General features: G+C 49.6%; 1 protein-coding gene across 2 annotated transcripts; it reads left to right on the forward strand.

Annotated features, from left to right (window-relative positions):
• The first annotated feature begins 21,789 nt into the window (after positions 1-21,789).
• On the forward strand, positions 21,790-57,351 carry Gpd1l (glycerol-3-phosphate dehydrogenase 1 like). Of its 2 annotated transcripts, none has more exons than XM_052187071.1 (8): positions 21,790-22,032; positions 35,369-35,546; positions 38,538-38,678; positions 41,254-41,392; positions 44,717-44,829; positions 52,110-52,343; positions 53,262-53,368; positions 54,645-57,351. In XM_052187071.1, exons 1-8 carry the CDS (start codon positions 21,986-21,988, stop codon positions 54,739-54,741), a joined length of 1,056 nt encoding a protein of 351 aa, XP_052043031.1. In that variant the 5' UTR covers positions 21,790-21,985; the 3' UTR covers positions 54,742-57,351. The 2 variants fall into 2 exon arrangements, with proteins under 2 accessions (XP_052043031.1, XP_052043032.1); XM_052187072.1 differs by lacking the exon at positions 21,790-22,032 and adding an exon at positions 22,084-22,141.
• Positions 57,352-71,606: the final 14,255 nt, after the last annotated feature.

Genomic DNA, 71,606 nt, shown 5'->3' on the forward strand with positions numbered 1-71,606 from the left:
GCCCATCCCCCACACTCACTCCATAGGGCCCATCCCCCACAGTCACTCCATAGTGCCCATCCCCCACACTCACTCCATAGTGCCCATCCCCCACACTCACTCCATAGTGTCCATCCCCCACACTCACTCCATAGTGCCCATCCCCCACACTCACTCCATAGTGTCCATCCCCCACACTCACTCCATAGTGCCCATCCCCCACAGTCACTCCATAGTGCCCATCCCCCACAGTCACTCCATAGTGCCCATCCCCCACACTCACTCCATAGTGCCCATCCCCCACACTCACTCCATAGTGTCCATCCCCCACACTCACTCCATAGTGCCCATCCCCCACACTCACTCCATAGTGCCCATCCCCCACAGTCACTCCATAGTGCCCATCCCCCACACTCACTCCATAGTGCCCATCCCCCACACTCACTCCATAGTGTCCATCCCCCACACTCACTCCATAGTGCCCATCCCCCACAGTCACTCCATAGTGCCCATCCCCCACACTCACTCCATAGTGCCCATCCCCCACACTCACTCCATAGTGTCCATCCCCCACACTCACTCCATAGTGCCCATCCCCCACAGTCACTCCATAGTGCCCATCCCCCACACTCACTCCATAGTGCCCATCCCCCACACTCACTCCATAGTGCCCATCCCCCACACTCACTCCATAGTGTCCATTCCCCACACTCACTCCATAGTGCCCATCCTTATATTCACTCCATAGGGCCCATCCCCCACACTCACTCCATAGTGTCCATCCCCCACACTCACTCCATAGGGTCCATCTCCCACACTCACTCCATAGGGCCCACCCCCCACACTCACTCCATAGTGCCCATCCCCCACACTCACTCCATAGGGCCCACCCCCCACACTCACTCCATAGGGCCCATCCCCCACACTCACTCCATAGTGTCCATCCCCCACACTCACTCCATAGTGTCCATCCCCCACACTCACTCCATAGGGCCCATCCCCCACACTCACTCCATAGTGCCCATCCCCCACACTCACTCCATACGGCCCATCCTTATACTCACTCCATAGTGCCCATCCCCACACTCACTCCATAGTGCCCATCCTTATACTCACTCCATAGTGCCCATCCCCCACACTCACTCCATAGGGCCCATCCCCCACACTCACTCCATAGGGCCCATCCCCCACACTCACTCCATGGGGCCCACCCCCCACACTCACTCCATAGGGCCCATCCCCCACACTCACTCCATAGGGCCCATCCCCCACACTCACTCCATAGTGTCCATCCCCCACACTCACTCCATAGGGCCCACCCCCCACACTCACTCCATAGGGCCCACCCCCCACACTCACTCCATAGGGCCCATCCCCCACACTCACTCCATAGTCCCCATCCCCCACACTCACTCCATAGTCCCCATCCCCCACACTCACTCCATAGGGCCCATCCCCCACACTCACTCCATAGGGCCCATCCCCCACACTCACGCCATAGTGCCCATCCCCCACACTCACTCCATAGTGCCCATCCCCCACACTCACTCCATAGTCCCCATCCCCCACACTCACTCCATAGTGCCCATCCCCCACAGTCACTCCATAGTGCCCATCCCCCACACTCACTCCATAGTGCCCATCCCCCACACTCACTCCATAGTGTCCATTCCCCACACTCACTCCATAGTGCCCATCCTTATATTCACTCCATAGGGCCCATCCCCCATACTCACTCCATAGTGTCCATCCCCCACACTCACTCCATAGGGTCCATCTCCCACACTCACTCCATAGGGCCCACCCCCCACACTCACTCCATAGTGCCCACCCCCCACACTCACTCCATAGGGCCCATCCCCCACACTCACTCCATAGTGTCCATCCCCCACACTCACTCCATAGTGTCCATCCCCCACACTCACTCCATAGGGCCCATCCCCCATACTCACTCCATAGGGCCCATCCCCCACACTCACTCCATAGGGCCCATCCCCCACACTCACGCCATAGTGTCCATCCCCCACACTCACTCCATAGTCCCCATCCCCCACACTCACTCCATAGTCCCCATCCCCCACACTCACTCCATAGGGCCCATCCCCCACACTCACTCCATAGGGCCCATCCCCCACACTCACTCCATAGTGCCCATCCCCCACACTCACTCCATAGTGCCCATCCCCCACACTCACTCCATAGTCCCCATCCCCCACACTCACTCCATAGGGCCCATCCCCCACACTCACTCCATAGGGCCCATCCCCCACACTCACTCCATAGGGCCCATCCCCCACACTCACTCCATAGGGTCCATCCCCCACACTCACTCCATAGTGCCCATCCCCCACACACTCCATAGTGCCCATCCCCCACACTCACTCCATAGTCCCCATCTCCCGCACTCACTCCATAGGGCCCATCCCCCACACTCACTCCATAGGGCCCATCCCCCACACTCACTCCATAGGGTCCATCCCCCACACTCACTCCATAGTGCCCATCCCCCACACTCACTCCATAGTGCCCATCCCCCACACTCACTCCATAGGGCCCATCCCCCACACTCACTCCATAGGGCCCATCCCCCACACTCACTCCATAGGGCCCATCCCCCACACTCACTCCATAGGGTCCATCTCCCACACTCACTCCATAGTGCCCATCCCCCACACTCACTCCATAGGGCCCATCCCCCACACTCACTCCATAGGGCCCATCCCCCACACTCACTCCATAGGGTCCATCCCCCCCACTCACTCCATAGTGTCCATCCCCCACACTCACTCCATAGTGCCCATCCCCCACACTCACTCCATAGTGTCCATCCCCCACACTCACTCCATAGGGCCCATCCCCCACACTCACTCCATAGTCCCCATCTCCCGCACTCACTCCATAGGGCCCATCCCCCACACTCACTCCATAGGGCCCATCCCCCACACTCACTCCATAGTCCCCATCTCCCGCACTCACTCCATAGGGCCCATCCCCCACACTCACTCCATAGGGCCCATCCCCCCCACTCACTCCATAGTGTCCATCCCCCACACTCACTCCATAGTCCCCATCTCCCGCACTCACTCCATAGTGCCCATCCCCCACACTCACTCCATAGGGCCCATCCCCCACACTCACTCCATAGGGCCCATCCCCCACACTCACTCCATAGGGTCCATCCCCCACACTCACTCCATAGTGCCCATCCCCCACACACTCCATAGTGCCCATCCCCCACACTCACTCCATAGTCCCCATCTCCCGCACTCACTCCATAGGGCCCATCCCCCACACTCACTCCATAGGGCCCATCCCCCACACTCACTCCATAGGGTCCATCCCCCACACTCACTCCATAGTGCCCATCCCCCACACTCACTCCATAGTGCCCATCCCCCACACTCACTCCATAGGGCCCATCCCCCACACTCACTCCATAGGGTCCATCCCCCACACTCACTCCATAGTGCCCATCCCCCACACACTCCATAGTGCCCATCCCCCACACTCACTCCATAGTCCCCATCTCCCGCACTCACTCCATAGGGCCCATCCCCCACACTCACTCCATAGGGCCCATCCCCCACACCCACTCCATAGGCTCCATCCCCCACACTCACTCCATAGTGCCCATCCCCCACACTCACTCCATAGTGCCCATCCCCCACACTCACTCCATAGTCCCCATCTCCCGCACTCACTCCATAGGGCCCATCCCCCACACTCACTCCATAGGGCCCATCCCCCCCACTCACTCCATAGTCCCCATCTCCCGCACTCACTCCATAGGGCCCATCCCCCACACTCACTCCATAGGGCCCATCCCCCCCACTCACTCCATAGTGCCCATCCCCCACACTCACTCCATAGTGTCCATCCCCCACACTCACTCCATAGTGCCCATCCCCCACACTCACTCCATAGGGCCCATCCCCCACACTCACTCCATAGGGCCCATCCCCCAAAGCAAGGAATATCTGACACAGAACCAGAAAAACCTTTTGGAAGCACATTTTTATTTGCTAGCTAATGGGGCAGGGGGCAAGCTATGGTTTCTTTATGTCTCTGTAGCCAAGGGGAGAGCCGTGGCAATCAACAGATGATTTTTAATAATAGTAACAATCGTGTTCTGTCTGAGGGCAGTAAATATTGAGAGTGCCCATTAACAGCAGCCTGCCACCCTTCCTTGAAATTGCCTTCTGGCCACTTTCAAGCGAGGCTCTATTAAACCATTAAATAAGAACAGAAGAGCTGGTGTCATAAAATGGGAGCGGGGATTATGTTTAAGTGGAAGGTTAGAGGCTAAATTATAGTATCTAAATTTTCTTAAAGCAATGATAAAATTTTATGACGCTCAATCCATAAGTTATATGAAAAACACTTAGGCTGGATCACACCAGCTAAAGGGAATGATAATCTAAAACTGCTTCATTTTACTCTTTTTAATTTATTTATTGGCTTTTGAGGGTGTTGACTTTTAGGATTTTTGTTTGTGGGTTTGAGACAGGGTCTCACTATGTAACCTTGGCTGAGATGGACTCACTAGGTAGACCAGGCTGGCCTGGAACTCATCGAGATCCACCTTACCTCTGCCTCTTAAGTGCCGGGATTAAAGGCACGCACCACTAGCTTTCTTATTTTTCAAACAAGGCTATAGTCTATAAGCAAGACTGGCATTGAGGCTTCCATGTAGTAGAGGCTAGATTTGAACGCACTCACTTTTTCCTCAAACTCTCAGTAATCCTCCCTCTTCAATCTGAAAATGCTGAAATTACAGGCGTGCCTAGCTAATCCGATAGATTTTAACAAGGGAAGACTGGCAAAAAGTGGGAGGGCGGAGCTCCGTGAGAATTGATGTCTGCTGACCGGAAGCTGCTGACCGGAAGCTGCTGACCGCAGGGGACCAGGGCTGAAAAGGGAAACGGACAGCAGGTGGACCGTCGACCCAAAGCATAATTCCAGAAAGCCCTCCACTCTTCAAACAGGTCAGACACAGAGGTCCCTCAGGAGAGCCAGCCCAGGCCCTTCCCCATGGGGGCCCAGGAGAAGGGAGGGCGGCTGTGCGGTCTGGTCAAGTCAGAGAGGAGACCAAAGAGACTCCCGCGAAGACAGTAGGGTGGACGGGGCTTTGTTTCAAAGAGAGCTCACCTGACAACTCAGAAGCCACTGAGAGTTATGTGAAGAGAAAAAAATGAAAATAAACGAGAGGACGGGACATAGCTGTTGGCAGAGCACCTGCCCGGCGTGGAGGAAGGGAAGGCCCCGGGCTGGGCATGGTGGTGCACGCCCGTAACCTCAGGCAGGAGTTCGAGGTCCCCTGAGGCTCACGGGGTGCCAGGCCAGCCTGGGTGCCTTAAGGCTCTCTCTCTTTTTAAAATCACATCACACAAACAAACAAAAACAAAAACCACAAGCTGTGGCAAGACGGCTCGTCTGTAAGAGTGAGGATTCTGGTTCATACAGTTCCCAGAGCATGCATAATGGTCATAACGGTTCACAATCATCTGTAACTCCAGTTCTAGCGGATGTGATGCCCCCTTCTGGCACTTTAGGGAACTGCATGCACAAGTGTGGTACAAAACATCCATACACAGAAAATAGAAATAAATACGTCTTTTTAAAAATAAAATAAAATAAAATAAAATAAAATAAAATAAAATAGGGGCCAGAAGGATGGCTCAGTGGGTAGACACTTGCTGCCAAGTCTGACGACCTAGGATCCAAATGGTGGAAGGAAAGAGCTGGCTCCCACAACTTGTCCTCTGACCGCCATACAAGTGCTATGACCTGTGCGACAATAAACACACACACACACACACACACACTAAATAATTTTAACTTTTTTTTACAAAGTAAAACAAAACACCTGGGCAGTGTTGGCACACACCTTTAATGCCAGCATTCGGAAGGCAAAAGCAAGCGGTTCTTTTTGAGTTCGAGGCCAGCCTGGTCTACAGAGTGACTTCTAGGATAGCCAGAGCTACACAGAGAAACCCTGTCTTGAAAAAGAAAGGGGGAGGGGAAGGGCAGAGAGGTAAAACAGAGCAGGCCGGATGAGGCCCTACTAGACTGCATTCCAGTATTCCGAAGGCTGAGGCAGGAGGCTCACTGGGCTACGGATGAGGGTTAATACCAACCTGAGCTTATAGCAAGTTCCAGGCTAGCATCTTCGCGTTCTATTGCTGTGAAGAGACATTATGTGCACAGCAGGCAACTCTTATAAAGGAAAGCATTTAACTGGGGCTGGCTTAGCATTTCAGAGGTGTTAATCCATTGTTACCATGCTGGGGGGAAGGGGAGCATGGTGGCTTGCAGGTAGAGAGAGAGCCTCTGGGCCCGGCTTAGGTTTCTGAACCCTCAAGGCCCGCCCACAGTGACGCACTTCCGCCACAAGGTCACACCCCCTAATCCTTATAAGTAGTTCCACTCTCTGATGATTGTGCCGTTGAACTATATGAGCCTATGAGGGCCATTCTTAGTCAAACCATCACAGCCAGCTTGGACTACATAGTGAATTCCAGGCCAACCTAGGCTACTTACTGAGACACTAACCCAAAAAAATAAATAAAACAAAATTAGAACGTTTTACTAGAATCAGAGTAGTTTTTGGCCAAAGGGGAGGGGGGGGATTGTCTTCAGTTATTTAATCCGTTTTACTCTTTATTTTTGTCAGTGCTGAGGGTCCAGCTCAGGGCCTTGTGTATTCGCTCCATCACCAAGTCACATCTGCAAACATAAAGGCCTTTAATCTGAGAGCTGTGGCTGGAGAGCCGCTCTGCTCTGTGGGGAAGGCACTTCCTACACAGGTGTGAGGACGGGAGTTCAGATCCCTAGCTCCCGTGGCACGCATCTGTAATCCTATGAGGTGGAGGGTAACAGCTCCAGGAGTTCAAAGCCAGCCTGGGGTGTGGCTCGGGGAACAAGTGACCCTGCCTCCGGCAAGGCTCCCAATGGGTGTCCACACACCAAATAATAAATAAGTAAATGCATTTTAAAAATAAGTAACAAGCACAAGGGAACCCATATATTTTGTCTTGTGAAAGGGACAAGTTCCCACTGAGGTGACACCTCTTCTCCCACAGTAAAAAAAAAAAAAATAAAAGAAAGGATACATTTTAGCTTAACTTGCCATTCCAGTAGCACACTGGGGACAATATGTGGTGACTCTTGCCTGTAATCCCAGCACTTGGGGTGTTGAGGAAGGAAACTGGCCTTGTATTTGAGGCCAGCCTGGGGCGAAGTATGAGAACTCACTGTAAACAAACCGAAAACAATTTAAAAAATAATAAGAAGGTGGCATGGTGGTAGCTGTAATTCCGGCACCTGAGAAGGGAACTGGAAGATCAGAAGTTCCAGGCTAGCTCAGCTAAATAGAAGCCAACCTGGGCTAAATGATACTTTGTAAAATAAATAAATTAATTAATAATAATAATAATAATTTAAAAGAAACATGCTGTAATCCAGCTCTTGAAAAACTGAGGCAGGGGAATTCTGAGTTTGAGCAGCAGCATGAGGCCTTCTCTCAGAAACACAAACAAAGGCTGGGTAGTGGTGGCTCATGCCTTTAATTCCAGCTCTTGGGAGGCAGAGGCAGGTGGATTTCTGAGTTCAAGGACAGCCTGGTCTAAACCATAAAAAAACAAAAACAAAAACAAAAAAACCCCAAACAAACCAGAGCAACCCCCACCCTGGTTTATGCAAGTTCATCTTACTGAAAAGTTAGGTTACTTCTAACACCATAAAGCAACTCAAAATGTGGCAAAGCTTGGTGCTTGGCTGGTTTGTTTGTTTTGAAGAATCATCTGAGCTGCAGGCATCGAACTGACAACCTAAGAAAGGTTTTAATTCCAACAAGATTTCAAATCTGAGGCAATCTTGTAGAATTAAATTTCAAACAGAAAGTCTGACATTTTAATGCCCAGAATTAATGAGTTTGAACTTCCATGATCCTGCAGAATTTCAAATAGAATTCATTACAAAGCCTCTGGTACCTGTGAAGTTCACACACATATACTTGCCAGGAGAGACTGAGGCAGACACACAGCTAGCTACTGGGGGGTGGTGTCGGTTTGCTAATGACACTGTGACAGAAGATCCTGGAGACCATCTAGACTTGAACTTCACAGTCAGTCACAAATGACATCACACACCCAGGTCGTGTAAGACAAAGACAAGATGGCAGAGCAGCTGTTAGTGTTCCGCTATGGCGTCCTGGCACAGCTATGTCCAGAGAGAGAAGGTGGGAGCTCTCAGGAGACTGAGGCACCAGGAGCCGCTGCAGTTACCCTGCCTGCTCCGTCACCCTTCTTCCCCCTCCCTCCTTCCTCCTCTCTGCATCTTTCCCTCCCTCCACCCTCCTTCCTTTTTTTCTCCTTTTACTTTTTCAGGGGTTCATCACAATAAACAAACAGAACTAAAGCAGTCCAGAGGCTGGCCTTGAACAGGTCCCGCTGTCTGCACCTTCCAAGGGCTAGGATTACACGCAAGGGCTTCTGGGGAAAGCCTTCAGAACTGAGGATACGGACCATAAGGGCAGCCATTTTGAAACAATGTAGCAGGGCCACAAGGATCCAAAAGAAGAGAGGTATCAGGGTCCTCAAGATGGCACAGAGGGTAAAAGTGATTTCTATGTAAGACTGGTAAGACAGACAACCTAAGGTCAGGAGGGAGAGGGAGAGGGGGAGGGGAGGGGGAGAGGAGGGAAGGGGAGGGGAGGGAGAGAATATGAGAATGCAGCAAGCCGGTTGCGGTTGCAGAGGTGTGCATCTGCAATCCCAGCACTCCTACCGAGACAGGAGGAGGAGACAGAACTGGCTGGAAGTTCCCAAGCTGGATGCCTTGGAGTAGAAACAAGAGAGACCCAACTTAACTAAGCGGAAGGCAAGAACTGCTCTAGACACTTGCTGTCTAATGCACACACATGCCTGGCCACTTCACACCTGTACGCATGTGTCCTACACAGATACACATGTAACAATAATAACCAAGGTTACAGTTGCTGGGCAGATGTCTTTGAAGAGCACCATTAATCCCAGCACTCAGGAGGAGGAGGCAAGGGGAGCTCTAGGAGTATGAGGCCAGCCTGCTCTACATGGTGAGTTTCAGGCCAGCCAGGGCTACATGGTTAGATAGACCTTGAGTAATAATTAACAACAACAACAACAACAACAACAACAACAACAACAATAATGTTTTAAGAAGAAGAGCTGCTTGGGCCTGGGGCTGTAGGTCAGGGGTGGAGCACGCACCACTCAGGCCTTGGTTTTGGGCCCCTGCATAACAACGGAAGCTGATTTCATAGGTTACAGTGGCTGCAGACATGTGAGATGCAGTCCCATGTAGCCCAGGCTGGCCTCCAGTTTACTCCAGAGCTCACAATGACCTCGAACTACTTTTCCGGCCTCTACCTTCAGAGTTCTTGGTCCCAGGTGTAGAGAATCACACCAGGCCCTGCAGTCTTTTGTAATATCTCACGATTAGGCAATCGCACAGAATCTCCCAGCTTTATTTACTTCTGGGGCTGTACAAACAACTCCCTTCCCAAGGCTGCTTGCTCTCAGAGCTGGGCCCGCACAGCAGGAAGTGGAAGACTGGGCTTTAGTTCCTGTGGTTCCCCTGCAGTCCTGCAAAGAGGCTCTGAGGAAACTAAAGCCAGACCTCCAGAAGCCTGCGGTCAGGGACAACAACAGTGAGACCCGAGGGACCAGCCACCCAGGACTCAAAGACAGAAATTAGCCAGAGCCAGCCTCCCCCAGCCATGCCCATTCCAAGCCACCCTGGGCCAAACAGGATGAAGGAGGACTGGAGTGAGTTCACCCCAAGTGGCATGGACAACCAGAACTGATTGAGTCACATACTGAGTGTTGGGGAAGAGAATAGAAGAAGCTGCCAAGAAAAATAAAAGTGGAATTTCTTCTGTGAGAATGTGGTTCCTTCACAGCCTTGGGAAGCCCTGACTACATTGTGGTTCCGTCTATATTTTCAACCAATTGCTGAAGGCTGGCCAGTGTGTGCGTGCTTTCACTCTATCCAAGGCGGCTGGATGTTTATTTCTCTAATCTTTCAAATCCTTGTTTATTGGTGCAGGGGACTGGGAGGGTCAGTCCACGCACCAACTGTGGAGTTCAGAGGATAATCTTCTGTGACTGGTTCTCTCCTTCCACGCCATGGAGTCGGGAGGGGGTGCAGGGGGGTGGATGTACTCGAGGGTCCTCTGGCTTGGATGAAAGCAACTTTCCCCTCTGAGCCATCTCACCAGCCCCACAGCGTCTCTCACAGCTTCATCCTTCCCGCCAAGAAGTAAGTAAGGATCTTTGTGTTCTCTTGTTCCTCCTCTCTGTCCTCTCCACCCCCCACCCCTGCACCGCTGCTGTGACAGGCTCTCACTGTGTAACCCAGGCTGGGAACGGAACTCTGATCCTCTGCAAGAGTGACAAGCACCCTTAACCAACAGCCACCCCTAACATAAGCTGCCCACGGTGTAAGCTAACATGCTGTCTCTGAGCCACGAGTACTTTATAAGCAAAAACAAAACAGAAGCTTGCAGCCGGGCGGCGGTGGTGCACGCCTTTAATCCCAGCACTTGGGAGGCAGAGGCAGGCGGATTTCTGAGTTCAAGGCCAGCCTGGTCTACAGAGTGAGTTCCAGGGCAGCCAGGGCTACACAGAGAAACGCTGTCTCGAAAAAAACCAAAAAAAAAAAAAAAAAAAAAAAAACCAAACAAACAAACAAACAAACAAACCAGGAGCTTGCTATAGAGCTCAGGCTGGCCTAGAACTCACAACCTCTGCAAACATAATCAAATGGATGTTTTCTGCTGCTGAGTTGCTCGGAAATCCATTTTGTAACAGTAGCACCCATTTTGGTTAGAGGTAGAGTTTCAAAGTCCTCCTTACCTCAAAGGCCTGACAAAGGTATCTCCTATCCTCCATAGCACACCCTGAGCTCCAGATGTGACGTGGGTAATTTGTAGCCACCTGGTTCTCCAGTCCCCCAACCCCCAACCCCTCACCCTCCACCTCCACCTCCACCCCGCCCCAGGTGCTTTCTTAAGGCCTAACAGCTGGTGTGCACCTCAGCTGATGGGCACCCCAGCGCAGAATAGGACTTCAGAATTTCTTGCTAGGAACTGAGGCTGTCGATCAGTGGGAAGGTGCCCGTCTAGACGGATGAGGCCCTTGCTTCCATCCCAGCAGTGAAAGCAAGTTTGCCGAGTCGTATTTCTTACCTTTATTACTGTAGCTTTGCTTTGCCTTGCAAAACATACCCTCATCAAGAGAGGGCCATGGGCAGGGTGAATGTGATGTAGTATCCGATAGATAGATAGATAGATAGATAGATAGATAGATAGATAGATAGATAGATAAAAATGTAACTAGAAAATAATTTAACAATTGAAGATTATTATTTACATTTTCTTTTCTTTTTCTACCTTTTTTAGACAGGGTCTCACTATGTTACCCTGAATGGCCTGCAATTCAATTCCTTCCTTATGTTGAACAGGCTGGCCTCCAAGTCACAGAGCTTCAGTGGCCTCTTCTTAGCATTCTCAGTGAAATCCACTTCCATGAAAGTCACAGCTCTTCTGGAAAGGAAGGGTGTAGGGTGGCTCAGTAAGAAAGAGTGCTTGCTGCACAAACATGACAGAATGAGTTCAAATCCCCAGCACCCAAGGACAAAGTCAGGTGTGACCACACAATCACACAACCTAGCACTATAGAAGGCCTCAGGAGAATTGCTGAATCTTGCTAGAGTCAAGCCTAGCTCCAAGATTAGTAAGAGATTCTGTACTGTTTAGTTTTTATGTTCACTTGACACAAGCTATAGTCATCTGAGCGAAGGAAACCCTAGTTAAGAAAACACCTCCATACGATCTGGCTTCAGGCAAGCCTGTGGGGCATTTTTTGATTAGTGATTGGTGAGGGAGGGCCCAGTGCATTGTGGGTGGGGCCATTCCTGGGCTGGTGGTCCTGGGTTCTATAAGCAAGCAGGCTGAGCAAGTCAGAAGGGGAAAGCCAGTAGGCAGCACCCCTCCATGGCCTCTGCATTAGCTCCTGCCTCCAGGGTCCTGCCCTGCTAGAATTCTTGTCCTGACTTCCTTTAGTAATGGGCTGTGTTGTGTGTGTGTAAGCCAAATAAACATTTTCCTCCCCAAGTTGTTTTTGGTCATGGTGTTTCATCATACAATAGTAACCCTGACTAAGACAGACCCTGGTTTCCTCTGGCCTCCTTATGCAAACTGCTGTATACACACACATACACATGTACACACATACAATAAGTAGAAGAATTAAACATACACACATTTAACATAGAACCATACTCTGTGGTTAATGACGGCAGACACAAAGCTCCAAACCACCATCAGTTCCTCTAAGTGTAACAAGCCTCCAGACCTTAGCACAACAGACGCCATAATCAAAGGACCTTTCAGGCCATAAAACTCAGCACTAGACAGCATGACCTGCTGAAACTAAAGCAAAGGCCTGATTCATCCAAGTCCGTAGAGTTCTGGGGAAGTCTCTAAATGTACCAACCTTGATTTTTTTTAGTTTCTGAAGTTCTGCTTCTGGCTAACTGATCTTGTTAACTGAAAAATGTCAACCCAGAATATGGATTTTTGTAAAAGCTCACCCTGAGAAAGGCTCAGGGCTGCCCTGGGATAGCTAATACTAATAACGACTTTCTGTTGGCTTACACCTGTATCCAAGCAGTGTTCTGTGGTGGACACCTCAGAGTATAACCACTGCACTGGACGCTCCCAACCGGCTTCCCCTCCTGCAGCCTGGGTTCTCAGCCCGCAGCCTCAGCTCTGACTGACTGAGATGTAGTTGTTACCCAGCATTCATCGGTTATTTTCCTTGTTGCTGTGACCAAATGCCTAATGAGAAGCAATGTAAGGGAGAAGGGTGTCTTCGTGTGGAATAGCCCAGAGAGGGTCAGACACGTGGCTGGCACCTGTGCCCTCAGATCTAGGGCCCGAAAAACACTACCTGTGCAAAGGACAAAACCCAGAGGCAAGATAATAGTTTTTGTTTTTAGCTCTTTTTTAGTGATGGAATAATATTCAAATAGTTAATGATATCATTAGGTGGTTAAAACCAATGACATTAAAAAATATTACTATGATCATGTGGGTACAACGCGTATGTAGGAGATGTCGAGGCACATGCTCAGAGGTCAGAGTTCATCCTAATGGAGTCACTTCTCTCCTTCCAGTTTCACGTGGGTTCTGAGGATCAAACTCGGACCCTCAGGCTTACCTCAGCGTCTCTACCTGCTGAGCAGTCTTCCTGGCCCCTGGAAGCTGGGCACTAGAGGAGACCCTGAATCTTGTGTGGAATGCTAGCTATCTAAATATTAGCAAATTTTAAGGTCACTGGGAACAGACCCCTCCCTTGTAATCAGTTTGAAAATCAAGGATTCGAAGCTATAAGTCTCTGATTACCAGTCAGGGGAATGGAGTCTGAGCCATGCCTCTGACCCTGGGTAGGGACATGACCTTCTGAATGGCCTGGAAATTCATTAATAACTACACAAAAACAAACCTGATAAGATGTGATCACCAGGCTGTGGTGGCACACGCCTGTAATCCCAGCACTCTGGGAGGCAGAGGCAGGCAGATTTCTGAGTTCGAGGCCAGTCTGGTCTACAGAGTGAGTTCCAGGATAGCCAGGGCTACACAGAGAAACCCTGCCTTGGAAAAACAAAACAAATCCAACCCCCCCCCCCCAAAAAAAAGATGTGATCTCGGAACTCGGAGATCCAAAATCGATATGCAAGCATTTGATCCGAGTTCCATTCCCTGTAACCACCAAGCCTGTACTACTAGCTCTGAAGATGGGTCAGACAGAGGCTCAGAAGTTCAAGGTCATTCTCAGCTACACGGTGTATTTGAAGCCAGCCTGGGCTACAAGACCAACTGAGCCTTTGTAACTGCCGTCCGAGCGTCTGACTTTATTTTCCGGATGGGGGGCTTTACTCCACCTGTTGTGTGGAGAGGACAGGGCAGAGTGTGGAGAAGGCAGCTCAGTGGGTGAGAGCCCTTCAGCGAGCTCATCCTCTCAGTCAGCTCGGGCACACAGCTGCAGGGTAAGCACTGGCAGGCAGCACAAGAGAGGCCAGTCCAGGACTTGCCTGTCAGGAAGCTTAGAGAGGACTCTGCGGTGAGGGCCTCTCCTGGAGGCACACTAGCAGAAAGCACGGCTTTTGATGTCTCTTTCCATTGGACACACAAGCAATCTACCAGGCCTCTCCCCTCAGACCGTTTCCATCCGGAAGCCAGATCTCCAAGTACCACCACCTCAGCGAGCCCAGCCCAGGGGTTCTCGGCTCGTCTGCCAAGATGGCAGCCGCGGCGTTTATTTTAGCTTGGGTTTTGAGCCAGCTTCCTCCTGCTTTATCACCCGGGCTGGACTTGAACTCGGCCTCCCAGGGTTGAGATGGCGGCTGTGTATTACCATGCCTGGCTCGTGATTAATTCCCTTCATAACTGAAGCCAGCATGGGGCAGACAAGAGCAACGGGTGCTGTGTGGGTGGCTGGACTCCCAGGGACACTCTAAGCGTTTGCTGCCCTGCCCCTTTCATCTAGTTTCATAGTAGAAGTGATATATTCAACTTAGTTGGAATTATTTAAGGGGCCAGTAACAGTGTGTTGTTGGGTGGGGAAGGTGGCTCAGTGGGAAAGGGGGCTTGCCGCCAAGCATGACAACCCGAGTTCGACTCCCACAAGCCACCTGGCAGAAGAAAAGAACCAATTCTCAAAAGTTGGTCTCTAACCTCCAAGTGCACACTGTGGTACAAGTTGTCGATAAAATGTCTTCCCTGGGGGACAAACAACTTCTAGCCCTCCCCCTAGGGTCCCAAGTCAGAGGCAGAATCCCGTCGATGGCACACTCTGGTGAACCCAGGAGTTTGCAGGGCTTCCTTACAGAGTGGGGTGACCCTCACAAAAGGCTGCGCCCAGCAGAGATGATGATTTTCCCACAGCAGCATAGGTGTGGCCCCTCACCCCACAAGAGGCCTATACTCCCGAGACCTAGAGCGGCCTGGCAGTGCTGCTTACGAAGGGTGGGAGGGAGAGGCTGGAGACTGAACTGAGGGTCTGACCCTCCCGCCTTGGTGAGGGACATAAAGAGCCATCAAGTCCTCCCAGAATGTCCCTTTCCAAGGGAGCACAGCTGAATGACCCAAGGCGTTTGGCTGAGAGGATGGCCCTGCTCAGTGTAAGGGCCTCCTCTACCCTCCCACCACCACACTGTTCATAAAGAAAGGACTGTAACTTTTTTTTTTTTTAAGTTTTATTGATTTGTTCTCCTCCCTGACCCCTTCAAACTGTTTGCAGTCCTGGATGAGGGAAACTAAATTCACAGCCAGCCTTTGATGCGTAGGTATTGTGTTCTTTTTCTTTTTTTCCCATTTTATTTATTTATTTGTTTGTTTGTTTGTTTTGGTTTTTTGAATTTGGTTTTTTCGAGACAGGGTTTCTCTGTGTAGCCCTGGCTGTCCTGAAACTCACTCTGTAGACCAGGCTGGCCTTGAACTCAGAAATCCGCCTGTCTCTGCCTCCCAGCATGCTGGGATTACAGGCGTGCGCCACCACCACCCGGCAGTATTGTGTGTTCTAAAGCAGCCATTGAGAACTCTGAAGCGGGGGTGGGGGGGGGGTGGAGGGGTGGAGGGGTGGGGGGTGGGGGAGTAGGGGGATGGGGGGGGTGGGGGGGGGTGGGGGGGGTGGGGAGTGGGGGGGGTGGCGGGTGTCTCTGTGAGTTCCAGGCCAGCCAGGGCTACACAGTGAGAGACAGGAAGGAAGGAAGGAAGGAAGGAAGGAAGGAAGGAAGGAAGGAAGGAAGGAAGGAAGGAAGGAAGGAAGGAAGGAAGGAAGGGAGGGAGGGAGGGAGGGAGGGAGGGAGGGAGGGAGGGAGGGAGGGAGGAAGGAAAGAGGAAGGGAGGGAGGAAGGGAGGGAAGGAGGAAGGGAGGGAGAAGGGAGGGAAGGAAAGAGAGAGAGAGAGGGAGGGAAGGAGGAGATTATCCTGCAAAATAAAATATTTCATTATGAGTCTTTTGTTGTTCTTGTTTCTTGGTTTTTATTTTTCTAGACAGGGTTTCTCTGTGTGGCCCTGGCTGTCCTGGAACTCACTCTATAGACCAGGCTAGCCTTGAACTCAGAGATCTGCCTGCCTCTGTCTCTGAATGGTGAGATTAGAGGCCGTGACGCACCACCACCCGGCTCTCATTACAGCATTTTTACACATGTGTATCAAGTATTTTTCTAATATCAAATACCCTCTGCCAACATTAACCATCTTTTGTGTCACACCCTGCCAGGCCACACCGCGCCCCTTTTGTTTTGCTTTAGATTATGCAGCCCTGATTGACCAGGAATTTATGGTCATCCTGTGTCAGCCTCCAAGATGCTGAGTTTATAGGCTGGAGCCACGCCCCAGCCCCGGCTTTAGGGCTTTCTACTTGAAAACCTCCAAAGTCTTAGCCACATACATAGTACATAACTGTAATTCCAGCCCTCAGCTAACAGAGGCAGGAGGAATATGAATTTAAGGCCAGCCTGGGCCACAGAGTAAGAACTTGCTATATTACTAATAATGGCGGTGCTGGAAGGGCCGGGGAAGGCTCAGCATCAGCCTTGCGGGTTGCAGAAGCAGGAGCCAGCCGGTTTCCGAGAGTGGGAGGGGGTCGGGTCCCCTGGACTGAAGTTAGGGGTGGCAGATGATTAAGAACCATCGTGTGGGTGCTGAGAATCAAACCCAGGTCCTCTGCAAGAGGGACAAGTGCTCTTAACCACTGAGGAGGCATCTCTCAGTGGCGTCCAGATGCCTACCTCATGGCTAAGAAAACCTGTGTTCACAGTTGTAATCCCAGCACTTGGAAAGTAAAACCTGGAGGGTCAGAAGTTCAAGGTCATCCCTCACTACTCCATGGGTTCCAGGCAAAGCTAGGTAACAGGAGGCTCTGACAGATAAATCCATGCATACATGCATACATACATGTTATAATGGCAGGTTGTTTTGTTTTTGCTGCTGTTGGTTATTGGAGTTAGTTTGTTTGTTTTTTAAGACTTAGTCTCACTGCGTAACCCTGGCTGACATGGAAATCACTATGTAGACACTCTGTTGACCAGGCTGCCCTTGAAGTCGCAGAGCTCTGCCTGCCTCTGCCTCCCGGTGGTGGGTTTTATTTATTTATTTAGTTTGTTTGTTTGTTTGGATTTGGTTGGGTTTTTTTTTTCCCAAACAGGGTTTCTCTGTGTGGCACTGGCTGTCCAGGAACTCACTCTGTAGACCAGGCTGGCCTCGAGCTCAGAAATCTGTCTACCTCTGCCTCCCAAGTGCTGGGATTAAAGGCGAGCACCACCAATGCCCGGCTCCAGTGGTGGATTTTGAAACTAGCCTATTTTATTAGTATTTGTAGAATTCGGAATTGAGTCTCATGCCTCCCGCTTGCTCTATCACCGGGCTCTACCCTCAGCCCTCAATTTTTATTTTATTTATTTATTTATTTATTTTTGGTTTTTTGGATTTGGGTTTTTCGAGACAGGGTTTCTCTGTATATCCCTGGCTGTCCTGGAACTCATTCTGTAGACCAGGGTGACCTTGAACTCAGAAATCCGCCTGCCTCTGCCTCCCAGAGTGCTGGGATTACAGGCGTGTGCCACCACCGCCCGGCTTTTGATTTTACTTTTTATTATTAGTTTTACATTTTTATTATGTTTATTTATTTCAGTGGGGGACACTAATTTGGCACAGAACTCATGTGGAGTTTGAAGGACAAAGTTCAGGGCTCCATCCCACCACGTAGGCTCTGGGAATTGAACGCAGGTCATCAGGCTTAGCCGCAAGTGCCTTTACCTCTGAGCCATCTTGCTAGCCCCTGGCTTTTTATTGTGTGGTATGATCTCTTTAGACCACTTAAGCTGGCATTTAAGCCTCATCTTTCACAGGGGTGTAGGGGTCTGAACCCAGGTCCAGATTCCTGTGCACCAGGCACTTAAATCAACCCTCTGAGCCTTGTTCTCAGCCTCAAGATAATAGCTTTGTATTTTAAATCTCCCTCCCCTTCCCCTTTCTCCCTCCTCTCCCCCCCCCTCTTTTGTTAATGGATGAAACCTGGGACACAAACCACTTTGATAACTTAATGACTCTTGATGTGAACAAATGAGAGTTGACCCCCCTACCATTAAATGTCCAAAGCTCTATCTGGTTCTCCTGAGCTGACAAACCTACCTCTCATCCAAGGTGTCTGCATTTCCCTCATGAAGGGAGATAAAAGTTCTTCGAAGTTTCTTGGCATTGTCTCTTCAGCCAAAAATATGTAATTGCTCATCGGACTGTTGAGAGTGATATTGAAGATGGGCAATTCCGCTTGTAGCCTGTGTACCTAGAACGGAGGTCACGCCCCAGAAGCTGGGGGGGGGCACACTAGGGCAAAAAGTGGGGGTGGGATTGCTGCATTGAGAGTCCATCAAAGCTTCATCGTGAGATCCTGTCAATGAGTGAATGAATGAATGAAAGTCCAGGGGTTGGACAGATCCTCAGCAGCTAAGAGCACTAGCTGCTCTTCCACTGCAGCATGAGTCTGTAGTCCCTGCCTTGGAGTTAGGGGCAGGAAGATCCGAGGGACCTTGCTAGCCAGCCAGCTTAATCAAACTGCAGGGTTTTTTAATTAATTAATTTGAATATAATTATTATATGAATATTAAATATTCATATAATTAATTAAATGAGTACACTGCAACTGTCTTCAGACACACCAGAAGAAGGCATCAGATACCATTACAGATGGTTGTGAGCCACCGAGTGGTTGCTCAGAATTGAACTCAGGACCTTTGGAAGAGCAGTGAGTGCTCCTAACTGCTGAGTCATCTCTCCAGCTCAAAATGTGTAGCCCAAGCTAGCCTCGAACTCGTGATCCTCCTGCCTCTGCCTCCTTCAGCGAATCCTACCAGTGTGTGCCACCACAACTGCCCAAATTCCAGGTTAAGTGAAAGACTTTGTCTCAAAAAACCAGAGATGGCGAGAGGAAGGCGCCTGATAGCAACCTCAGGCCTGTATGTGCACGCACAGGACACACACACACACACACACACACACACACACACACACACACACACGAACCCCGACACCATTGAAAAAATAGTCATGTTTTCTAATAATTCTGACCTCATAGACCTTCAGGCTCTGCAGTTGGAGTCCCAGCAGCCAGACTCCGTCCCTCGCTGTTTCTTTGTATCAACGCCTTCTGGAAGATAACCTTGCACCCACTCCTGAACTCAGAAGGAAGTCAGGAACACGCAGGGCTGAGGCTAGCCCACTCGGTGCTTTCTCCTCTTCAGGACAACCCTTACCATCTCTTAGAAAATGGTCACTTGGGTCACCATGGTGCCCACTCGGGGCTGGCACCCACTCGGGGCTGGCACCCACTCTGGTTCAGGAAGCTCCCTGAACCCAGGGGGTCCTCCTCCTCTATGGCCTCTTTTCTGGTTCAGTTATTTGTGGGTCTGCTCTCCAGCTCCCCAGAAATCTTCCCTTCTCGATGCAGGTCCACCTTGCCAAGGGCTCCTTTCTCAACCACTGGAGCTGGGGGAGGGGACGGGTCTCCTGTGACCCTCCCACCCCGCCCCAGGCAGGCCTGGAACTCATTACTCAGCCACAATGGCCTCTGGTCTTCCTGTCTCCACATCTCAGGCACAGAGATTCAGACTCTGTGTATTCACCACACGTAACCACCTTTGACTTTAAAAATTCTAAACTTACATCCCACCTCCTCCCTGGAGACTCTGATGTAATTGGTTTGAGGTGTTGCCTAGACACAGGGTTAAAGGTTAACATGTAGCAGTTTGAGAATTCTAGGTCTTTTCTTTTCTTTTCTTTCTTTCTTTCTTTCTTTCTTTCTTTCTTTCTTTCTTTCTTTCTTTCTTTCTTTCTTTCTTTCTTTCCTTTTTGTTGAGACAGGGTTTCTCTGTGTAGCCTTGGCTGTCCTGGAACTCACTCTGTAGACCAGGCTGGCCTCGAACTCAGAAATCCCACCTGCCTCTGCCTCCCAAGTGCTGGGATTAAAGGTGTATGCCACCACCGCCGGCTCTAGTTTTGTTTTGTTCTCTCTCTCTCTCTCTCTCTCTCTCTCTCTCTCTCTCCTCTTCCTTCTTTATTTCGCTTTTTGTAGGACAGAGCCTCACTGTGTATAACCAGGCTACACAGATCAGGATGGCCTCCGAGACCTGCCCATTTGGGGATTAAAGGCATATATCACCACACACAATTTGACTTGTTTTTTTCCAGATGATCCCACTGTTTAACCTTGGCTCATCTTGAACTTGCTATGTAGACCAGGCTGTCCTCGACTCATAGAGACTAATACAGAGTGCTAGAGATAAACCTATTCCATTTTAAAATTAATTTATTTTAAACCAGGCATTAATTTAATGAATTTAATATTTAATCCAGGTAATTGCCTTTAATCCCAGCATTTGGGAGGCAGAGGCAGGCAGATCTCTTGTGAGTTTGAGGTCACCCTGGTCTTTAGCATGTTTCAGACCATTCAGGGATACACTGTGACACCCTGTCTCAACAAATGAATTAGTTAAAATGATTTCACTTACTGTTGTTATGCTGTGGGAGAGACAGTGGGCGCTTATGTGGACAAGCACCGGGAAGGTCTGAGGACAACTGCTTGCCTGTAGGAAGTTGGTTCTTCCCTCCTCCGTGGGCTCTAGAGATCTGACGCCTTTCCTTGCTAAACTAGCTCGCCCTCCCCATTTTTGCTTTTGTTTTGTGGTGGGGCCTCATATGATCCAGGTTGGCCTCAAACTCACCGTGTAGCTAAGGATGACTTTGAACTCCGATCCTCCTGACTCTGCCTCGCTGACGCAGAGATCGCCACACGTTCCCCCATTACTGGTTTCAGTGGCCTCGGCACGCATGCGCAACTGCAGGACAACAGCTTGGATGGGTATTTTGGGAGCAGAGGTCAGCGCAGCTCTGGCAGGGACAGAAAAGGAGCATGTCCTGCCCTGTGAGTAACCACATGAGGGGACAGTTCAAGTTTCTGTTTCGACCATGTGTAGACAAGTTTTCCATCCTGAAATGCAGGGATGCTTGTTTGAGACGAGGCAACAAGATGGCCTCCCATTTTTATGTGGCCAAGAATGACCTGGGAGATTCTCCTCCCTCGGTCTCCCACGAGCTGTGATTACAGGCCAGAGCCACCAGGCGCTGGGGAATGAAGTTCTTGGGTTCAAAGTAGCCCTCTACCAACTGTACTACGATGCCTCCCTTGTAGAGCAGATACTGACAGATCAAGGGCAGAAGACATTAAAGCTCCTGGCTCGCTAGGAAATTCACGGGTGCCTGGGCTAGTCCTGTTTAAACGAATTTGGCAGCCGTTATTAAAGCAGGCGCAGGCTCAGCGCCCAAATCTGGGTGAATTCGCAGTCTACTATTTAGGCTGTCTGAGCTCTACCCTTAAGTGATAGCAGTCCCTGTTCAGAGAGTGAATAGGTGACACTTCTATAGGTTCGGTCGGGCTTGCTCTGCCCAGGAGAGTGACACACAGCAGCGGGAGCTCGGAGCTCCAGTCTACGCAATAACATTGGCCTGCATGTGGCGCGCCTGGCACTGAAAGGGAACCCGCAGGGAGGTGGACTACACATCCCAACATTCCTCGGGCAGGGGTGGGGCGACACCGGAGGCTGACCAGGCCACCCGCCGGGACCAGGCGTGCGCAATGGTTCTTGGGAGTGGCGGGGCGGGTCCTCCTGGCTGTCAGCTGTGGCCCTAGGCGCCTAGGCGGGGTGACGGTGGCCATTGGCGGACAGGAGGGCGGGGCGGGGTCGCCCGGAGCGGCTATACTAGGCCGTTCCAGTGAGCAGCCGGCTTGGGAAGCACGGTGTGTGTTGCAGCATTCCGGCTTGCAGCAGCGATCCGGTTTGCAGCAGCGATCCGGCTTGGTCCTGGGAGGAAGGCTGTGTGCAGCAGCGATCCGGCTTGGCCATGGCAGCGGCGCCTCTGAAAGTGTGCATCGTGGGCTCGGGGAACTGGTGAGCAGAGGCGGGTGGGCGGCGCGGGCTCCGCCTCCAGGAAGCCCCGGTTCCCGGCGGGCCAGGGCTGCTCTCCCGCTGCTTCAGCGTGGACACCAGGGCACCGCGGGTAGGCAGAGAGGCGGGCCTGCGACCGCCTGTCCCGGTTGGGTACTGCGGGGACAGAGGCCACGCCGAGGAACCAGAGCGCGAGGTGCCCGGCCGAGCTGGCCCGGTGGCAGCGCTCACCGCGCCCGTGGGCACCTGTCTGCGCACTGGTTACCCTGCGGTCACGGCCACCTGCTCGCCACGCCCGGGTACTTGGCAAAACAACCTAAGGGCGTTCTCCATTCTCCCCTGCCGATCACGCCTTGGAGGAATTTGCAGAGGCTCAGTTGTTCTTACTGCAGTTTTGGGGGTTGAGGAAACCGAGGCACAGAAAGTGAAAAGGGTCCTTGCTATTTGGGGGCAGTGCTGCCCTTCAAGAGACAGTTCTCACTTCCTCTGGCAAGTGTTTCCCAATCGTGCTTACGTGATATCGAGGAGGGGGACCAAGTCCCTACTGGCCTGGCTGCCGGGACTTGAGGGTCCCAGGGAAAGGTGTTTGCTGAGCTCCGTGTCCCCACTGGGCTGTCTTAGACTTCATTGGTAAAGCGTTTGGTGTTTGGAGAGCTTTGAAGCTCTTCCAGTAGTTTCGATCCTTAACATAGGAGAAGTTGGGGTCTCCGTGAGAAGGAGGCAGGATACAGTGTGTTCCAGACTTTTCCCGCGGCCCAGGGGTGGAACAGTTGAGGGCCGGCCGTTCTCCTGGCTCCTGCCCCCTTCTGTTTTCCTGGGTCTGACTCACACCCACGGCTCAGGCTTGCTAGAAGCGGTACTGTACAGGAGTCGTAGGAGCCACCTGACTGGTCTCCGAAGACTTGGCTCTGAAAGGACTTTTGGAGGAAACCTTAGCTAGCTGTGCTTTTCCATTGCGGCTGGACCGGTGGCCTCTCCCCGGCCTCCGCTTGCCGACCTCTACCCTTGCGTTGGACTCACATTTCCGGCGAGCTCTCCCCTCCGGACCATTCCTTTACCTGGTGCCTGGCATATATATACTAAGTAAACTTTTTTTATTTGAGACAGGTATTACTTCAGCTCTGGCCTGATACTTGCTGGGTAGACCAAGTGATCTGCTCACAGAGATCTTATTGCTGCTGTTAAAGGCGATGCAAGGGCCACACTGACCGTTTTTTTTTTTTTTGTTTTTTGTTTTGTTTTTGTTTTTTTCCTTTCCTCTTGGTAATGGAGATCTGACCCAGGGCCTCTTGAGTCGTAATGAATGCTCTATCCTCTATGCGGAGGAGACTACATCACTGACACTCAGCAGAAAATTATTCTGTTGCTCAGTTAATACGGATACTCTGCCTGCTGCTGTAGATCAAGCCCTGGGGCCTTGTTCCTAGGAAGCAACTCTACTTCCAGCCAGCCAGCCATGTGTTTCAAAAGCCCAGAGTTGTAATAACACCTGCCTGGAATTCCAGTCCTTGGGGGCAGGCAGGGGAATCAGGATTCACAGTCAGGCTCTCTCTCTCTCTCTGTCTCTCTGTCTCTCTGTCTCTCTCTCTCTCTCTCTCTCTCTCTCCCTCCCTCCCTCCCTCCCTCCCCCCTCTTTCTTTCTTTCTTTGGTTTTTCGAGACAGGGTTTCTCTGTGTAGTCCTGGCTGTCCTGGAACTCACTCTGTAGACCAGGCTGGCCTTGAACTCAGAAATCCTCCTGCCTCTGCCTCCCAAGTGCTGGGATTAAAGGCGTGCGCCATCAGCTCCCGGCATGCTTTTTATTTTTAGTACAATTTGTTTAATTTTTTTTTAAAGATTTATTTATTATTTATACGTAAGTACACTGTAGCTGTTTTCAGACACCAGAAGAGGGCGTCAGATCTTGTTATGGATGGTTGTGAGCCACCATGTGGTTCCTGGGATTTGAACTCAGGACCTTTGGAAGAGCAATCAGTGCTCTTAACCACTGAGCCATCTCTCCAGCCCTAATTTGTTTAATTTTTATTAGTATGGGTCTGAATGTTTTGCCTATGTAAGTGCACTCCTGTGTGTGTGTGTGCCTGTTGCCTGCAGAACTCAGAAGAGGGCAGAGGATTTCCTGGAACTGCGATGCTGAGGGTTGTGAACCACCATGCGGCCCCGTGCAGCATCTCGTGCGGGTGCTGGGGAAGAGATCCTCTGCAAGTGCCCTTAACCTCTGAGCCATCTCTCTGGGCCATTTTATTTCTTTTTTGAGACTGGGTCTTAGTACTTGCTATGGAGGCCAAGCTGGCCTTGAACTCACAGATCTGCCAGCCTCTGCATCCTGATTGCTGGGATTAAAGGCGTGCGCCACCACCCCTGTCCATTTCCATTTTTTATTGTGTTTGTGTGAGAGAGTTCCTGCAGAAGTCAGAGGACAACTTCTGTAAACTCTGGGGATTCAGCTCAGGCCATCAGGCTTCTGTAGCAAGAACTTTTACCTGCTGCCCCACTGTGTGCTTTTAGTGTGCTATTTGAGGCAGCAGCAGAAAGCTCTATGCCCCATTGAATAGGACTCCTATCTGCCCTTCAGAGTGTCACACAGACCTTCAACTTGTCTTTAATCAAGGTCACTGCAGAGAAATGTCAGCTGCCTCGTTGGCTCTGACACTGGACAAGCACCCACTGAGCACATTTTGTTGTTTTGAGACAGGGTCTCATTTAGCCCAGGTTGGCCTTGACCTAGTTGAGGATGGTTTTGAACTCCTGTTTCCTGTATCTCCAACCCACTGGTGCTAGGCTTACAAACAGCCTTTCCCTCTCCCGGACAACTCCATAGAGGGCAGCTCTTCTGCCCATTTGTCAGGTGCAGGCAGAAGTGGCCCAGCTCTGCCACGCTAGACTGAACGGGAACAAGGGCTGTCAAGAGAACTCTGGGCTTTCATGGAGGCTTGGCTGCTAGCCTGAAGCATCTTCATTCTGATGTACTTGGCTGCATTCTTGGTCCGATCCAGCTCTGGGAGTGAGTAGAACTTGGCCTGTGGCACAGCGATTGAGAAATGTTTGGAAGGCTTGGGCTGGCTGCCTGCCTCCATTAGGTACGGGATCAGACAGACAGATGCTGGCTTCAGGCCATCGCCTTGGGTACAGAGTCACTCCAGTCCTAGACAGAGGATCCCCGCTTCCTGAGAACTTCCTGATTTCAGGGACTGAAAAAAAAAAAAACAGGGAGGGGTCAGAAGGGGGCAGAATGGCTCAAGTCTATGATTGCTGCACAGAAGGATCTGAGACAGGAGGAACACTACAATTAAGAGGCAAACCTGGGCTACATAGTAGGTTCTAGACCAGGCAGAATTACAATGAAATCTTATCTCAAAAAAATAATCAGGGTAGAGATGGAGTGTTCACTTCTGAATTGTATAGATGCCAATGTTTGCCCCTGGTAGGTGCTGTCTTCCTTAGGGTCCTGTGCCCTTTTCAGGAACAGTACACGGTCTCCACTATTAAGTGACTCGGGTGTGAGATAAATAAGGGCTTAGAAGATAAGATTCAAAGATACAGACTGTGAACTGGGGTCTGGCACAAGCCTACAGCTGGCCGTGAACTCAGTACAAAGGGTGACTTTGAACTTTTTTTTAATGTATCCTGTAGGCTTTTATTTATATAACTTAAAAAAAAGAGTTATGTATTTTGTGGGAGTGTTTTGCCTTTATGTATATCTGTACCACACGGATGCCCGGTGCCCTTGGAGGTCAGAAGCAATTCTCAGATCCCCTGGCTGGAGTTACAGACAGCTGGGAGCCGCTGTGGGGTGCTGGGACTCAAACCCAAGTCCTTTGGAAGATTAGCAGTGTTTTTAGCCTCCTAAGTCATTTCTCCAGTTCCAACTTTGAACTTTTGATCTTTTTTCCTCTACTTGCCCAGTGCTAAGATTACAGGAAAGCCACGGGGGGTTTTGTTGGTTGTTGGTTTGGTTTTGTGAGACAAGGATCCACTATGAAGACCAGGCTAGACCAGTCAGATCTGCCTCTGCTCCCCATACATAGCACGTGGTCCAGAGACTCCCTACACCGAGGTCACCTCTGCAGCCAGTCTTGGTGAATCGCTCCTTAGAAAAGGGCAGATTTTCCCTCAGAAAGGACTTCAGCCTTTTGCTCCTTTTCAAACGTGAGCCTGCTGTCCACATCCGGTCCTCAACCACAGGAATGTAAATATTGCTCAAGCAATCTTTACAACCAGAGATTTGAGTATTTATGTAAATAAAGGTGCAGTCACTTAATAGCTAAGGTGTAGCCTTTACCTCTCAGGCCCAAGTGTCTCCCACATGCTCCTTGACACCAGTGGTTGTGAAGGTAGGCTAGGTAAGGTCCTCTTGTCCTGGATGTGGGGACTGGGGCTGCGGGTGCGAGTCAACTAGACTGATGACAGAGGCCAGAGGAGCCTTGAACATCCATTGGAACCACACACACACACACACACACACACACACACACAGCATGATAGCATATCATTTGTATTCCCAGCATTTGGAGGGGGGAGGATCCTGAGCTCTAGATCATCCTGTCAAGGCAGTTCAAGGCCAATCTGAGCTACACAGCGAGACCCTGTCTCAACATTTCAAGGGCAGGTGTGTGTGTGTGTCTGTGTGTCTGTGTGTGTGTGTCACAGGGTAATATCACATTGGTAGAACACTTTCCAACTTTCCTAGCACATGCAAGGACCTGAGCTTACTCCATAATTATTACAGGATATTTTAACCTGATTATTGTCAGGGTGTGGCTCAGCCCTTGGCACACACCTTTTATCCCTCTGGTTAGAATACAGGCGTGTCCTTAGTAGCCACCTTTAGTCCCAAACAATGAAGATAAAGTTAGTTTGTAGAAGGAAGCACCTGCTTTAGAAAATGTCTAATTGAGGGGCAAAGTGAGAAATCAGAGAAATCAGAGAAAGACTTGACAGAATAGGTTAAGCCCAACTCACTAGAGATGAAAGAGGAAAGGGAAGCTACTTAGGGAGAGACAGAGGCTAGGAAGGAGAGGGCACAGCACAGGGTACAGTACATATGATAGTGGAGAGATGAGAGGGAGAGTGGAGCGGCTCAGAGGGAGGAGGCGGGCTTCACAGAGACAGATTGAAGAGAGAACAAACTAGACACGGTGAAGACAGAAAGATCCAGAGAATGAGAAGGAGCCAGAAGGTTAGAAAAGATAGCCAGAGCCAGGCAGTGGTGGTGCACACCTTTAATCCCAGCACTTGGGAGGCAGAGGCAGAGGCAGGCGGATTTCTGAGTTCAAGGGCAGCCTGGTCTTCAGAGTGAGTTCCAGGACAGCCAGGGCTACACAGAGAAACCCTGACTCAAAAAATCCAAAAGAAAGAAAGAAAGAAAGAAAGAAAGAAAGAAAGAAAGAAAGAAAGAAAGAAAGAAAGAAAGAAAGAAAGAAAGAAAGAAAGAAAGAAAGAAAGAAGAGAGAAAGAAAGAAAGAAAGAAAGAAAGAAAGAAAGAAAGAAAGAAAGAAAGAAAGAAAGAGAGAGAGAGAGAAAGAAAGAGAGAAAGAAAGAGAAAGAAAGAAAGAAGGAAGGAAAGAAAGAAGGAAAGAAAGAAGGAAAGGAGGAAAGGAGGAAAGAAAGGAGGAAAGAAAGGAAAAAGAGAAAGGAAGGAAGAAGAAAGGAAAAAGAGGAAGGAAGGAAGGAAGGAAGGAAGAAAAGATAGCTAGGGTACATTTGAAACCAACCAGAGCCACTCAGAGGCTGAGAGAAGCCAGACTGAATAAGCCAGCTGGGAGAGGAGTTTGAGCCAGCACAGGTGAGGTGATCCAGCCATCAAGAGCTCAGAAGGATTAAGTAGGGGTGCATGTATTCAGCAGTGAGTCTCAGAAGCTGAAGACATTCTAGGACTGGATTAGGTTGTATGGAGGCTCGAAGCTTCCAGGACTAGGCCTAGGTTAGCAGACTGAGGCAGTAAGCTTCCCAGACAACAGTTAAACGGGAGAATAAAAGTTATTTTTAAAATACAGCAAAAGTAAAGGAGGAGGAAGAAGAAAGAAAAACAAATAATGGGAAAATCTATAATCCCAGTACTGGAGGGATGCAGGGAGGGAGATTGAAGGGAGTTTGAAGCCAGCCTAGGCTACATAGTCTACATAGTGATTACCAGGCTAGCCCAGACTATATAACATTGTTTCGAAAGTAAAAAAATCCAAAATCAAACAACAAAACAAAACATGTCCGGTGCTGGTCTTTAGTCCAAGCCATCAGGAAGCAGAGGCAGGAGATCTGTGAGTTCGAGGCCATCCAAGCAGTGAGGCTGTTTTGAGACACTCAGTGCATTGCGTAGGTCAGTCACGCCGCCAGTGATCCTCCTGCCTCTGCCTCCCCAACTGCTGGGGTTACAAGATGAGTCACTACATGGACTCATGACACACACCTTGGACATGACCTTTACCTGCCGATCTTGGGCAGATTCCTCTGATCAGTTAAGGGACTTCAGGATGGCCCCGGTCAAGGGTGTTGAACTGAGAGTCCTGGTCGCCGACACCGAGGGCTAGGAAGCCATGCTCTCCCCCCTGTCTCTACTGATCACTCCCTAATTTCACACAAACCTCAGGCTACCTTTGGAATTCCAAGTAAGGATTTATAGATGCAATTTAAATTATCCAAGGCTGCAAAGCAGGGGACGGAGATGAGAGACCCAGGTAGCTGGCTCCCTAGGGACTTGATCCCCTACCCTGCCTGCCCGGGAGGATGGGTGTGGTTCTGGACATAGGTGCCCTTCTGCTGTGACCTGAGGTCTGTATTTTACACTGTGATCTTCCCGAGGTGCTGGGGCAACCCGAGAAGCTGGCTTTTGTTGGCAATTGGCTCTTAATATTTTTAATTACATTGACTTGTGTGTCTGTCTGTCTGTCCTTGGTTGTCTTTTAAAACAATGATCAGCTTTGTTGTATTAGTTAAAAAAAATTCACACCTTAGTGTTTTTTGAGAATTTCCTCCCTGAGAGCACTGTATTTACATCATTTGTACCCCCTCTCCCTTCTAACTCTTCCCCTGTCCCCCACTCACTCTGAACATCATGCACTCACCATCTTACTTACTTACTTACTTACTTACTTACTTATTGGTTTTTTTCAAGACAGGGTTTGTCTGTGTAGCCCTGGCTATCCTAGAACTCTCTGTAGACCAGGCTGACCTTGAACTCAGAAACCCACCTGCCTCTGCCTCCCAAGGGCTGGGATTAATCATTCTTTAATTTTTTATATGTAATACATGACACATACACATGTATCTATAGATACAACTGGCTGAGACCATTCAGTGTTGCTCTTGTGTGTGCCTGGAGGGAACTGATCTTCCCCCTCTCTGGGCAGCCATTGCCCAGGTGGGGATCTTGTGAGAGGTCCCCATCCCATTGAGGATGTCAGTTGGTATCATTGTGCAGGCCTTGTTTATGTGACTATATATATACAGGTTGTGTGAAAAATGTTCCTACCTTGACATATTTAGTGCGTGGGTGTGTGTGTGCTCACCGAAGCTCATGAACGCTGTGCATCAGAGGACAACTTTTGGGAACCGATTCTCCCCTTCTGCCTTGTGGATTCTGAGATCCGCCTCAGACAGTCAGGCTTGGCCCCAAGTCCCTTCATCTACTGAACCACCATGATGGCTTCTGTTTTGCCCCCTCCTTGTGTTTATCGACTTGGCCTTGGCCTGGAACTCACTGAGTAAGCCGAGGCTGCCTGGATAGTAAGTCCCAGTAATCCACCTGCCTCCACCTCCCCAGTGCTGGGGTTACAAGCCTGCTCCACCATGCCAAGTTTGCTTCACCATGCCCAGTTTGCTCTACCATGCCCAGCATTTTTATTCAGGCTTTGGGGTTTAAACTCAGGTCCTTGTGTGTACAAGGTAAGCGCATTACCAGACTGAGCCATTGCCCCAGACTGCTTTGCTTGTTTTTTATGCTTGGAGTTTTGTCGTTGTCTTTTGTGTTTCTGTGCGGGCGGAGGCCCATCTAGCTGTACCGAGCCTAGCTCTGATCTTCCCGCCTTTTCTCCCCTGTGCAGGGATTATAGACATGATACACTGTCTCGGTTTTACAGACTCAGGCTTTCCTGGGTTAGTGGCAGACATGCATTCCACCAAATTAGCCCTGTCCCAAACTCTTGGGTTGTAACTAACTAGCATGCAGTGGTGTCGTGCCCAGGAGCGTAACAGACTAATGGAACCGAGCTTCTTGCAGCTAGAGTCAGTGGGATGAGGAAGTGGCCCCCGTTTCCCCTCTCCTGCCTCCTGCCAAGCTTGAGAAACGCTGTTCCAGGCTTCTTCTCATCCTCTAGTTGCTTCTACCTGCTTTTTTCCCCCGAGTTCTAGAAAAAGGAAGCGGTCAGCGTGGGCTAAAAGCAACAAAACCAAAGAGCGCAGTCTTCAAGAACCCCCACCTAACAGCCTGAACTCTGGCCATGTGCACAGAAACAAGCTGAGTCTACCACCCTAACCTCCGTCCTTTATAGAAGGAACCTCTGTAACTCATGGGGTCTTTTTCTTCCTGTGTGCGTGCGTGTGCGTGCGTGTGCGTGCGTGTGCGTGCGTGTGCGTGCGTGTGCGTGCGTGTGCGTGCGTGTGCGTGCGTGTGCGTGTGTGTGTGTGTGTGCATATCTGTATATGCATGTTCACATGTGTGTACATATGCACGTGGAATCCTGTGTGTGTGTGTATGCATGTTCGCATGCGTGTACCTATGCACGTGGAATCCTGAAGCAGGCATCGGACAGTGTCTTCTGTCTCAGGGTCTCCATGCCTCAGCCTAGAGCTCACACGTTCCGCTTTGTCTAGCTACCCAGCTTGCCCTGGGATCCCGTGTCTGCCTCTCATGAACTGGTGTGTCACGTGGTCACCTCCCCTTCCTGGCTTTTTCTATGGGTCCTGGGGATCTGAACTCCAGACCTCACAGGGTGGCAAGCTCTTCGTCCATGAGCCGTCTCCCGTCTCCCCAGCCCTTGCCTGGCTTTCAGGTGGCTTGATGCAGCCATAGGAAGTATCTTACAAGAGCTCAGTCTCTGTTCCCTTGACACTCTGAGTGTCTGCAAAGAGTCTGTGTGTGGAGAGGAGTCAACTGGTGGAGGACTTGTCCAGTGTGCTGGAACCCCTGGCACAAACCTCTGATCCTATCAAGGAGGAGACAGAAGAGTCAGAAATTGAAGCTCATCCTCAAATCCTCTGCTACACAAGGAGTTACAGAGCAGCCTGGACCAGATGACACTCTGTTGCAAAGGGAGGGAGGGAGGGAGGCTTAGCAGGTAAACCAGCTTGCTGCCTAGAAACCCAGTTTACCCGGTGCTGGGGTTTGGAGCCAGGGCTTTGTGCTAGGGTGTACTCTACCATCTGAGCCGCATCCCCAACCACGTGCTGCCTTCTGTGGAGGGTACCCTTGTATGGTGCAAAGTGAGCCCTGTCCTCAGCAGTCACCAGAAGCCCTGTCGCCTCCCTCCCTCCTCAGTGAAGTACTCATAATGATTTTTTTTTTCACTGTCTCTGTGGTTTTCCTCTTTTGGTTTTAAACTTGGAAAGCGTCTGTACACAGAGATCAAATAAACATCGCACAGAGTTGAATCTAGTCCTACAATCTTTTGCTCTCCACATTTGTATCTGAGTCTCTCTGGCGCTCCATTGTACTTTAAAGGCCCTTTAACTGCAGAGCATCACATCGCACGCGATGTTGATCGTGGCTCTGCCTGGGTGGTGAGATGGGATTATTCTCGATGCTTTGAATTCTTCCATGGATGGCTGTTAGGACTGAAGGCTAGAGAACTCACCAACATCCGGGGCTGCCCAGGGAACCTCAGCTCAGAGCAGCCCTGGAGGGGCAGGGGCTCAGGCTGTGGAGAGCCTGGCCATGTGCTCGCCCTCCCTGAACACCTTCCTTGGTTAAAGGAGAGAACAAGAGGCTGGGGGATGGCTCCGTTGGTGAAATCAGGCAATCAGGAGGGCCTGAATTGTATCCCCAGAGCCCAGCGGTAAATCCAGAGTGTGATAGAACCACCTTTATATATTTATGTAATTTTAAATTGCATTTTAAAACGTACCTTTACTTTTGTGTGTTTGGGTGTTGTGTCTGCATGTGTACCCTAGACATGCATTATCCATGGAGGCCAGAAGAAGCCATCAGGTCCCGGGGCTGGAGAGAACAGACAGTCGGGAACCAAACCCTAGTCCTCTAGGAGGAGCCAGGGCTCTTACGCACTCTGGGCCTTAAATTACATTTATTTATTTAAGGTGGGGAGGAGAACAAGAGTCAGCTCTCTCCTTCCACGGTGTGGGGCCTGGACACAGAGCTGAGATCACCACACTTGGAAGCCGAGCTGTCTGGCCCACCCTATGATACACCCGCTTTAGATGAAAAACAGGCCAAAGACCTGCCCCTCAGATTCACACCCAGGGGTGGAGGGTGGGGGGTCCTTCTGCATTGCAATTTACCACCATGATCTCAGATGTCCTTACCTCCGACTGGGAGACCCCCAACCACCCCTCCGGTCCCTGTCTTGAGATGGGTAGTGCCAAATGAGGTACTGGCAACTGCACGGTGCCTGGTAGGCACCAGAGCCGTGCTCATCTGTCTGCCCATCCCCAGGCGGGCGCACCCTGACTTCCTAGCTGCCTTCCCGCCCTGCCCTGCGAGTCCAAACTTTCTTCCTGCTTCTTTCTTTGAAGTAGGGCATCAGTCTGTCCTTTAAGTTAATAAAATGGCCTTGAACTCCTAAGCCTACCTCTGCCTCCCAAGCGCTAGGATAATGAGCGTGCGCCACTGTACCTGACTTAAAGGATGAAACCCAGGGCTTTGTACATTCTAGGAAAGCTGTCTACCAGCTGAACGGTGGCTCCAGCTACCTGGTTCTTACCGTGCCAGAAACCAAGCATAAAGCTTTGTGGGTTTTGTTTTGTTTTTTAAATGTATTTATTACTGTGTTTGCATGTGTGCTTGCACATGGGAGAGGGTGTGCAGCGACATACATGTGGAGGTCAAAGGTCACCTTTCCGGGGCTCTGGAGAGCAAACCCTGGCCATCAGGCTCCTGTGATTAGCACTTTTATTATGAGCCATCCTCCAGCCACACTCAACACCCTGTGAGCACCAGGAGGCCTGAGTTCTGACCCAGATGTTTCTAAGAGCCTTTACTGTTCCACCCCATTTGCCCTGGTCTCAAGAAGACAATATTCAGGGGGTGGAGGTTTACTGAGTGGGAGACTGTCTGTCAGCAGTGGGGAAGTCTTGTCTACACTGGGGCGAGACTTTGAGGTGACGGGTCAACTGTGCTCCCATAATTAGCTCCCCACTCATGAGCCCAGGAAACTCATTAGTCCCCCAGGGTTGGGCCCTGGAATCTACTTTGGTTTGTCACTGGGGTCCTGTCACTGGGGAGCAGGTGTTTAGATCAGGGTTTAAATCTCGGGGAAAGAAAGCCTTCACAATAGCCACCATCTTGGGCATCACTCTTCACCATGTCCCAGGATCCGAACTCCAGAAGGGCACAGACAGACAAGCCTGTGGCTTCCCCTCACAGACAGACAGACAGACAGACAGACAGACAAACCTGTTGCTTCCCCTCCCTTGCACACCCTGCACACAGTCTATGCATGGATTGTCTGGAAGCGGGTCTACTTTAAGGACTGAATAGGCTAGGGCCCTTGGGAAACAGATCTGGGATCAAAGTCCTGCCTTTTGGTGCTCGCGGCATCGTCCCTGGGTCACACCTGTACTTTTCTTTACTTCCTCTCTTATCATTTGTGAAGTGATGACAGTGTCTCTCCATAAAGATTGAGGCCTTATAGCAAGAATCCACCCATGTCCCACTTGATTATTTTTATTTTTCAAATCTTTATTTTACATGGGTGTTTTCCCTGCGTGCAACTCTGTACCACATGTAAGCCGGGTACCCTCAGCGTTAGCAGAGGGCATCACAGATTCCCTGCTACTGGAGCTACAAATGACTGTGAGTCATCATCTATTTTAAAACTGGGAATTAAAACTGGGTCCTCTGGAAGAGCAGTCAGTGCTCTAACTACTGCGCCATCTTTCCAGCCCCCACTTATTTGGTTGGCTGAGTTTTTTTTTGTTTAGCATTGGATTGGGGTTGTTGTTGTTGTTTTAAGAAAGGGTCTCACAGCCTAGCAGTGGTGCCACACACGTTTAATTCCAGCACTCGGGAGGCAGAGGCAGGTAGATCTCTGATTTCAAGACCAGCCAGGGCTATACACAGAAACCCTGTCTTGAAAAACTTAAAGAAGGAGAAGGAGGGGGAGAGAGAGAGAGAAGAAAGGGTCTCACTGTGTATCCCTAGCTGGCCTAGACCTCTCAGATGTCCTCCTGCCTCAGTGTCACACTTGGTTTTTGTTTTTGTTTGCTCCCCACCCCCCAAATGTTTCTCTGTGTAGCCCTGGCTATTCCAGAACTCACTTTGTAGACCAGGCTGGCCTTGAACTCAGTGACCCACCAGCTTCTACTTCCCAAGTGCTGGGATTAAAGGCGTAGATACACCTGACTTTGTTTTTGAAAAGAAATCTGATAGCCCAGGCTAGCCTCCAACTCCAGATGTGGCTGAAGATGGCCTCAGTCCTTATTCCCCCAGCTCCACCTCCCAATGCCGGAATCACAAACTCATTTGCAAAGCCTTGGAGAGTTGAGTGACTTAGTGTGTGCTTTGAGCCTAAGTTAATGCTCCCTTGTGTCTGGGTTTGGACTTCATGCTTCTGTGTAAACACTCTGGACTGGGTTTGATTCCAGGGACTTTCCTGGGAAGCAGCTCAGTCCCTTCCCAGGTAAGGCCTGTCTTCTGGAGCCTCTCCCAAGGCAAGGTCAAGAAACTGAGCCAGGTCTCTGCCCACTACCTGTCTGTCTCTCACCAGCAGCACTGCGCGCGCGTGTGCACACACACACACACACACACACACACACACACACACAATGCACTCGTGCACACTCGTGCACACACACCACACACACTCGCCGAAATCCTCGGGTTTTTGGGCACTCTCCATCACCCTCACTTGTTTGAGTTTGAGGTAGGGTCTCAATCCAAATTGTTCTGGAACCCACTTGAGTCGGTGACGGACATCTTCTGCCTCCATGCATTTGTTAGAATTTTCTTTATAGTGATACCAATAATAATTGGAGGCTTTGAATATTGATGTGTACCACTAATAATTGAGCAAATGCTGGCATTTTCCTGATAACAGGCAGGGCTGGGGGGGGGGGGAGCATTCCCTATAAGGGCAGAGTTTTCAGTGGCTTGGAGGCAGATATGCCTCTCACCTTGAGTGGACTTGTGAGGACTCAAGTGAGTTTACGGGGTTCCCGCCCCCTCATTCCAGGGGATCAGCTGTTGCGAAAATCATCGGAAGCAACGTGAAGAAGCTGCAGAAGTTCTCCTCCACCGTCAAGATGTGGGTCTTCGAAGAGACCGTGAACGGGAGGAAACTGACGGACATTATCAACAGTGACCACGAAAACGTGAAATATCTCCCAGGACACAAGCTGCCAGAAAATGTGGTACGATGTGGCAGGGGTGTAGACACATCCGCTTCTGTCTCCAGGCTGGGATCCTCTGGGTGTCACTGGGGCCTGGATGTGGTAAAGCAACCTTTGACTGGCTCGGATTTTCTCAGATTTGGGTTGATTTGTTCTTGGTGTTTTTTCTGTGGATACTGTTGGTATTATGTTACTACCTCTTAAAGTGTGTGTGTGTGTGTGTGTGTGTGTGTGTGTGTGTGTGTGTTCTTGTGTGCTTGGAGTTCAGACATTGGATCCCTTGGAGCTGGAGTTACAGGAGGTTGTGCTAGGAACCAAACTGTGGTCCTCTTGGAAGAGCCACAAACTCTTAACCACGTAGCCACCCCTCCTCCCCTCACCACTGCCTCTTCCAAGGACAACAACCATATTGGATTAGAGCCCTCCCCACTCTCCCTATCATTAACTGACAGGCTTTTCTTTTGAATTTTTAGGCCTCCCCACCTCTACCCCCAAGACAGTTTTGCCGGCATGTAGCCCAGGCTAGCCTCAAGCACCCATGGCACTGCATGAACTTGGGGGTCTTCTTGCTTGCACCTCCCTAGCATTAGTACTACAGCTTTAGGTCACATGGGGCTGAGAATCAAACCCAGGGTCTCACCCCTGCTTACTGGGGTGGGAGAGCTAGGAGGTCAGCATCATGCTCCTTTCTTGGTGCCAGTAACAAGGAACTTGCGCCCTCTGTCTGCCCCACCACATGCCTGGAACTCTGCCCACCTGCTTTTGACTTGCTAGGTGGGCACCCAGAGCTCCTACCCTGGTGCTTTTCCTTTTTATTTTGAGACATGATCTCCCTAGGCTGCCTAGGTAGGGCTTAAACTTGTGAGCCTACTGCCTCAACCCCCTGAGGAGCTGAGATTATAAATCTGTACACTGGGGCCAGGCAGTTTAATACCGGGGACCATGAATCTGCCAAGTGGCTCTAAGAAGCAAGAGCCTGGGCCCTGGAGGGAGAAGGGAGGAAGCTGGGGGGGGGGGGAGTTCCTCCCTCACCACCCCCTTCCTCCCCGGGCTGAATGTAGACAGGAGGAAAGCCTAGTATCATACCTCAGCCTTGCCATCCCATCCAAATATACATTCCCCTCTGTGGAAGGGACATTTATGTGACCTCTCTTGGATAGTGCCCCCAGAAGCCATCTGTACCTGACATTGGAACCCCAAGGTCACAACACAAGTACAGCCTTCTCTCTACAGTCCTCTCTTCCCTAGTGTCTCAGTTTTAGCATGCGTCTTCTTGTCTTCTTGTGAATTTGAGAGGATACACAGGACGCCAGCTAGTTATTAATTTATTCACTATTTATTTTAGAGGGTGGTGGGTGGTGGCACACTCCTTTAAGTCCCGGCACTACTGAGATAGAGTCAGCTGGATCTCTGAGTTCTGGTCTACAGAGTGAGTTCCAGGAGAGCCAAGGCTATACAGAGAAACCTTTCTCAAAAACCAAAAACAATCAAACCAACAAAACCACTATTTATTTTAACTAATTTTCCAAAACTTTTTATAAAAATAGATTTTGTGTCTGAGGATGTCTGTGTGTCTGTGCTTGGCATACATGCCTGGTGCCCAGGGAGGTCTGAAGAGGGTGTTGGATCCCCTGGGACTGGAGTTTCAGATGGCTGTGAGGCACCATGTGGGTGCTGGGAATTGAACCCTGGTCCTCTGCAAGGGCGGGAGAGCTTAGCAGCTGAGCCATCTCTCTAGAATCCCTCAGCAATGGGCTCCATCTTTTCTGGTGTGCCCTGAATTTGGTATGTAGCTGAGGCTGATTCAGCTCCTGACCTTCCTGCCCTCATCTCCCCAACCAGCTTCCCCTGGTTTGTGGTTCTGGGGATCTAACTCAGGGCTTCGTGTACCCCAGGAAGGCTCTGGACCCATTGAGCCCCGATCCCAGCCCTGCATTGCTGTGCATGTCTGTCAGCGAGACTGGGACTGCAGAGTCTAAGTCTCCTTTGCACGGATCCTAAACCACTGCACGCCCCACCCTGCGTGAGGTCCCCACTCTGGAACCTTCTGTGACAGTGACCCGCCGTTTCTGAGTGCCACTTTCTCCCACTGGCTCTCTGAAGGCTGGCAGGTCTGGGTGTGGTTTTCACGGACCTGAATGGAGAGGACAGCAGTTATTTGCCTGTGCTTGGGAGAGCGGTGGCTGAGCTGGCTTCACCGGGAGCTGATGTTTGGAGCTCTGCCAGGTGCGGAAAGGCTCTTCCACTGTGGCGCTCTGGCTTCAGCTGGTGTGACATGGGAGCCACTGGTCACAGCTCCCTTGGGATTAGTTTCATTGTCTCTCTCATCCTTGTCTGCTGAGCTCTGCCAGGTTTTTAAAAAACACTGTTCTCACTAAATTCGCACATCTACACTTAAGTAGGCTTTTTGTTTGGTTTGGTTTTTGGCCTTCTGGGACAGTTTTGTGTAGCCGGGGCTGGCTGTGGCTCCTGATCCTTTCTTTTTTGCCTTAGCATCATGGTATCCAGAATGAAAGAGAGGCTGAGGCAGAAGGATGGCGAGTTTGAGGCCAGCATGGGCTACACGGTGACTTCCAGGACAGCCTGGGCAGTAAAGGACAGTCCTATCTCAAAAAAAGCAGTAATGAGAGCAGCGGTAGGGCAGGTGAGGTGTTCAGTGGCTAGAGGCGTCTGCATACAAGCCTGATGACCCGAGTTCGATCCCCAGGACCGAGAGAAAGGAGAGAGCCAAGCTGCCCTCTGATGTCCACATGTATTCATACATGCATGTCTCAGCACATATATGTACACACCACACACACACACACACACACACACACACACACACGTCAATCAATCAATAAAATTAAGACAATTTTTAAATTTTAGAAATAAATAACAGGACATGTCAGGGTCTTTCTAGAAAGAGCGGGGGTGGAGATGGCGGTACCTGAGTGCGGTGTGCATTTTGAAGGAGTGGGGGTACGGACTGACAGAACTTCTACAGACGTTGTCTGTTTCCCCGCTTTGCAGGTCGCTGTCCCAAACCTCAGCGAAGCCGTGCAGGACGCAGACCTGCTGGTCTTCGTCATCCCCCACCAGTTCATTCACAAGATCTGCGATGAGATCACGGGCAGGGTGCCCAAGAAGGCCCTGGGGATCACCCTCATCAAGGTGGGTACGCGTGCAGAGCGGACAGGAGGCCGGGCCCGCGACCCTGGCTCTCCTCAGTTCGTGCCCTCTCTCCTCTGCCTGGGAAGCTATATCAAGCAACTCCTCACCAGTCATGGCTAAACATCTGACAGGAAGCAACGACAGTGGGGAGGGGGTTTATTTCGGCTCACTGTTTATATGGCAAGATGATCCATTATGGCCAGGGAGACAAGGCAGGCCTGGCCGCGGGCGGCTGCCAGCTCACAGACCACAGGGCAGACAGACTGGAATGTGGCATCAGCTGGCTTGCTGAGTTTTTATTGTGTTTCGCTTTGTGCTGTGGCACTAGAGCTCCTCACCCTGTGCTTGCCCGGCAAGCACTCAGCACAGAGCGATATCCCCGGCCTCTTTTTCTTTCTGGTTCAGTCTGGGACTCTGGCCCAGGAGGTGTGCCACCATTTTCAGGACAGCTGTTTCTCTCTGAGTTAATCCTCTCCGACACTCAGGTGGGCATTACCAGTGACTGGTCCAATCATGGTGACAGTAACCATCCTTGGTGGGTGAGACGGCTCGGTGGGTCAGGTGCTTGCTGTGAGTCTCGGAGATCTGAGTTCAATCCCTAGTGCCATGCTGGAAAGGATGCGGTAGTTTTACTCCTTTTTATCTCCAACTGAAAGGTTTCTTCCCTTCAATTAATTGATATTCTAGGTATTCTTATAGGTACATGCTTTCTTCATCTAGACTTCTAAAAACTGGTCTGCAAACTTTACCGCACAGCTGGTAGTGGGGTCTGTCATAATAATGAGTCCTGAACTTTTCATTTTGGAAGACCTTGCTTGCATCAGGGAACAGTGAGGAGTCAACACACATGCGTCCATGTATGTGAGTTTCTAACCTAGTTACGGAGCTGAACCGTATAGCCGGACATCGAGGTGCCATTTATCAGCTTTCAAAGATGGCTGCACTGATGTCACATTATGGTGGGACAGTTAGATGTGATCAAATGATCAAGAGTCGAGGGGTGCACTGGAGAGGCGGCTCAGTGGCCGAGAGCCACTCAGTGCTCCTGCAGAGGACTAAAGTTTTGTGCCTAGCACCCCCCACACACACCCCCCCAGGAGGCACCTGTTTTAACTCCAACTCCAGGGGACCCAATGCCCTCTTCTGACCTTCTTGGGAACTGCACACATGTGATGGACAGACATGCCCACAGGCAAAACACTTATACATGATAAATAAAAGATAATTTAATAAAGAAAAATTGTGTGAGGTGATTCAGGATGTTCTGTCAGATGGGAGAAGGGTGAGGAGAAGAAGAGGAACATGGAGATAGGACCCTCCCCCCAACATACACACACCCCTTCCGGAGCTGATAGAGTGGTTAACTAAGATACATTTATTTATTTTAGTAATTATGTGGTGTGGTGGTGGTGATGATGAGTGTGTGCATGTATGTATGCACGCACACGTGTGTGCACAGAACTATCTCCTCAGCCGCAGAGAAAAGAATCTTTATGTCACATTCTGAATGGGCCAACTGGTGCGGCAGGAGCTCGAAGTGGGCTCCATGCTTTGCAGCTAAGCCAAAGTCAGATGACAGAGTGGCCGTCCCTCCTCACAGATGCCACCCACTATTCACTGCTGCTGCTGGGCGGAACTAAACCAGGGTCTTCCTTGGGGCCAGAAGCTGACTTTGGGGGTAGCTTGTGACAGCAGTTTCGATCTCCCTGACATCCGGTAACGGCTCCTTATCAGTGGGGTGTGCCAGAAGCTGGAAGCCATCACTGGGCCTGTGTGCTCCCGGGGCCTTCCAGCCAGGCTCCCATTCTGTAAAGTAACCTTAGCAATCTTGGGCGGGGAGGGGGCGGTCTCTGCAAACACCATGGCCAGCTACGGGTGGAGACACAGGGAAAGGCAGTCTGCTTCAGTAGGACTCAGTGGCTGGTGATGGGGTCTGACCCCAAGTGCTTTATTTTAGACTTATTTTAAGCACGGGAGGATTGGTTGAAAAAACTTCCTGATAATCAACTCAATCCATGTGTACAACAAAGCATAAAACCTGACTGTCAAAACTTTGTAAAACACATGTGACATGGTGCATAAAGATGGATTCTATAGATTGATTGAGAAAAACAAGCTCATGGTAAGCATGTGGGAGAGGATTTGGTGTTGTCTCACCACACGGACAAGACAACGGTCACCAGGCTGTTAACCACATGTGTTCCCAGCCTTCTAGATGGAAAACAGGTTATATGTCTCTCCCTTTGAGACAACCCTGTGCGTTTAATATGCCTGTCCCCTTAGTGCTTATAAGTGAATATTTGTGCCCCCCCACATCTTACCCAAAACAAGTTGCTTCATCCTGTCCTCTGTCAGTGCTTGATAGAGACAGAGTTTCACTCTGTAGCCCAGGCTGACTCCCAACTTCTATGTGGCCAAGGCTGGCCTTGAACTCCATGCAGTCCTGTGCCAGCTGGATTACAGGTATGGCGGAACCACGGGTGTGAGTCACCACATGCAACTAAGACTACTTGCAGAATGACTGTCTTTGCCTCTTTGGTTGCAAGCCTCCCCTGACCCATCTGCATCCTTCTAGGGCATCGATGAGGGCCCCGACGGGCTGAAGCTCATCTCCGACATCATCCGAGAGAAGATGGGGATTGACATCAGCGTGCTGATGGGGGCCAACATCGCCAGTGAGGTTGCTGCCGAGAAGTTCTGCGAGACCACCATTGGTGAGGGAGTCTGCAGAGGCCCCGGCAGTGCTGGGTGCTTGGGGGGTACCATTCCTTAGGGGTACCATTCCTGCCCCCACTTGGTTCTTCCCAGTTCTGCCTGAGCCTGGCTACACATGGCCCACCTATATATGCAGGCCTGTTGCAATAGGTAGTGGAGGCAGGAGGATAGGAAATTCAAGGCCAGCCTTGGCTACATGGGGCACTGGGGAGATGGTTCAACAGGTCAAGTGTCTGCATGAGGACCCGAGTCCTGATCCCTAGATCCCGTGAAAAAGCCGGCCATCATCGCTTGCCTGTAATCCCAGTGCTGGGAGGTGGTGACTAATGGATTCCAAAGGTTTGCTGGACAACCCGCCTACGCAGTCAGTGAGCTTCAGGTTCTGTGAAAGATTCTGCTTCTAAAACACATGGAGGCACTGGAGAGAAGGCTCAGCACTTGCTCCTGTAGAAGAGCCAGGTTTAACTCTCAGTGTTGATACAAAGGCTCAGAAATGCGTGCCACTTCAGTTCCAGGGGGTCCAACGCCCATTTCTGACCTCCATGGTACTAGGTACACAGTGCATATACAGACCAATGGACAAGACACCCATACACGTTTATAAATAAAGAAAACAATAGTAAGATGAAGAGTTACTAAGGAAGACACCCAATATTGACTTCTGGCCTTGGTGCCTTCACAGATATCTATCTATATGTACATGAAGGGGGTTGTATGTATTTAACGCAGCTGCCGCTAGAAGCTAGAGATGTAGGATACCTCTGGAGCTGGATTTAGGGGCAGTTTTTAACCACTGACATGGCTTCTGGGAATTGAACTCAGTCCTCAGGAAGTATTCACCGAGCTGTTCCTTAGCTTACTTCATTGTTTGATGGTGCTGGGCCTTGGGCATGCTAAGTGCTCTACCACCGAGCTATATCCCCACCTCCTGGTCTCCAGGTTGATGACATTAAGGACCAGCTTCTGTTTAATTGTAAAGTCGGAAGTCTCTGTCCTGTGAATTCTCTGGAGGGGAAAAGCAGCGGAATTTAGGGCACTAGATGGAAATGCTGTCACCGCGATTGTGCTGCCCCCTTGTGGTGAACACGCCTTCCATGATCCTGAATTTACAAAACCAGTGTTGAGTCATAGTGCTCTCTCTTAAGCGATTCTATATTCACTCACAGAAGTCCTGCAAGGTCCACACACCCAAATATCTAACATTGTTCTTGACATATATGTGGTCTGAAAATTAATATGGAATGGGGATGGGTTGGCATTGCTGACCACCTCCACATGCACAAGTAAGCACCTTGTACAGATAACACACACACACATTCATGTGAGCACACGCACATGCACACACACTCACACTTGCAAACATGAGCTGACTTTGAGTTATTACGGGGCCTGAGCTCTGTCCCCACCAAGACGGTTTTCTTTCAGATTCCTACTTTACTTTGCAGCCACCTGGGAGGGACGAGTGTTTTTTTTTCCTCAGGAGAAAGCTGGAGGAGGTTAAATCAAAGATCTACAAACTTGGCCACGATCCAAGTCACCTGGGGAGCCTCAAAAACTAGCCCCGCTGCTCCATGCCAGAGCTGTGATTTAACAGGTCTGGGCTGTGGCCTGCTTAGGAGTGTTTTTAGAGCTCCCGGGGTAGTAGCGTGTGCAGGCAGTCGTGGGAACAGCTGGCAGGGCCTGGGGCTAGAGTCCTCTGGGGCTTTCTGGTGTCCTGATAGCTGCTTGCTGCTGGCTTGTGGCCGGGATTTACCAAAAAGCCTTTAGGCCTGAGTTTGGAACCCAGGGAGGAGTCCTAACCCACCTGCACCTCCATCGGCCACAGCAGATTTCATGCCAGGCATTATGGGTGAGGTTTTGCTTTGGTTTGCTCTTTCTTTGTTGCTATTGTGTTTTGGTGTTTCTGAGAGCAGTTTCTCCGTGTAGCCCAGGCTAACCTGGAGCTCACGGTGGCCCTTGTCTCAGCCTCACAGATACTGTGGTTACATGCAACATATCCATCAGCAGGGCTGATTCCTTGTGGTCTGGCTTACTTCATTTTTTTGAGATAGGGTCTCACTATATAGATCAGGCTGGCCCCCAGTTCATAGAGGTCCACTGGCCTCTGCCCCCAGACTGCTGGGATTAAAGGCGTGTCATCATACCTGGCTGCTTCTACTGTTTAATCAAAGGTGTCCAAAATACACACAAAAAAAGAATAAAAGTAGCTGGTGTATGACAGTCAAGGAGCGCCCAGCACACCCCAGCCGGCAGCAGGGGAGGGGACGTGGCAGTGGCCAACACAAGACCTCTTGACCAAATGCCCATCCTCCAGGATTTGTAGACGCCACCCTCTAAAACACATGGACCTTACATTCCACTTCGAGAAAGCCTTTTCATGTTTAACAAATTTAAAATGTGTAGCTTAATTTTTTTTCCCAAAATTAGCTAAGTATTATTGTGTAGAGTTAGTGCTGGCGCCAAGCACACATGCCGAGGTCAGAGAGCAACCCCGAGTTCCTGGTTCCCTCCTTCCACATTTTCAGGGCTCCATTTCTGCTATCTGAGCTGAGGTTTACCCCTAAAGCATTACTCCTGTTGGCCGGGCGGTGGTGGCACACACCTGTAATCCCAGCACTTGGAAAGCAGAGGCAGGCAGATTTCAGAGTTTGAGGCCAGCCTAGTCTACAGAGTGAGTTCCAGGACAGCCAGGGCTACACAGAGAAACCTTGTCTCAACAGAAACAACAACAACAAAAACAAAGCACACCTGTGTTAAAGCTTCCACAAGGTTGACTGACTTGATCTTGGTTACTCTGGAGAGTTGGGGTGTCATGGTTCCAAATTATCTTGGTCTATCTTTAGCCCCTTTTATAGCTGAGTGCTACCACCTGTGTGTCTGCTCTAACAGCAGGTAAAACCTTTTGAAATGCATCCACTTAACAGACCGCTGCTGTCCATTAACCCAAAAGCTAAGGACATCACCAGGTGGCACCTGGAACCTGTCAGAAAGCTTTTCCCTACTGTTGTAACCCCCTCCTGATGTTCTCACCCACCGGTGTATTTTAAAAATGCTTTGACTCTTGGCTATAAATGGCTCATGAGCCTATTGTCACGGTGGAGCACGGTATTTGGGGTGGCCTGAATCTGGGTTCCAGGCCATAGTCACTCACCTGAAACTGTCATTCACTGCCCATAGCTATGTGCCTTCTATCCTTGTGTGTGTGTGTGTGTGTGTGTGTAGCTCCGGGTTACTTCTGTTACAAAAGTTAACACTTTAGACCTCTGCTAGGTGTGGGAGTGGACACACGGGACATCACTAATCAATCTTTTACTCTCCCACAGGCAGCAAAGTGATCCAGAACGGCCTTCTCTTCAAAGAGCTGCTGCAGACGCCCAACTTCAGAATCACTGTGGTGGACGATGCGGACACCGTAGAGCTTTGCGGCGCTCTTAAGGTATCCCACCCAGGGGAAGAAGGAAGTACTGAGGCTAGACCAATATTAGCAGTCTGATGTGGGAGAATGGGCTCTGTGTTAGACTAGCTGGTGTGTTGGTTCAGGTGTGTGTGTGTGTGTGTGTGTGTGTGTGTGTGTGTGTAGAAGTCCGAGGCCCATCGCCAGTGTTTGCCCTTCCTTGATTTCCTTCCACTTTGTTGGAGACAGGGTCTCTTTGCTGCTCACCCTCAGGTACACCAGGCTAGCCTGCAGCCTTCTGGGATTCTTTATCACCCCTCTCCCGGGTACAGCTTTGTCTTTCTGTGTCCGGTTTGACCTGGGCTCTGGGGTTAAGTTCAGATGTCAGGCTTGCGTGACAGGTGATTTGCTGCTGGGCCGTCTCTGCAGCTGTGCTCTGCACACTTGACATAGGCTCCCATGAAAAAGAGCCTAGTTCTTGGCTGCCTGGTTGCCCCTTCCTAAGTGGGGGTTCTCTCTCTCCTCTCTCTCTCCTCTCTCTCTCTCTCTCATTTACAAATATCAGTGAATGGTGATTTTTTAAAGTTGCTTTTAGATCATTTTATTTGTGTGCATTTGTTGCATGCATGTATGTGTGTGCACCACACGCCTGCCTGCTCCCCAGAGAGGTCAGAAGAGAGCATCGGGCCTTGAACAGGAGTTATGGGTGGTTATGAATTGTTGTGCTGGAGGTTGGTTCTAATGCTTTGATTCAATCGGGAATCTGCATGTCCAGGCGCTAAAGGTCCTTGTCTCCAATTGGTTTTTGATTGATCAGTAAAGATGCCAGTGGCCAAAGGCTTGTCAAAGGGAGATGGGGTGGGACCCCTAGAATTGCTCTGGCTCGGATTCAGGGGGGATGGGGAGGTGAAAGAGAAATCTCCATGAAGCGAAGGGATGGATGTATGAGCTACAGGGGATAAAGCCAATGAGGCAGGTAGGAATTCTGGGTAATTCTTACCCACTGGCCACTTTCCCATTGGGAAGAAGGTTTAGGAGTGCCCAGGGAGCCAAGGCGGTTTAAAATTAATTGGTGTGTGTGTGTGTGTGTGTGTGTGTCTATTCGAGAATCCAGATAGTTCCTGGATGGGTGTGGGAGCCAAAGCGGTATAGCCCAAACTCACTGCTACAGTCATGTGGGCACTGGGAACTGAACCCAGGTCCTATGCTAGAGTCGTTGTCTCTTTGATCCAAATTGTAGTTTATTTGATACTTTTTCATAATTTGTTCTTGTTCACATGTGTCCATATGGGAAGCCAGGAGGCAGCACTGGATCCCCCAGAGCTAGAGTCCCATATGGCTGTGGGTCACCTGACATGGGTGATGGGAATCAACTCAGGTCCTGTGGAAGAGCAGCAAGGGCTTTTAACCCCTGGGCCATCTCTCCAGTCCCCATTTGGTTTTTATTTCTGTGTATGTGTGTGTGCCTGCACACTCCTCTGTGTACCATATGCATGCAGTGCATACAGTACGAAGCATTGTGAGTCACTTTGTGAAGGTTGGGGTGGACCCTGGGCCTCTGCAAGGGCAGCCAGTGCTCCTAACCCTGGGCTCTCCCCTGGCTCCGACATCTTGTTCTGGGACACGAGGGCTTGGCAGCCCTTGTGTTTGGCTTCTGTGGGACTCACCTTCCTCACCCAGGTGTTATCTTGAGTGGGAATCTGTTCCCTCCCTCCTTCCCCCCGCCCCACACCCCTTGCTGGTTTCTCGTTCCTTTTCATGTGGAACAGTTGTCTCCTGCTGATGTGAGGTTTCTTCAAAGAACAGTTTATCTTTGTTCCCTGGACTGAAAAGAAGCAGTTTCGATTGGCCAGTGACCAGGGATTGTCAGGAGACAAATCACAACAAAATTAATTACTTGGTCAATCTGCCTCTAGCCCCAAGTGGGCAGAAGGCAGGTTGCATCTACTGAGGAGAGCTGTGTCCTGTCAGGGTGGGGAGGGTAGGTCCAGTAAGGAGAGAAGCAAGGAGAAAAGCTGGTCCGGGTTACTTCAAAACGGTGCAGTTGCTTTTGGGGTGTTTGCTGGTTTGTTGGTTGATTGGTTGAGATAGGACATCAAATAGCACTGTCCGGCTCCAATACAACATGTAGCCCAGGATGACCCTGACATTCTGATCCGCCTCCCTCTACTTTCTAAGCACTGGGATTACAGGTGTGCACCACCATGTCTGGTTTATGTGGTACTGGGGCCCAGACCTGGGCTTCATGCTTGCCAGGAAAACAGTCTACCCACTGAGCCACACCGCTCCCTCCCTTTGCTGAGTACAGGGCCAACAAGGCAGGCAGCTGGCCACTGAGATGCATACACAGCCTTTTTAGGATTTTATTTTGAAATAGCATCCAACTAAAATGCCCAGAGTAGCTTTCAACTTTTAATGTAGCCCAGACCAACCAAAGCCGCTCTTTTCCCAACATGCCTAGCGCAGTCTGTCCGGATGGACTCCTGTTTCTGAGAGAAGCTTTGGGACCTGGTGCTTGTCCTGATGGTCAGGCTCATGTTGTCACACTTGCTGAATGACCTCGTTCTGCCAAGACTGGTCTGTGGGGTCTCATGTAGAAGTGTTGCCCAAAGCAATGGCCTCTCATGGTTTTAATCAAGAATAGGTCAAGGGAAATGTTTCTGTGTGTGTCTCTCCTGAAGGAGGCCGCTAAGGAAGGGGGCTACAACAGCTACTTCCTTCCAGGAGAGTCAGGACTGGCTGACCCTGAGTATTTGGAGGTGGAAAATGGAGGCTGGGCCAGCAAGATGACTCTGAGTAAAGTCGCCTCCCACCAAGTCTGTGGACCTCAATTCTATGTGATCCATGTGTGGGGGAACTGAGTTACCCTCTGACAGCCACATGTCCTGCAGTATGCACGCACACTAAATATATACACACTACATAAATGTCAAGGTGTTTTGAGGCAAAGTTTCTCAGTGTAGCCCTTGCTGTCCCAGAACACCACATGTAGACCAGGCTGGCCTCACAGAGCTCTGCCTCCAGAGTACTGGGATTAAAGTTGTATGCCACTATTCCTGGCTTTTAATAAAGGTAATTAAAAAATAAAAAAAAAGGAGGGAGGGGTGGGAGCAATGTAGCTCTCTCTTGGTAAAATGCTTGCTCGGCCTGCAGGAAACCCTGGGTTCAATCATCGCCAGCACCACATAAGCTAGACATGGTAGAACCCATCTGTAATTCAGCACTGGGCAGGCAGAGGCAGGAGGGTCAGAAGTTCAAGGTCATCCTTGGCTACACAGAGTTAGAAACCAGCCTCCCTCCCCACCCTGACTTCTCAGTGTGAGTTCCCTGTTTAATCTAAAATTGCTTCTGGAGTTGGAGCATCTGGGAAGGGAGCCAGGCAGCTGACATCTGACTGTCGCCTGTTTCCAGTGAGCCGTGCTGAGGAAGTGCGGACAGGAAGAGGAAGGCCTATCCCCCCTTCCTTGGGAAGTCTACATCTTTCCTCCTAGTCAGAATTAAACCCAGCTTTTAGATTTAACACTGCGGTCACAAAGTACAAGGCACATTTTAAAACTTCGGCCCAGCTGAAGGCTTGGGCTGCCAGGCGGCATGCATCTCTCTGCGTCTCTGCGTTGGCAGGCCTCTTTCCGCAGTCAACAGGGCCCTGGCTCTGGCGTTATTTAGGGTGAGATTTTTATGGCTTTTAGTAGTTGTCTATTAAAGTAACAATGACCCCTCAACAGCGGGGTTCGTCCGTCTCACCGCCTCATTACTCAGCTTTAGCCGCAAGCTACACAGAGCCCTTTGTAAGTGACTGGATATTCTGGGTTACCACTGGGGAGACCGTGTGCAATCCTACTCAGAATGTAAGGTACTGGGTGAGAGGATCTAGGTGGATGGTTCCAGAAAGTTGTTAGTGGGATCTGGAGTGCTTCTGGCAGGGCACCTGGGTGGGACAGAAAGTGTGAGATAGAGGCGGGTGGAGGCAGAGGGGGTACCCAGGGCCCCTCGTTATCCTTCCCTGGGCTACCACCCATCTTCCCTTGAGTCTGAATCAGGACTGGAGATTTCAAAAACTGAGACGCAGGGACTTTTCATTGAGTCTGGCCCTGGCATCCTATCCTGTAAATAAGGGGATAGGAACCCAGAGTAAGTGACCTGGGTGTCTTTTCTCTATTCCCACCTCTTCCTCACATTCCTCTGTGGGGGTTCCCTCTCCTGGGGCCCTTCCTCCTGGTGTTCACCCTTCCCCTTTGGCAGAAGGGCCAAGGCTCAGACTCCATCCATGGGACCCATCCCATCCCCAGCTTTCTATTTTTGTGGATGTCTAAGAGTAGAAGAACTGCGCCCCGCTCACCCGGCTCAAGGCCCCGTTGAAGACATTGCCGCCCCGCCCCGGTAGCAGGGGCGACTTCCGGGCCCTGCTGGGACCTGGGGAAGGGTTTAACACACCTGTCTTCCAAAGAACCGTAGCATTTCTAACTGTGGCTAGCTTACGGCAGGTTTTCCAGAGCAAATAACTTTTGTTTTTTGATAATAACTTTTGTAGCTGAGCAGACCTGTTCAAACCTGCTCTACCTGGCTCTTTTTAATTCACTGTTTTAGCCAGGCAGGTGCCCCCTAGAGTCCTCTCAGAAGAGTTAGCCTGCCCCACCTTCCTGGTGGGGAAGTTAGTGCCCTGGAAGCTTTGAGGTGGTCCAGACCCCAGGGTCCTGCTGGCAAGGAGTCACAGCTCAGCTTGTCTGCCTGTTCTTCAAGTGCGCACCGGAAGAGCCGGGCTGGCCTTGAGGCCTGCTCCTGCCGCCTTGCTTAGCCAATTGTCAGAGAACTCCTGCCAAACCGTTTTGGTTGAGCAGCTTTTACCGTGAGAAAGCCCTCGCCTGGACTCTAAGGGGGCTCCTTTGTGTCTTTCGCTCCCTGGGCCTGCAGGCATGGTGTATCTCCTGGCAAGCTGCTCACTGCTTCCTTAGCGTCACTGTGTGTGTGTGTGATAAAAGGGGCTGCCACGGGAGACGCTGGGAGGCACAAGTTTATTTTATTTTTAGCTTTTGCAACAGGGCCTTGCAGCTGCTAGGCAGGCCTCTAGCACTGAGCTAAGGTCCGCTGTCGCCGCTGATTGGCGCCTGCCCTTTGACTTCCTCTGTCCTTGAGAAGCCATGGAGGCATGGTCCCATGACACAGGGTGGCAGGGGTGTGAGGAAGCCTCTCCAACCTGAGAGGACAGAGGACAAGTGTCCTAGGCGTCGGGTCAGGGACCCATGGGGCGCACACATACATGTCTGTGGATGCAGCCTCAAGGGTGAGTCTGCTTCTTCTTTCCCTCAGACTGGGGAGGCAGGTAGCCCAGGCTTCAGAGTGAACTGCAGAGGATCTGGTGTGGCCCCACCCTCATCTGTGGGATCCCCTGCAGCAGGAAAGAGCCTGTTCTCTTCACAGTCACAGATAGTTCCTAGGATTGGCTCACCGTGTCATCATTCAGAATAGGTGACACAGACAGTCCGAGAGACAGCAGAGAGCTTCAAAATTCCCATCATTTAGCTAAGAATCCCCTGTAAGCCTCCATTTGTTGACATGACCATCCAAGCTGAACGTGGCAAAGAAAGGCTTAGTGACCACGAGGGACCATTGCGTCGGATGGGACCGATATGAAACATCATGATGTCCCAGCTTAGTGCTCTGAGCATGGGTCTAACCTCGGCCTTCCTAGACTCTTTAGCCAGTTCCTGACGCAGGGCCTGACCTGGAAGCAAAACATGGCGCCTTTGTTGAGGTTTGGGTTTTGCTGTGCTTTTTAACGCTCAGTGCTGGCCCCCAAGGCCTGGTTGCTCCCAGGGACAAGAGATTCTGCACATACAGTGTGACCTTGCTCCTTGATTTAAAACTATTGGCTAAATAACGATGTCGGCAGTCAAAGCTGGGCGGAAGAGACGTGGGTCGGGTTTGGGGTTCCCAGGCTTGGGGTCCTAGGGGAGACATAAGGAGGGAGAGCGGTATATAGAGGAGGAGGAAGGTGCCACGGGGTAGAGTTGAGTCAGGAAAACATGGCTATGAGAGATGGCCAGCTGGAGTTAAGAGCTGCCCAGACGGAGCATGGCAAATTCTAAAATGGGGCTATTGGTGGGGAAAAGGATTCTATTAGCATAGAGGGTAGATATCTGCACAGCTCCAGTGTTGAATAAGGCTTTGATAAAAGTAAACGTGGGTTTTGTTTTTGTTTTTGTTTTGTTTTGTTTTGTTTTTTTGGTCTGGGAACCAGAGAGACAAAGGAATGGCAGAGAGCCGGGGGTGGGATTAAATGTATTTTTATACCCGTGTCTCTGCGTCCACTGTCCGGGCAGCATCATTTGAGGTCAAGACCATCATGAGGTAGCGAGGTAGCCTCCAGAGGAATCAGATGGCCTGTTGGACCTCCAGAAAGAAGGGGTCCGGCCGTCATTTGCACACATTTTATTGTCCCTGTTATGAGTGACAAGCATTTTCTACAAGGACTGGAGAGAAGGTGCCTTGGGTCTGTGGCCCACAAAGACCGTCTCAGTCATTCAGCCTGTGTTAACTGAGTCATCTGCCATCAGTAGGCGGATGTGGCCCGGGTCCTATAGAATGTGACTGACCAACACAGGCCTTAGGTTGGTATCCTCCATCCCAGATTATCCTCTGTGGAGCCGGAGTTCTGTATCTGATTTGCTGGTGCCTAGGAGACACAACACAATGCACAGAGTGGATACCCATGAATATTCATTTAGAGATACTGCAATGAGACAGATGGCTGAGACTGTATTTGTATGTATTCGAGCCGGCTCCTAGGCCACAAGAGAGATGCCCTTGTGAGCTCACGACAGACGCCAACCAGAGTCTCAGTGATCCAGCTGCTGTCGCATTCCGAGTTACCCACCTTCCCGTCACTTTGCACTGGCGTGAATCTCAGTTTGGGGGCTTAAAAAAAAAACATTTGTCCTGGGGTTCAAACTCAGATGCTTACGTTTGTTTGCAAAGTAAGTGTGATGTGCTAGTGCTGCCTGCAGGGTGGCATGGGGCAGTGCTGGTGCTTGTTTGGGGCAGGGTATGTGACTTGGACAGAACTGGAACTTACTGTGTAGACCAAGCTGGCCTCAGAATTGCAGCAATCCATCGGTCTCTGCTCCCTGAATTCTGGAATTAAAGGCATGGGGCACCAAGCCCAGACTAGCACTCAGTTTTGATTTAAAAACAAAACAAAACAAAACAAAACAAAACAAAACAAAACAAAAAAAACCTTAAAAGGCAAACTAGTTTGTCCGAAGAGAAAAGCTGCTGTCAGCTGACCTGCTCCAGTGTCATCTCCTGCTTTGTGGTCTCTGCAGAACATTGTCGCCGTGGGAGCCGGCTTCTGCGATGGCCTCCGCTGTGGAGACAACACCAAGGCCGCCGTCATCCGCCTGGGCCTCATGGAAATGATCGCTTTCGCCAAGATCTTCTGTAAGGGCCAGGTGTCCACGGCCACCTTCTTGGAAAGCTGCGGGGTGGCTGACCTCATCACCACCTGCTACGGAGGGCGGAACCGCAAGGTGGCAGAGACCTTCGCCAGGACCGGGAAGGTACCCTGAACCCCAGCCTGCTCTACTTGATTCTGAGACCTCAGACTGGGAGATATGAGGCCTGTTCCCACAAAGATTTCCTATAACATTGATACCAGTTCTCTCTGCCCTGGCTGTGCTCCCCTGAGTGTTCTAACCCTTAAATGCTCTTATCTTTTTGCTTTCTTTTAATAAGTTAGCATTCAAAGTAACAGGCTTGCGATAGCATTTTTGTAATACTTAATTTAGGTTAATCTTCCCTCTGCCTCCCAGCTACACTCTCCCCACCCCATGTCTGATTGCGCCCTTCCACTGCCGGAATTCCCCCTCCTTTCATCTTTATATCACGGGCCTTCTCCCTCTTTTGCCCCTTCTCAGGGCCCCTTTCTGGCCTCTTCTCACACTGCGCCAGCATGAATACACAGATATGAGAACTAGGCACTCAGAGGCTCGGCCACACAATCCCACCATGTTGGATTAGATCACCAGCATACCTCTGAAGAGCTGTCTGTAGCCATATGAACCTGTAGTTTCAGTGCTGGGGAGGCAGAGACTGGGGGATGCCCTGCGGCTTCCTGGTCAGTGAGCCCAGTTAAGTTGTCGAGTTCTGGGCTCAGGGAGGAAGGAGACTAAGAAGATAAACCTCTGACCTCTCCATGCATGTGTACACATGGGCATGGACACATGTGCACATGCAAGCACGTGCACACACACACACACACACACACAGGAGAGGTCACGCACTCTTTGTCTTTCTGAGCCTGGTGGCTTCATTTAACAAGACACTTCCCAGTCCCATTTGCCTGTGAATTTGAAGGTTGCATGTTTTCTCACGGAATGCCCTTGTCCTTTCCTTGACTGGAGACAGGCATCTCAGCTCTCCTCCATCTCTCTCAGGAGAAATAACTGTCACATGGATGCTTTCTTTGTCCTTCTTAGACCATCGAAGAGCTGGAGAAGGAGCTGCTGAACGGGCAGAAGCTCCAGGGACCCCAAACCTCCGCCGAGGTGTACCGCATCCTCAAGCAGAAGGGGCTGCTGGACAAGTGAGTCCCTGTCGGCTGGGTTGCTCCGGCAGTCACAGTGGGCAGATGAGGGAAGCTTCGAGATCAGGGTACTCAGGACGTGACGGGATCTGTTTAGACTTCTATGTGTTATGGACTTCTCTTGTGGGAAATATCTATTATACAAAACTGATTTCAACTTCATTGAGAAGACTTCATTCTGTAGATTAAGCATGCTACAGGATATGAAATTTAGTCAAGTATGCCCAACATTTTCATAAGATGCACCTCGCATTTCAGTAACAACAACAAAACATGCAACAACCATAAAAACATTAACAAAAAATGCAAAAGAAGCCTCAGTGTCTTAAGTCAACTCATAATTTCTTGGGCTGGGCTATTATTATAGCGTGGAAGGCGCAGTAGACACAGCTGCTTGGTTCTGGTTTGTTCTACAGTTAATTACCTTCATAATTACCTCTCTGGTTTGCTTTTAAAAAAGGGCCTCACAACATAACCCTGGTTGGCCTAGCACTCACTATATAGACGAGGGTGGCCTTGAACTCATAGAAATCTGACTGCTTCTGCCTCTCAACCCTTAGAATTTAAGGTGTGTGCCACCATACCCAGCTACTTTGGTTTTTATGAAGAGATAGAAGTGTGAGCTGGGTGTGATGGTTCATGCCTGAAATTCCAGCATTGGAGAAACTGAGTCAGGAGGATTGCTACAAGTTTGGGGCTAGGTTAGGCTACAAAGAGAGTTCAAAGTCAACCTTAGCTATATAGGAAGACGGTGTATTTTGAAAAGGGCAGGGAGGGTGATCTGTGCGTGGTAGCCCTCGTCTGAAACCTTAGCACTCGTCAGACGGAGCTGGGAGGATCAGGAGTCCACTGGCAGCATCCGAAGCTAGCACAAGAAGCTTGGAATCCCAGTGCGACCCTGGCTCTTTCTGGGGTGATTGATCTTCATGCACAAAAACGGGATCCTGGGTTGATACACCTCAGTTAGTAAGAAAAATTAGTCAGAAGTGCAATTACAGAAGCCAAAAAGCAAGGTTAGTCTATTTGGGAACTTTGCCAGAACATTGAAGGATTGGGTCTTTGTTCTTGTTTTGGCTGGTTTGGCTATGTACATCCTGGCTTATAAGGCCTGAATGATACTTCACTGGTTATGCTGCTGTCTGTGGGCCTGTTTATGCTGCTGTCTGTGGGCCTGTTACAACATGCCAACGCACACACACACACACACACACATATGAACCCACTCCAAGAGGTGCGGTGCACAACCTGACTTGTCCTTTCCACTCCCCGCCTCTAGGTTTCCCCTCTTCACTGCCGTGTATCAGATCTGCTATGAAGGCAAGCCCGTCACACAGATGCTGTCCTGCCTACAGAGCCACCCGGAGCACATCTGAAGAAAGTCAGGCAGCCATCAGGAACAGCTCTGCCTTGCCCACTGTAGGACCTCCAGAAAACCAGGGCCTGGCAGTCAGATCCTGCTGAACTGTACTCTGATCTGAATACATACAAAATGTTACAGCTTTTTCTCTGTGCCAGGAGAGGCACTCCACTGGCTAAGAGGTGTCGGGTAACAGCTACAGACACACACACACACACACACACACATATTAGTGAGTGTGTGTGTGTGTGTGTACAAGTGTGTACCTTTCTCATTCTGTGAGTGTTTCTCTGAACCCAAATCAGGTGTCTATTTTAACGATCACATTTCAAATTTCCCCTCCAGGGCAGCTTGTGAGATTAAAACTAACAGCTAAATTTTATGGTTGGGACTCATTTATATGAGGAACTGGGTATTTTTCCCTCTGAAACAGTTACCCAGCATTAAAAAGGTCTAGATATATGTGCATTTGAAGACCACTTATAAAAAATACAGCATCTCAGCTCAAGCTCCTGGATTGTGGATTGATAGCTTAACAATCAGGTGTTAGATACTCCACGTACACATCTCTTCTTGATACAGATACCACATATCTCCCCTCTTTCCTCTTCCTTCGCTGCTAGAATGGGCTTTTATACAGACCCAACAAGGTGGAGGAAGAAATGTGACATCCCTGTAGTAGTTGACATTTCCTCCTGGGGACACTTTATCATGCTCGTTGCTCGGTGGGACTTTTCTGCAGCTGTGTCTCTTCAGGCTTTGTGGAACCCTCAAGGGGGCCACTGTCACTTCTCATGTGAGAAGCCATAGCGGTACCCAGTCACCCAGGGACATGGAGACCTTCCTCCATCCCTCCTGGATGGAACCTGCTAGGATGTCACTGGGCCCCTCTGACCAGGCTGTTTGTAGGAATGATATGTCCAGCCTTTCCAGAGGGCAGAGAGGGCTTCCTGACTTGGACATTTGTGTGGTAGAGTCGGAGAGTCACCACCCCAAGTGCTGTCCCCAGTGGGGTCATTGCACTCTTAAGAAAGAGGGTTCCCAGGCCTAAAAAATGGCCAGTGATTCAACATTGCCTTCCGTGCATTTCTGATGCTCACTACAGTTTGAGAGCTACTGCATTAGAGAATTTACAGCCTTTACCGAACAATGTTCTCTAAGAGACAAGTGTCCTGGAGTCTCCTGGCTGTGCCAGGTGGACCCTGGAATGCACAGGTGAGTGTGGCCATTCCAGTTGCCTGCCTCTTCACATGTTCCTAGAGGGGGAGGGAGCCTGGATGCTAGGAACCTGATAAGCTAATAAGTCCCAAACACATCAGACCATGAGAGGTTTGTTTTTGTTTTACTAGAATATTAACCATAATTTCTAGAGAATACTGCTATAGAGTGAGAGTGAGGTGACCCTCACTCTCCACAGGAATTCAGGATGACTAACTTCCTGTGAGAATTTGTTCTATGTAGCCTGGGCTGGCCTTGAACTTGTCACCTTCTTGCCTCTGTCTCCTGAGTGACCTGGGTTTTTCCATTTCTGACCTTTCCTCAGGAGACAGGGTCAAGCACAGGCAAGTTGTTGTTGACCTCACTGAAACGCACACTATATGGAGTGAGTGCTTTGGATGTTAGAATTAGAACACGAATGATTTTATCTTTATTTTAAAAGCCAGACATCCCGTGGGTGGGAAGAGCGCACGGATGTCATTGTCCTGTGCTTTTAGCTTAGGAGAGTTTCCACTTCCTCTCATCCTGGGTTTAGCAGCCCCCACCCTCCTGTACATCCCTTAATATAACTGAAAATGATTGTAAAATAAATTTTTATGAGAATTTTTAAAACTATCCAAGAAGACTTTTGGAGCATTGTAAAGTCCCATACCTAAAGCGCACAGCAGGCTGAATATTTCAGATGTCCTAATGATGTTGTCAATCAATTTGTTTCTTGCCTCCTGATAAGTCTTTTTATTAAAAAAAAAAAAAAAAAACTCTGTACATATGTAACGAAGAGTTACTTTTTAAGATATCCAAAGGGCTGAGAGCTACCGTGGTGTCTACAAAGTAGCACAGTGCAGAATTGTTAACCTTTGTGTTTGCATCTTCATTTACATCCACCCTCTCGCTGGCCTTGTACTTCCGGGTTCTTCCTTCCCTCATGAATGACCCTTACTGACTGACATCCCCCTGAAGTCAGCTGGTGTGTTTATCCTAATCCACCCATGATGGAAACAGGCAAATTTCTTTGTGCTCTGATGACCAGAGGCGTTACTCTGAGTTACCTATTTTTGTAACCACCTGCAGATTGGTGTTTCTTGTGGTGATAGGATCAGAGACACCTAGAGTAGAAATTTCACCCATGAATGTAAAACTAAGCTCTTGCCTTGCTACTCTCCACCACAGTTTTGGACAAATCTCTGGAAACCCGCCTCTGGGGCCTAAGCCTGCCTTCTGGTGTTTTCACAGCTGGCCTAAGGAGGGTGCTGTGTTGAGATTGCAGTGTCTAAACAAAATTGTTTCTCTGCCACTTCTGATTGGCTGGCTCCTACTTCCATATGTACTGTATTTGTTTACAGACTGCCTGTGAGTGGTTGCATAGTGTGAAAGCTTGGTTTAATAAACACAACCTCTCAAACCTGTACCATGGAGCCTATTTTTCCTTTGTTTTCATAAATTATTACTTTATGTTGAGGTATGCTTGGCGAAATTGTGTCCCTGTTCTTACCTACCTAAGGCCTTCTTTGATTGCCTTTAATAAAAAATCAGATGGCCAATTAGCTGGGCAGGAAGTGGAAGGCAGGGCTTCCTGGGAGGGAGAAAAGAACTCTGGGAAGAAGGAGGCATGAGAGAAGACAGACCTGACTTTGGGACTGGTAGGTAGCCACATGGCTGGATGAGGCTAGGTAGTTGGGTTAACTTAGACGAGCTAGATGAGGATCTGCCCAGCTAATGTCCAAAGCTCTGAAATATTAAATGTCTGTTTATTTGGGGGAAATTTGGATAAGGAATAATTGCCATCATATTAATTTCCAGCACTAATTAATACAGAATTTTAATAATCATTTATTTTACATTACAACTTTATTGTATGTGTATGGATGGATGTGTTTGGCCTGAATGTATGTACATACACTGTGAGTGTGCCCGGTGCCCACAGGGGAGAGGAGGGCACTGGATCCCCTGGAACTGGAGTCACAGATGGTTCCAAACCTAGGTCCCCTGCAAGACCAGCCAGTGCTCCTAACTGCTGAGCGTCTCTCTGAGCTCCCTTTGGTTTTATGAGTCGGGTTTCATGCAGCTCGGGCTAGTCTCTGACTTACACACCTGCAGGGGGCTTCCCCTCCTGCTCTTCCCGCTCTGCCTCCACACAGCTAGGATGGCAGGCGTGTACCCCCGGGCCTGGCTCTCTCTTTTCTTTCTCCTCTTCCTCCTTTTCAGAGACCAACTTGTAGAAGTAGCTCTTCCACTGTGAGTTCTAAGACTTGAACACAGGTTGTCGGGCTTGCAGAGCAAGTACTTTAATCCCCCGAGCCATCTCCTTAGGCCCCTGTTTTCCTTCCTTCCTCCCTCCCCTCCTAATAAAAGCTATGTAGACCAGGCTAGTCCCAAACTGAAATATGTTCCCTCTGCCTCCTGAAAACCCGGCTTACATGCTTGGACCCTATTTATTTTTCTAATCCATTCAGGTCAGCTTTTCTTTTTAAAAGCTGAATTGTGTTGCAGTTTTAAAAACTAAAGACTTTTGAAGATAAATATTTCGGCCAAGCATGGCAACTGATGCCTGTAACCTGCAAACTCAGGAGGCTGAGGAGGTCAGCCTGGGAGTCAGGTCTCTCTTTCCACCATGTGAGTTTTAGGGATCAGACTTAGGTCTCTCGCCCGATCCTGCAGGGTTCATTCCCACCAGGCTGTGTTCTATTTGGATCTGGCCCCTCACGTGGAAAGCTACTGGAGGGGGTCAGTTAATCCATGTATTACCCATAGTCAGCACGTGAGGACAGCACATTGCAAAGGGTTATCACACACACACACACACACACACACACTATAATAATAAATCTTTAAAAATAATGGGGATGGGGCATGTCTAAGGGATGTCTAGACTGGGTTAGTTCAGGCAGGAAGACTCCCCCTGAGTGGACAGCACCGTTCCGTTCTGTGGCGGGCTTGGACTGCCTAGAAAGAGGAAGTCCTCTGAGCACCAAGGGGCTTCTTCCGCTTCCGTGGATACCATGTGACCAGCCACCTGCTGACAAGCCTCCCCTGCCTTGAAGAACTGCATCCCTTGGACAACAAGCTGAAATAAACCCTTTCTCCCCAAAGTTGCTTTCTGCGGAGCCAACCAGAGAGATAACCGCTTCGGGGAGATGAGTGAACCGGGGAGAACGGCGAGTTGCGTGGAATGGAGCCAGCGTGGCGGGGATTGCAAGGACAGAGTCCAGGCGGCCAGGAAGTAAGGAGGGACACGGTGAGTGTGAGGAGACATGGCACCAGAACCCTGTTCCTAGTTTCTGTTGACTTCCACAGCAAGGTCATAGTCACCTCTTTCCCAGAAGGGGCCAACTTCTCACCGCCCCTCCAGCAGGTAGGTGGGGCCTCTGCAAGCGCCATTTTCTTGCTTATTTTGTTTGCGCATGTCCAGAGCTCCAGGTGGAGTGGATCTCTCAGGACAGAGGCTCTGCCCGTCCCTCACTGTGTCCTTTGTATCCACCCAAAGATGACAACCAAAGGCAAAGGCATACCGTGCCAGGCCAGAAAGGCAGAAAGACAGTGGGACGGCAGGCAGGTCTCCATCACAGCCCAGTCACACTTCCATAATCTCTCTATGCCTTTATATGAGACTTTCCAGAGCCTCTTCCCCGCCCTTGCAGACTACAGCTGGCCTTGTGACTTGCTCAGCCAATGCAGTATGACCGTGACACTGGCAGGAATGAGCAGTAACTGCCTTGTGTTTATGGACCTGGCTCGATCGCCTGTCTTACTCCCCTAAGGTCTCGTGAAACCCAGGCTGGCCTAAACATCTCAGCATCTCCTGCCTCTACAGCTCAATGCTGACATTATGGGAGTTCACCCCACGCCTACTTTATATGCTGCTGGGATGCAACCTCGAGCTTTGTGCCTGCCAAGAAAGCTCTCTACCAACTGAGCGGCAGCCACACCCTGTCCTTACTCTCTTTAAGTGTTTTTAATGCATATGATAATTCGCTTATGTATTTGATGGTCTTGGGGACAGAAACCCTGACCTAGTGCATTCCAGGCAAGCAACCTAACAACTGACCTACATCCTCAGCCCCAGCTCATTTTTTCTGCTACCTAAATCTCCATTGTACCAATAAACTCCAATAATTCACTACACTGTTATCGAGATTTAAATTGTCTATTGTCTTGCATTGATAAAGCACCCCACACACATACACACACATAAAGCAATTTCTATGTCTGCCTCCCACGTACATGGGCAAAACTTCTTTCAACTTCAAATTTACCAAGAAAAAAAGGTAAAAAAAAAAAAAAAAAAAAAAAACCCACCCCCTATACACACACACACACACACACACACACACACACACACACACGCACACAGCTTTCATTAGTCCACTGTGTGGTCCTAAGCTGTGAGAACTGTCCCTTCTGGGCCTGGCTGTCACCTTGCATTCTCCAGTTCTGCAGTCTTTTGTCAGCCCAGGCTGACCTCAAGTTCATGAGCAGAGGAAGCCCTGAGTAGGTCCTCCTGAGCGAATGGATGCTATTGAAAGACGCTGGCTATGTCCAGGACCGCAGCCTTAGCCACATGGGAAAACAGCCAAGCCTTCCTTCCCTTATGGTCCGCGTGCTGATGTTGATAGTGTGTGTAGGAAATATCCACCATAGCTGTCTACTGCTGTTTACAGCCCAAGACTGCTCCTCGACAGAGATCCCTACTGCTGAGATTAGCTAAGTCTGTCTCCTTGCTCAGTTGTATATAATAATCTCATTCCCTTGTTTATCTGTGTGTAACAACCCTGCCTCCTGTTCAAATGTATGCAATGACCCTGACTCTGTTCAAGTCTATATAATAAACGCACTGAACTGGGATACTGAGGATTCACATCAGAGTTCATTCTACTCCCAGCTATTTGTGTCCTTCTACCTGTCTGTCTGTCTTCATTCCTTTGGTGCCCAGTCAAGACTGTCCCTGAGGCCAAGCTGGATAGGTCAAAGATAGATCCCCCTGCCTCAGCCTTCATAAATGCTGGTATTACAGGTAAGTACCACCACACCATCTAGAAAGATGCTGTTTTCACCTCAATGATCAAAAAGCTTTGAGCTACACTCTACTTACTGTGGAGGCCCTGTTCCTACCAGTCCCCAGAACTACACGAGTCAACCCAAGACTTTGCCTGCTATGCTGAAGTTTTCTGTCTAGGTCTAAAACATGTGGTCCAGATACACAGACTGAGACCAGTGCTCACCAGAACAGCCATCGCTAAGACATCTCTGGCTCAGTCCACCTGGAAGACCTGGTTTTTAGCACCATTTCTCTCTTACATACACTGCTCCATACACAAGCCACCTAGGAGAATTCGTGAACATGGTCAATGGTCAGTCAATGCCTTAGTCTTTTCTGTTGCAATAATAAAATACCCTGACAAAAGCAATTTAAGGGGGAAAGGCTGTATTTCCATTCATAGTTCCAGGTTACAGTCCATTACAGCAGAGGAGTGACAGTGGCAGAAACCTGAGAGGACTGGTCATGTTGCATCCACGGTCAAGGACAGAGAGCACAGTTCAGAACCCCTGCCTAGGGAATGGTGCTGCCTTCAGTGGACAGCTCTTCCTGCTTCAATTAGCACAACTAAAGCAACCTACAGACATGCCCACAAGCCCACCTGATCAATTCTCCACTGAGACTCTCTTCTCAGGCGATTCTAGATTGTGTCAAGTTGGCAATTAAAACTAAATATCACGCAGGACAGTGGCGGCTCAGACTTTCAATCCCAGCACTCAGGAGACAGAGGCAGACAGCTTTCTGTGAGTGTGTCACCAGTCTCTACAGCGCGAGTTCTAGGATAGCCAGGTTGTTACATAGAAAAACCCTGTCTTGAAAAACAAAGCAAATGAAAAGAATATTAAGTCTTTGTGTGTTAATTTGCTGGCTCTAGAATTTATCAGAGCCAACTATCCAAGCAGGGAAAGCATTCCTGCAGTCCCAGCATTCAGGAAACTGAGGCAGAGGGAGCACTGAAAATTAGAGGGCAACTTACACTACATATAGCTAAATATAGTCTTAAAAAAGTAAACCCAAGCTGAGGATGGAGCTCATTTAGTGGAGTATTTCCTTGGCCTGCATGGAGTCCTGGATTTAATCCTGAGAACCGCAAGAACCAGGCACAGTAGTGTGCACCTGTAATCCCCATCAAGAGAGACAGAAATCCAAGGTCAAGGTCAAAGACCGCTCAGTGGGTAAGGTCACAGGACCTGAGTTTAATTCCAGAACCCACCTACTCAAAGTTGTCCTCTGACTGCCACAGACTTGCACACATGGGTGTAGAGCAAGTTCAGGGCCAGCCTGTGCTGCGACTCTATCTCAATACATGAAATTAAAGACCCAATTAAATGGCTCTTGGGGAAGAGTCACGTGTCCTTTGGTAAGGAACCAGAGCGTGATGGTTCACCTCTGCTGGTGAACGAATGCTTGGAGTTCTGCTGACAAAGACTCCTGTGTTTCCAAGAAAATGCATCTGGGGCCTTGGACCGACATGCTATGATTTTCATTTTTGGTTTTTTGTTGTTGCTGCTGCTGCTGCTGTTTTATTTTCAGTATCTAGCTCACATATGTGCTCTGTGAGGTATGGCTACTACCTGTAGCAGTGTTCACCCGAAACAACTTACTTGTTCCTGCCAATAGGTCTCACACAATAAGAACAAACATCTTAGGTAGACACCCCAATTTGTCTCTTTAAATAACCCCAAGACCGATCTAATCTCCACTAAGGAAAGGATTGCAGCCGTGGGCTGTCTGTCAATCTATTTCCTGCCCCTCCCATCTGTTGCCGGACTCTTCTTGGCAGGTGGGAGTAGGCTGGGGTATGTGTGCGACACACTCAGCAATGCGGCAGTGCCATCTTCCTCCTGGGGAACCAGTGAGTTTCTCCGGCTTACTCTCAGAACAGTGGACGCAGGCTCTGTGCAGGAATGTGGCCAACCCTAAAACAGCCTAACTAGAAGGTCCGTAACCACAGGAATGATGTCTTCTCATGGCTGTGTAAAGGAGCCTCGTCCCCTAATCTCTCACAGCCTGGCTACTGTAGGCCCTCCTGAGACTCAGAGGCCATGTGCAATGAGGGCAGAATTTCATACAACTAGTTGGGAGTTGTGTCTGAATCCTCTAGTGAGAGTCCCCTGACCCTCTCTGTCACTTCTTTACATGAGGGATGTGGGAGCTGGGACTGGAAGCAGAGGAGTAAACGGAGCTGGAGTCCCGACGGTGCCCAGGGTTCAGACTCAGGAGAGCAGCATCAGAGTGCAGATCTAACTCTATTGTTTATTTACATGAGCTTAAATGCAGCTTTTTAGTCAGTTAGGGTATGTTTATGTATTCAAGGGCAAATTGGGGGTGCAGCCTGTATTGTTTGCCGGTCCAGGAGCCTACCCTGAGCCTGTAGGGGAGGGGCTGAACCCCTTTGGAGATTTCCATGATGACCAGGGAAGCAGCCATCGCTCTGGCCTCAGGTTGTGTGTGTGTGTCTGTCTGTCTGTCTGTCAGTCCTCTGACCTGTCTTTGGGACCTTACAACAATAGCTACAGTAACTGCCCCACAGACGGGAGCACCTCCCCCCCCCCCAGGTGAGTATCTCTACCCCCTTACCACTGAGAAACCTGCTCACCACCTTTCAATCATAGCCTGCCCTAGCACCACGGCTGAAGGAGATTTTCAGAGTCAGAGGAATCGAGAATGTAAATGTCATGTGTGTGATGTTTAATCTCAATTCTCAGCTAGATGAGAGCAGACTCCCTTGAAAGAGGGGCCTCAAAGGTTCCCACTTGCTCCCTAAAATTATTTTCATTGCTACTTCATAACTGTGATTTTGCTACTGTTACGAATCATAATTTAAATATTCGTGTTTTCTGGTGATCTTAGGTGACCCTGAGAAAGGGGTCTCGACCCACAGCTTGAGAACCGCTAGCCTAAGAGGACAGAAGGGGTTAATTAGGGAAGGAGGCAAGATAAGGATAGGCAGGAAAATGGGGGGGGTGCTCAACAGGCAATGCATACACATACACAAATAGAGACTTAAAAGATAAAACCCACCCTTAAAGTCAGAAAAAGTCCAGCACTCAGAGAACCCCAATTTGTATTGAATTGAGAATCTGTGTTTACAGAGCACAGACATAAAATAAATACTTTGAAACATTTAAAAATATCCCCTGCCAGGTGGGATGACACACGTCGTTAATCCCAGCATGCAGGATGCAGAAGCTGGTGGACCATTAGGAGTAAAGGCCAACCTGGTCTAAAGAGTGTGATCCAGGCCAGCCAAGGCTACGTAGTGAGACACTAACTCGAAACAACTTGAATTTAATTTTAAAATATGCATATGGGGTTGAGAGATGGCTCATTGATTAAAAGCGCCGACTGTTCTTCCAGAGGATCTGAGTTCAATTCCCAGTGTCCATATAATGGTTCACTACGATCTTGACTGGAAACTCCAAGGAATCCAACGCCCTCTCCGGCCGTCTGTGGGCACGAAATGCAAGGGCTACACAATGTACACTGAGACAAATCATACATAAAATATATAAAAGTTAAAAAGTAACAGATAGATAAATTGGAGGGGGGCATATTTGGTTTTATTTTTGGGGTTTTTTTTTTGTTGTTGTTGTTGTTTGTTTGTTTGTTTTTTGCATGCCAGTCGTTGCTGGCTCAAGCCACACTCTCTGGCTGTGGTGTCCCGAGACATCTCTAAGCTGTGCTGTGTCCCCTGGTTTCAAGAACCAGTGACCACGAAGAATCAGAAGGCCCAGAGGTCACTGAAATCCACACCAGGGAGGGTGCTCTCAGGTGTCCGATGGCCTCTCGGCTTCCTGCCAGCAGCGCCTGCTGATGGGCCGCTCATTCGATCCAGATCTCTCTTCCGGGGACAGAGAGCCCAGCTTTATTTTCCAGACACCAAGGGTTAATTCTCCTGTGTTTGTGGCACTGCTGACTCCTCAGTCTGAGGTCTCCTCCTATAGCCTCAGGCGGGTTCTGTGCAATCCAAGATAGGCATAGGCGGCTCCACGTAGGGACAAAGACCCTCGGCTGTCTGGCAGCTCACAGCCCTCTCCAGGGGCCGAGCTCTGACCAGCGGCAGCGTAGCCAGGCCTTCTCATTGGCAGGTGTCACGCTCAGGTGGCAGGTGTGTGCGCGTGTGCATATGACTGTCTGTGTGCCTGAGGGGGCGGAGGTTAGCATCTGTGTCTTCTTCTACCTCTCTGTACCCTTTTCATTTAAATTATTATTATTATTATTATTGCATGTATGGTGTATCTGTGTGTGATTGGAAGATGTTTAGGAGTTGCCCCTCTCCTTCCATGTTGGGCTCCAGGGTTTGAGGTCAGGCTGTCAGGTTTGTGTGGCTACTGCTGAGCCATCCGTGCCCTCTCCACCCCATCGCCCCACCCCCAATGCCCCCCCACCCACCCCAATACCCCCCCACTCCCCCCACCCCCGCGCACACCTTTATTTTTGAGACCTAGCATCTCACAGAGCATCTGGCGCTCACTGATTGGCTAGACTGGCTGGCCAATGAGCACCTGTCTCTCCGCGCTAGGAATGTAGGGATAACCACCAGAATGTTCCCTGCGCACGGGCTGGGGCGCTGACCTCAGGTCCTCATGCTTGCTCGGAAAGCATCTCCCCAGCCCCTGCTTTCAGCTTCTATTAAGGACTTACCTGAGCCCGGGATGTAGCTTAGTTGGTGAAGTATACCCAGCATGCTTGAAGCCCTGATTCCATCCCCAACGCTGCGCAAACCCAGGTGTCCTGGAGTAATCTCAACAATTGAGAGGGAGAGGCCAAGGAGAGCCTGTCTCCGAGCAAACGATGATAAATGCTTTTCCTTAGCGTTCTGCACTCCGTCTCCCCATCACATCCCAGGTCCGTGTGCTTGTTCTCACCTCGTACAAAGAACAGAGTGCCGGCCTCTGCCACCGGCCCTTGCCTGCTCCTCTGCCCTCCCGGTTAATGGCTTCAAACCAGTCCGTTCTTCTGAATTAAAACTCTAATAAACAATTCAGGATGTCCCTGCCTCCTGGAGGTAGGAGCCTACACACCACGGCCTGTCATGTTTCCACAGAAGCCTTCCTTTTGCAGCACTTCTCGTTTAGAAGAACTGAACTCAGCCTTTGGAAGAGCTCTGGTAGCTCTACAAACTCTGCGTGTTGCTGAGTGGGCTCAGCTGACAGGGACTGGGTATGACCGTGGTTTTCTTCAGTCGAAGTAAACATGCTGGCTCAAGAGTTTGTTCTTGGCAATTTGGACGGTTCACAGAGCTGACCGCTGCGACGGTTTCTACCATAGCGCATTCTTAGACGACTGACTCTGTGTGTGTGTGTGTGTGTGATAGGGGTCTTTCCTCTTTAGTTCATTTGACCATTCTAGGTTTCTGTGTCAGCCTGTCCGTCTATCATTCTGTCTTTCCCGTCTCTCCCATCTGCTATGCTAACTCTATTCAACACTTCTTACGCCTTCTTTTAAAAACAACAACAGAAGCAGCGTTTGATGTAGCCCAGGCTGGCCCTGAAATCTCTATATACCCAAGGATGCTGGGATTACAGGATAAAATACCATATTGTGCTTAAATACAGTGGCATGGGGTGAGGCGCACACACAATTTTGATTTGTTTATTTTCATTTTATGTGTATGTGTTTGTTATTGGACCTAGAGCCTCTGAAAGAGCAGTCACTGCTTTTAACTGCTGATCCATCTCTCCAGTCCTATATATCTATATATACTGGTATTTCAAGCAGAGTTTTTTCTGTGTAGCTCTGGTTGTCCTGAAACTCACCCTATAGACTAGGCTGGCCTCAAACTCCTAGTGAGTCCCCTGCCTCTGCCTCCTGCCTGCTGCAATTAAAGACTTTAAACTATTTTTAGATTTATTTATCTTATTTTATGTGTCTGAGCATTTTGCCTGCAAGCACATAGACGCACTGTGTGTGTACCTAGTGCTGAAGGAGGTCACAAGGGTGTCAATCAATCCCTGGAACTAAAGTTATAAATGGTTGTGAACCACCATGCAGGTGCTGGGGACTGAATCCTGGTTCTTGGCAAGAGCAACAACTGCTCTTATCTTCTGACCATATCTCAAGGATGTATCCTTTTTTAAAAAAGATTTATTTATTATATATACAAGATTCTGCCAGATGAGGGCACCAGATCTCATTATAAATGGTTGTGAGCCACCATGCGGTTGCTGAGAATGAACTCAGGACCTAAGTGCTCTTAACCTCTGAGCCATCTCTCCAGCCTCTCAAGGGTGTTTTTTTTTAATCATTCAGTAAATATGACCAAATTCCCACCACTCAAATGCAAGCAATCTCTTTCATGCCCATATACCTAATATGGAACTATGCTGGAAAAATATTTTGCCCAATTAATAAGTGAAAATGGTACATTAAATTTTGTTGTTGGTTTTGGGGGGTGGTTGGTTGGTTGGTGTTTGTTTGTTTGTTTGTTTGTTTGTTTTGAGACAGGGTCTCTCTACATAGCTTTGGGCTGTCCTGGAACTCACTCTGTAGACCAGGCTGGCCTCAAACTCAGAAATCCACCTGCCTCTGCCTCCCAAGAGCTTGGATTCTTTGCCTGGCTCATTTGTTTTTTAAAACAGTATTTCACTCTATAAACCTGTCTGCCATAGAACTTATGTACCCCAGGCTAGCCTCAAATTCTTCTGCCTCAGCTTTCTCAGACTTAGAATTAAAGGTATATGCTACCATAATTAGTCCAAATTTTATTTTCTTTTTTCTTTTTCTTTCTTTCTTTTTTTTTTTTTTGTTTTTTTGTTTTTGTTGTTGTTGTTTTGTTTTCTTGTTTTTTTGGATTTTTTTTTCCTGAGACAGGGTTTCTCTGTATAGCCCTGGCTGTCCTGGAACTCACTCTGTAGACCAGGCTGGCCTCGAACTCAGAAATCCGCCTGCCTCTGCCTCTCAGAGTGCTGAGATTACAGGCATGTGCCACCACTACCTGGCAATTTTTTTTTCCAAAACATGTAACTGTTAAAAGATTATACCTGGGCCTGGAAAAATGGCTCAGTGGTTAAAAGCACTGGCAGCTCTTCCAGAGGTCCTGAGTTCAATTCCCAGCAACCACATGGCGGGTCACATCATCTATAATGGGATCTGATGCCCTCTTCTGGCACACAGGTGTACATGCAGATAGAGCACACATACATAAAATAAATATATCTTTAAAAAATACTGTAAAGAAGATTATACCTAATATATATAAAGAACATCTACAATCTGATAAAAACAAAAGAGCCCAAGTTATAAATGAACAAATGCTTGAACCATGCTTCTCTAGAGATATAAGGATGGCCGGGAAATACAAGAGAATATGCACAGGGCTACAAGAAACATGAATCAAAATTACAATAAAATATATCACACCCATCAGAAGGGGTTTGTCTGTTTTCTCTAATACTTGTATTAATGGACAAGGTAGGTCATGCTTGTAATCACAGCACTTGGGAGGCTGAGGCAGGAGGCAAGGCATGAGTTTGAGGCTAGCCTGGGCTACATAGTGAGTTCCAGACTAGACTGTCAGTGTGAGAGTGAGTTTCAGTAGGGCCAGGAGAAGGCTCAGCAGGCAGAGGTGCTTGCTGTCCAGCCTGAAGATCTGAGTTCAATCCCCAGAAGGTACATGACAGAAGCGAAAACCAACTCCCACAAGTCGACCTCTGACCCTCCACATGTCAACTGGAACATGCACGCACCCACACACATATATTCACACGCTCGAGTTTGAATTTAAAAATAAACAAATATGAAACACTATGTTAAAACAAATGTTGGTGAAGATATGAAGAGATTAAAACTGCTATACACTGCTGGCAGAACATAAATGCCACGTAGCCACTGTGGAAAATGTTTAGTGTTCCTCAAACAAAAATAAGAATAAGAGGGAGGGGGCTGGACCTTAAAGGGGTCGAGGAGGGTCGAACACCTGTGTGTGAAAGTGTGTGTGGGGTGCTGCAGGGAGCCGAGGACTGTGGAAAGGCGACCAGGGTGGGGGTGGGGGACAGCGAAACAGGAGCTGGGAAGAGAATCGGTCAAAAGGAAAGATGCATTAAAAACTCGACTGAAACCCACCACTCTGTGATATAACTTAAGAAGACATGATCTGACGTGGCTTGGCGATGCGTACCCTTCTTTAACCCTTGCATGCGGAAAGCAGAAACAGGCAGGTCCCTGTGAGTTCCAGGATAGCCAGGACTACACAGAGAGACCCTGCCTCAAACAGACAAATTATATCTGTGTGCTTGTGTGTATGTGTTATACATCTATATGCATATAAATTGTATATATACTATGCAATGTATGAATACTTTTTAGGGGCATTAAAGAGAGGTGCCCCACATGGGAGGATAACGCTGTTTCCAGAAGCCAGGGATCCAACTCTGTGATAGCTCCCTCGGGGTGGCTGAAGGGAGGCTCCAGGGCCTCCCAAAAGAATACAGGCTATTGCCGGCACTCTTGGGTGCCTATCAGGACCAGGTGGTAAGACCCCGTTGCTAAAGACACCACACGCTTTGGGTGCAAGGCATTGAGAAATCAAGGTGCGTCTGTCTTGGACAGCACATCCGTGCTGGTTAGCGTTTATAGTGCCAGAAGCTGCTGTGTCGGCCACTGGGGGAAAAAGAGTTATCAGTGGGTCTTACCCATCAGCGAACTGTGTGTGCTACAATACCCAACTGTCAGGCGAGATGTACCTACAGGTGCCGTAGCTGCTACAGGGGCAACCTTTTTTTTTTCTTATTTTTTCTTTGTTTATTTGTTTAGTGTTTTAAGACAGGATGTAGTCCTGGAACTCACTATGTAGACCAGGCTGCCTCCAACTCATAGAGATCCACCTGCCTCTGCCTCCGAGTGCAGGTAGTAAAGGTGTGTGCCACCACAGCCAGCTTCTTTTTATTCGTATTGAGATTTTATTTGATCTCCTATGTGTCTGAGTGGTTTATGAATGTGTATCCTTGCATCGTGTGCAGTCGTGCCTGTGTAAGCTGAATGCAAACACTATATCCCCTGGAGGTGAAATTACCAACTGTGATGAGTCACCATGTGGGTGTTAGGAATTGAACCTGGGTCCTCTGGAAGAGCAGCTGGGCTCTTGCTTGTTGAGAAAGAAAAAGTAATGATAATAAAATAAAATACATAAATAATAGTTATGAAGGCTAGGTCATGGGCGCACACAGCGTTAACTCCAGGACTCAAGCGGCAGAGGCAGAGGCAGAGCGGTCTCTGTGAGCTTGAAGTCAGCCTGGTCTACTCAGCTCTCAGGATGTGGAGGCGCAAATAGGAGGAGTTCCAGGTCATCCTTAGTTACTTAGATGCAAACTTAGAGCAAGTTTGAATACAGCCTGAGCTACTGGCGTCCGTGTCTTAAGAACGAAACAAAATAAATACACAAAGAAAGACGAGAGATTTGAATGAGGAAATCTCGAATGAAAGCAGGGCAGGCCAGCGGTCTGTAAACCATCTTGGCTCTGTCTGCTCAGGGTTCCTTCTTTCTTTCTCCTCAGCCTCTGCTCCGCCCACCACTGGCCTGTGATACTTTGTAACTCCTCCAGCAGATCCTAAGCTCCCCCAGGAGTGGCTGTCAGGCTGAGCTCCTTTTTCTCGCAATGGTCCAATCAGCTGGAGGAGGAGTCTGGCACAAACTGGAAGACTGGGGGGGGGGGGGGAGGGGAGGGGCAGGCAGTCCTTGGGCCACAATGGCAGCTCCCACACCTGTGCACACATCTGGGTCACCTAGCAGGTTTTTGTTTTCGAAGCGCTCACAAGCTGGGTCTCTCCTGCACAGTGGTTGTTGTAGGGTTTGGGAATGAGCAGGACTTTACCTTTCCAGACAACTCGTTGGCTTCCCTCTCACAGGCAGGATCGCCTGCTGCTTGCTGCCTGTGCTGCCCTGGGAATGGCCAGCAGGTGTGGGCAGCCAGCTTGCCCAGAGAGTATCAGTTACCAGGCAGGGAAAGAAAAACAGGCTTTTCTTGTTCTTGGTTTTGAGTGTGCACTGTTGTTTGTCTTTTCCACAAGCCTCAAAGAATCTGCAAGTTAGAAGAGACCTTGGCAAAGACTTGACACGCTGTGTACATCTGCAAATGTGGACGAGACAGCCCATTGGCTGGCCTGGCCTTAAAGCCCCATGGTGCTCAGGGGAAATCCATTCGTTCAGGCAAGGGGGGGGGGGGCTGGTTACCCTACAGAAACTCTCCCTCTCTCTCTCTCTCTCTCTCTCTCTCACACACACACACACACATACACCCCACCCCCCACCCCCCACCCCCCACCCCACATACTCACACTCTCACATATATCATACATACACACACCACACACATGTTCACATATCATGTACACTCACATAACACACACATTCACTTTCACATATATTATACACACACCATACACACACACCACACTCACACACATGCCACACATTCACACACCACACACATACAACTCACACACATACACTCACTAACTTTCACATACACTATACACATACCATACACATACACCACATCACATCACACACACCATACCACACATGCCACACTTACACACACCACACATTCACATACCACACCATATACACTTGCACACATAACATACACTCACTTTCACATACACTATACACATACCACACCACA

The sequence above is a fragment of the Apodemus sylvaticus genome, chromosome 7 (genome assembly GCF_947179515.1).
Source record: "Apodemus sylvaticus chromosome 7, mApoSyl1.1, whole genome shotgun sequence".
NCBI lineage: Eukaryota > Metazoa > Chordata > Mammalia > Rodentia > Muridae > Apodemus > Apodemus sylvaticus.

Bases quoted from the DNA above. Each gene is read 5' to 3' on its own strand.
- Gpd1l (XM_052187071.1), top strand. From the start codon at position 21,986: ATGGCAGCGGCGCCTCTGAAAGTGTGCATCGTGGGCTCGGGGAACTG. The intron at 35,547-38,537 runs GTACGATGTGGC...CCCGCTTTGCAG, and splicing joins ACAAGCTGCCAGAAAATGTG to GTCGCTGTCCCAAACCTCAG. The intron at 52,344-53,261 runs GTACCCTGAACC...TGTCCTTCTTAG, and splicing joins CCTTCGCCAGGACCGGGAAG to ACCATCGAAGAGCTGGAGAA.